We start from the raw sequence: 72089 nt of genomic DNA, 5'->3' as shown, positions 1-72089 counted from the left end.
GCTTCAACTCCCTATGATTTCATCTCTTACCCGACCAATCAGCACTCCCCTTTCTAACCCCTTACCCACCAAATTATCCTTAAAAACCCCGATCCCAGAATTTTTGGAAGACTGATTTAACTAATAATAAAACTCTGGTCTCCCATACCACTCTGGTCTCCCATGCAGCCAGCTCTGCGTGAATTAAACTCTCTGTCTATTACAATTTCCCTGTCTTGGTAACTTGGCTCTGTCTAGGCAGTGGGCAAGGAGAACCCATCAGGCAGTTACAGCAGGACACGCCCCTAGGCCCCCAACAAAGAATGATCTGGCCCCAAATGTCAATAGTGCCGAGGTTGAGAAACTCAGGATTATAGTATCATTGATATCATATAATTGAAAAGTCAATTACTATTTATTGTGGGCATTGTCATTGAGATAGGTCCCATTCTCCGGATCTCTGTGAAGTGTGAAGCCACTGCCCTCTGAAACAGCCCTGAGAAGAGGGTTCTGGAACTCTATAGGGAAATCAAAGACTTCAGCCTTGTAACTTATTTATCCCACAAAGATGATATCCCACGTGGCCCCAGGGTATATACACATCATAGAGCTATAAAATGAAAATTAATTCCTCCCTGTCCAGCACTGTGGTATCCACATGCTGGTCTGCATGGCAGACACAAGCAGATAAGAAATTAGAACTTTATTCACAACATAAGAAGAACATGATCTACACAGGAAAGAAAGAAAACATTGTTCTTACCATTTTTCTCTGTAATAAAACACAGAAAAATAAACTAATAATTATTAATAATTTTATCATTAAGTTAATAATTTTATCATCAGTGCATCTCTTCATATTAAGGCTTATCTACTGATTTTTACTAACCTATTTTTAAAAGGGTCGTCCTTTTGTCTTGCAAGGGAGACACTGGCTGTATAGATGTTTCATTTTCTTAAATAATATTCTTTTTTTTTTTTGAGACGGAGTCTATCCCCCAGGCTGGAGTGCAGTGGCACAATCTCGGCTCACTGCAACCTCTACCTCCTGGGTTCAAGCAATTCTCCTGCCTCAGCCTCCTGAGTATCTGGGACTACAGGCACAAACCGCCATGCCTGGCTAATTTTTGTATTTTTAGTACAGACAGGGTTTCACCATGTTGGCCAGACTGGTCTCAACTCCTGACCTCAGGTGATCTGCCCGCCTCGGCCTCCCAAAGTGCTGGGATTACAGGTGCGCCCCACCCTTAAATAATATTCTAATAGTGGTAAAACAACTACTTTTAAAACATGCACCGTCTTGAGCGAAAATCAGATCCTCCATTTGAAAAGCCTTGTCACTGTCTTTCTTGAAGACAGCAAACACATGCTGCATAAATCAATAACAGATTCTTAAATATTATCCTTATTATCCTGCAGAGAGAATACATGTTCAAAACAGCCTTAATTTTACTTACACCTTGCCTTAGAAAATACTGTAGGGAAAACCTTGAGTAATTATCCAAGCGGTTTGCTGTTGAAGTTTCACTCCTCAAAAAACTACGCTTGGCCTCTCCCTAGCTGCAGGAAAAAGCCACAATTAGGAGATGTCATGTTGAACACATTCTCTGACGATCTGGTGGTCACATTAGAAGGGTTTCATTTTAGTTCCTCTGCAATATGCTTACCAGATTGATTTGGACCTAGCCCTTCGGCAGGACACTTTTCAGCAGTGGCCATCCAAAATAAACGGAAACATCGTGTTTGAGGTCAGGGACATTTGCTTACCGGGGTTCACCCACACTGAAAATGTCAGGAAGTGAAATTCACATTTTTCTTCATCTAGGGGACTGGCCAAGCTTTCCTGATAATAGTATGCACTTCTAGGAGGCCACTGAAGCCAGGACTTCATATGTTTGTGGTTGGAAAACTGTTGCTACAATCGAGAGCAATGTGTTGGGAAGAAATTAACAAATACACATGAGGGTGGGTGTGTTTCTCGGCAGAGAAACCGACTCTGTGCTGAAATTCTTGTGTGGAAACATCTGTTTCTAACCATTCTGAGCTAGGAAGAATGTGGACACCGAGCATGTGGTTCCCTTGGAAAATGCTTACCTCACAGTCTTGACCTAAGAGATGGCATCTGGACCAGGGAGGAAACAGAAGTGATCCTGGAATCACATCCTCTTAAAAACAAAACAAAACAAAACAAAACCCCACATCCTTATGCTTTTTTGAAGGGTTTCTTCACAACATAAAAATTATCCAAATTTCCCCTTAGTGTTTATTTTTTTAACCCCTTACCCAATTTTCCCATGGTTAACATCTTACATGACTTGAGTACCTTTGTCAAAATTAAGAAACTGTCATTGGTGCATTACAATTAACTAAATCCCAGACTTTATTTGAATGTCACCAGTTTTTCCACTAATGTCATTTTTCTGTTCCAGGATCCCACCCAGGACACCACATTGCATTTAGTTGCCATTTTTCTTTGTCTCCTTCTTAGATTTTGATGATCCTCCTCTCTTCATTTTCACGGAGACGGTAGCTTTGCAACAATTTCTTAAGCAGCTTCCCTAAACGTACAGCAGCCAACTTTTCAATTGTATCCATATCTAATTAAAAAAACCTGTGGAAAAATTGGAAAATTCAGCCAAAAGGCTCTCCTGGCTGCCATTTTTATCTACGTAAAACCAATCACAATCCATTTAACAAATTTATTTTCCATGATGTTATTGGCTACTCTCCATAACTCAACATACAGCTGAGTCCATTTCATGGGTCAGAACAAGCAGTTATCAGGTAATACGAAGGACCAGACTAGAAGAAGCAAGTTCTTAGGAACTAGACTTCCAGACTAGGAAAGAACAGAAATTTGGACTAGATCAAGCTTAAGTGGATGAGGGGATATTCAGATAGCTGGATTACCATATCCAGAGAGTTGGGCTACAGACCATTTGGGAGACCCCACGCATGTGGCATTAGAAAGTGGAGCAGACATTAGGAGCAAGGGAGTGGGCTGGCAGTGGTAGGAAGGTAGATGGATGGGCAGGTGGGTGTCTGAAAGGGCTAGGAGAAATGCAAAAGCCAGCAGGTGATGATAGGGAGGTTGCTAGAAAGGGCAGGAAGGACATCAGCTTGGGCCTGCACTGCATACAAATCAGAGCCAGGGTCCTTGTGACCTCATATACACAGTTCTAGCCTAGATTTCTCATGTTCTGAGTGGATTTGATGTTTTGGAATAAACTGGCAAAGAGTAGTGATCTCTAAACACTTTACTGCTTAAATCCATGTGAATTTTAAAATTTCATGCCATGTTGCACCATTATACAGTGGTTGGCACCTTCTAAAATGGCCCCCACAATTCCCCACTCCTGGTGTTCATGCCCTTGTGTAGTCCCCGTTTTGAGTGTAGGTTGGACCTAGTAAATTGACATTGGCAAACAGAATGTGGCACAATTCATGGGATATTACTTTCAAGATTAAGTTCTAAAGACTGTTATTTCAGCTGTGCTTTCTTTCTGGCTCTTCTTATTTGTTCTCTCTGGTGAAGCAGGCCGTCGTATTGGGAACTGCCCTACAGAAAGTCTCATGCAGCAAGAAACAGAGGGTGGCTTCTGGCCAATAGCTAGCTAGGAATGGAGGCCCTCAGTCCAACAGCCTATGAGGAAGCAAATCCTGCCCACAACCATTTGCATGAACTTGGAAGTGTCTTCTCCTCCAGGTTAGCCTTGAGATGATCCCCTGCTCAACACTTTGAGTCCAGCCTTGATTCCGTACAGACCTGTAAGAGACCTGAACCAGAGGACCCAGCTAAGCCACTCCCAGATTCCTGTCCCACAGAAACTGTGAGGTAATAAATATTGTTGTTTGAAGTTGTTACATTTTAGGATTATTTGTTATGCAGCAATAGGTGACTGATATATACACTAAAGTCATTCCACTCTTAGGTCAGTGGTATAATATTATGTCATCAAGTGCAGCAATACACAGCTGTGAGGACAAAGTGTTAAACTTGAACTCTAGTCCCTAATGGGTAGAGAGGTACCCTGAGATAGGGGGACAGCAACCAACCATGACACACAGAAGTGAAGGCTACTGAAAAATGAAAGAGAATCAACCTGTAGCATGGAAATAGGAAATTCATGATTTCCAGCAAGAAAACAAAAAGATGCCAACTGGACACGATAGGGGTGGGCAGAAATAAGCAGACGAACAAAGAGTGATGGTAAGAATATCAGGTGGAGTCCCCACTGAAGTAGGGAAGGAACACTGGAAAGAAAAGATCTAGTGTTCTAGGAGCACCAGGGATTCATGGAATAAAATGGTGATTGTGGTTTCAGATTAAACCAAACCATTTCCTCTACAGCAAAGAAAGACACTCTCCTGTCTTCACTCCCCACTCCACCTCCGCCAGTTTCCTTTCCCTACAGTGAGATTTTAGAAATACATCCTTACAGACAGCACAAACAGGCAATTTGTAAAACTTTTAAGCTTGATTGTAGTCTAGACATAATATGTGTTATGTATTTTCAAAATCAGGTTTGTATTAGGGTCAAATGATATGTATAGTCCATAGATCAGGTATTCAAGGATAATACAAAAGAAATATTCTAGGCAGTCACTACACTCATTAGACACTTGCCACTCAAAGTGTTCTCCATAGCTTTCTTCCTTAAATCTACACTCAACATACTTAACCAGCCACGCTAGAGGAGGCAACTCTATGATTATTTTAAGTTTACTTCATAATCTTGCGATTTCACCTGAAGCAAAGAGACCAGCTTTTCTCTGAACAGCCAAATCTCCCACACTCTCATTTTCGATAGTCACGGCAGGAGTTTGAGTTTCTCTTTCTAGAAGGATCTCTGGCTGGGGCTTGCTGTTCCTGTACAGCTTTAGAACCTCATGCATGCACTTCTATTTAAAAGTTGTCTGTCTACAAATGCTTCAGAGAGCAGACAATCTGGTTTATCCTTCCCTTTTAGGTAGTTTGTGCTGGAAAGAAATTTCTGTGTTTTTGTGACATGAGGAGACAAGACCCTACAAAAAGAAGGCATGATAGAAGATAGGTTGGGAACAAGGTCAGTATTCAGCTCGTAAGCACCAGCATGTCTGACTGGATGATAAAATATTGAAGTACAGGACTTCAGTGCCAGTTAGGCAATGAACACTGCCCTGAGCCACCTGGGGGCCTCCTCTGCATGACCCAGCATGCATGGCCTAGCAGGGTTCTGCAGGACAGCTCAACTCAAGGGCCATGATATTCTATGTGTTCTCATTTTGTGTCCCACACTTGATGAATCCCTGAGTAGTTTATGCTTAGGAGTCAAAAGACCTGGGTTTTATCTGGCTCCACTGTTTGCACACCTCATTACAAGGTCTTAGTTTCTTCACCTGCAAAACATAGAGTAACTGTTAAATCAACGGTTTGTAAAGTGTTTTGTGCCATAACAATAAAAGCTACTGTTGCTTTTGAGTTTCTTGCCCAGTTATAATAATGGGTTCTCACATCTTCTTCTATCTGCTAAGGTGCTTTCTTGTCCCTTAGGCCTATGGAGTGGCCCAGAAAATTCAGCTCTAGTTTTGTAGCTAGCATAGAGGATTGGGAGGTTGAGGCTTCCTCTTCAGGGGTGGTTGTGGTTGTGATTGTTGTAGGAATGTTTAACTCTTTGTCACACATCTCATTTTGGAAATACATTTTCAAACATGCTGCACATTTGCCCATCTTCTCAAAGAAGGTGTCAAGCATTGTTCCATTTGCTGTGTCTCAAGGCACACATCATGATCATCAAACATTGCCATCTTTCCCTGGTGTTGGTCTCCGTTTAGGATTGTGAGACAAAATGTGAGTATGTTCGAAGTACACTTAGTTAAAAATTATTCACTGTTTATGTCGAATTCAAACTTAACTGGGTTTCATGCTAAATCAAGCTAGTCTAAGTCTCTGCTAGCCTCTTCCATTTTTAATGTGTTGCCTCTAATCTGTGGCAGGGTGAGGTTGAAAATGGAGCTTGAAATTATAGAGTTGCCAAGAGTTTGAAGTTCTCAATTATTTTCCATCTACACTCACTTCCCTATAGCTTCAAATACTGTCTGTCTTCTCACCAAACCTATTTTCCCAACTCCTCTTCCCTGAGTTCTAGGACTCTTGAACCCAGCAATCTCCTCACCATCCCTGATGAGCTGGCAGTTGAGATCTCAAACCTGACATGCTCAAAGCAGGATTCTTTTTTTTTTTTTTTTTTTTTTTGAGAGGAAGTCTCACTCTGTTGCCCAGGCTGGAGTGCAGTGGTGCAATCTCAGCTCATTGGCTCATTGGTTCACTGCAACCTCTGCCTCTTGGGTTCAAGTGATTCTCCTACCTCAGTCTCCCAAGTAGCTGGAATTACAGGTGTGTGCCACCACACCCAGCTAATTATTGTATTTTTAGTAGAGATGGGGTTTCGCCATGTTGGCCAGGCTGGTCTCAAACTCCTGGCCTCAAGTGATCTGCCCACCTTGGCTTCCCAAAGTGCTGGGATTACAGATGTGAGCCACTCTGCCCAGTCCAAAGCAGGATTCGTGATGCTTCCTACCTCCCCCAGAATTCCCCCATTCCACCAGTTTCTCCTGTTATATTCTACATGTCAGTACGTAGTACTGAGCGCCAACAATCTAAGAGCCATCTTAGATGCTGATCTGTTTTGCCCACATATTTTCTAGTCCATCAACTTGTTCTGGTGGCTTGTAGCTCTCTCTCCAAACATTTCTCCAATGCCTCCTTTCTTCTCCATTCCTACTGCTAAAATCCCACTCTATGCCATTATTCCTTCTTGCCTGGACTAGTACCATGAATTGAGCAAGTCTCTTGGAATACCTTCTTGTCTCCTTTCTCCCTGTAAGTAGCAGCCAAGGGACAGTCTCAAAGCAGCAATCAGATCAGATCACAAGCCCCCTCCCTCATTGTTTTACACATTTAGAGCCCTACAGCAGTTCCCTGTTGGAACTATTGGCTAGAAGTTGATAAGTTTGTAACAAAGGTTCTGAAATGGGGGCAATTTTGTCCCCCACGGGACATTTGGCAATGTTTAGAGACATTTTTGGTTGTCACCACTTGGAGGTGATACTGGCATCTAGTGGGTAGAGCCCAAGGATGCTGCTAAACATGCTCCAATGCCCAGGACAGGCTCCCACAACTAAGAATGGCCAGCCCCGAATGTCACTGAGAAGCTCCAACCTAAAGTGAGCAGTATCACAGTGTTTAAGATGAAAGAGTCAGGGACTCTGCACCCAACTCTAGCTGGAAAGTTCTTATGCTAACAAGTCACCCGTCTACATTAATGAACATCTTCATTCAACTGCTCCCTTCAGCTGTTGCTAGGAAGGACCTTGATAGAGATGCAACAGAGAGAAGCTGGGCTGTGCTGAGAGGCTTGTACATTCTCACCAAGAAGCATAACTAGGGTGCTTGGAGTTGACATAACCCTGAGCAAATCATATCCTCATTAAAGAATAATCCAATTTAAAAAGAAAGCCTTGTGTACTCATGGGTTGTTTTTCCAAAGGTCTCAGAGGACAGATCATGAAAGCTTTGAACCACCGGACTATACACGGCTGCCCAGTGAATTTGCAGAGAACAAAGGCCTCTGATTTTTTTTCCCTCCAAGCTGTTAGTCTTTTTTTTTTTTTTTTTTTTTTTTTTTTTTTTGAGACGGAGTCTCGCTCTGTTGCCCAGGCTGGAGTGCAGTGGCCGGATCTCAGCTCACTGCAAGCTCCGCCTCCCGGGTTTACGCCATTCTCCTGCCTCAGCCTCCCGAGTAGCTGGGACCACAGGCGCCCGCCACTTCGCCCGGCTAGTTTTTTGTATTTTTTAGTAGAGACGGGGTTTCACCTTGTTAGCCAGGATGGTCTCGATCTCCTGACCTCGTGATCCGCCCGTCTCGGCCTCCCAAAGTGCTAGGATTACAGGCTTGAGCCACCGCGCCCGGCCAAGCTGTTAACCATTTTTAACTTGGGTTTTCCCTGATGGGTAGGAAGCATTCTATGGTGTGGTTTACCGGAGAAGCCCTCTGAAATCCCCTATGTCGTTTTGATAGGGCATAAAGCCTATGAAACCTTATTTCTTCTGCCTGAAACAGGTTTTCCTATATACATATACATATACATAATGTATATGTATATATAAAGTTTATAAATACATGTTAATATTTATAAATATTATATATATAATTTCAACTTTTAGATTCAGGGAGTACATGTGTAGGTTTGTTACATGGCGTATTACATAATACTGAAGTTTGGGATGTGAATGATCTGATCCCTTCACCCAGGTAGTGAACATAGGATCCAACAGTTAGTTTTCCTGTTCAACCCTAGCCCCTCTCCCTCCCTCTGTCCTCTAGTAGTCCCCAGTGTCCATTGTTTTCATCTTTAGGTGTCTGACAGGTTTCAAGAGCCCTGCAGTGACAAATAGACTAAGTAAAACACAGGGACATGGTTTTGGCAGAAGACTACATGAGAGAAACAAAATGGATGTTCATAGGAGTCAGATATGTTGGGGGCTTAGGAATAGGGTAGTTTGGACTCTCTTTATGCCAGTAGCTCTCAACTCTGGCTCCTCATATTAGAATCACTTGGAGATCTCTTTAAAAAGCACCGAAACCTGGGTTGGGCCCCAATCTCAGAGTTTCCGATTTAGTTGGCCTGGGGAATGACCAGGGCATAGGGATTTTTTAAAGTTTCCCAAGTGACTCTAATGAACATCAAGGGTTGAAAACCACTGCTCTAGACCAGGATTTCTTCACCTCAGCACTACTGATATTTTGGACTGCATCATTTTTTTGCTGTGGGGACAGTCCCGTGCATGGTAGGATGTTTTGCAGCATCCTTGGCTTCTACCCACTAGATGCCAGTAGCACCCCTTCCCCAGTTGTGATAAGTCAAAATGTCTCCAAACATTGCCAAATGTTCCCTGGGAAACGAAATCACACCTTTCCCACATTGAGAGTCACTGTCTTGGCTACTGCACGTTAATTGTAGTTACACAGATAGTATGGTGGGTAAGTAGATGAGGGGTTGGAGATTCAACTCTATAAAATAAATACCAAGGAATAAAACAGTTGTTCAATGTCCCATCCTCAGCCCAGAGGCAGGATTAGTGGTTATGTTCCCTGACTGTACACTGAAATACCTTTCCTCTGGATTACAGGCACACAAACTAAACTGGTTCCTTATTATTATTATTATTATTATTATTTGAGACAGGGTTTTGCTCTGTCACCCAAACTGGAGTGCAGTAGCATGATCTTGGGTTGCTGCAACCTCTGCCTCATAGGCTCAGGTGATCCTCCCACTGACACAGGAGAATAGGGTCTGGAGGCAGGAAACCTAAAGCCAATTCATCCTGACTTCCTAGAACTGAATCAAAAGGAAAACCACACCTCTCCACACCGAAGTAACAAAAGGATCAGAGGCTACTACCTTTGCACTGTGCAGATGAAAAATGGGAAGTACCTCTAATTGGTCCCCTCCTGCAGCCAATCAGACTGGTCGCAGGACTAGTCTTCATGTGTAACTTTGTAACTTCACTTCAGCCTCTGATTGGTCACCTCCTGCAACCAATCAAACTGGTCGTGGGCCAGTCTTTCATTTACATAGGGTATAACCAAGTAACCAATGGGAAATCAGTAGAGGGTATTCAAACCCCAGAAAATTCTGCAACCAGTGATCTTCAGCTGCTTGCTCAAGCCCACTCCCATTCTGTGGAGTGTACGTTGGTTTCAATAAATCTGTGCTTTTGTTGCTTCATCCTTTCATTGCTTTGTTTGTGTGTTTTGTCCAATTCTTTGTTCAGAAGACCAAGAACCTGCACAACTCATAGTCAAGTCCCTCCACTGGTACCATCACCTCAGTCTTCCGAGTAGCTAGCTCCACAGGCATGCGCCACCATGCCTGGCTAATTTAAAAATTTTTTCTTGTAGAGACAAGGTTTCACCATGTTGTCCAGGCTGGTCTTGAACTCCTGAGCTCAACTGATCCCCCCGACCTCGGCCTCCCAAAGTTCTGGGATTACAGACGTGAACCACCATGCCTGTTGGCTCCATATTATTAATAGTCTATATTTGAGTATAGATACTTCTTGACTTACAATGGAGTTACATCTCAGTAATCACATCATAAGTTAAAAATATCATGAGTCAAAAAGGCATTGAATACACCTAACCTACTAAACATTATAGCTTAGCCTAGACTACCTTAAATGTGCTCAGAACACTTACATTAGCCTAAAGTTGGGCAAAGTCATCTAACACAAAGCCTATTTTATAATAAAGTGCTGAATATCTCGTGTAATTTATTGAATACTGTAAAGTGAAAAACAAAATGCTTGGATGAATACTCAAAGTATGGTTTCTACTGAATGTGTATTGCTTTCACAGCATTGTAAAGTCAAAAAATGGTAAGATGAACCATCATAAGTTGGCCCCCATCTGTACACAATCCGTGGTCAAAATCATTTATATAGTGTTAAAAATTTATCTCTGAAAGGAAAACAAATGATTCTCTCCTTAATCTAGTCTTTTTTTCCCTGTAGGAAGCCTTCTCTCCTCTTCCATTCAGTAATCCTCCAGAGATAACTTTCTAGCTCTGGGCTGCCCAGTATGGTAGTCACTAGCCATGTGTGGCTTGTTAAAAGTAAACTTAAATTAATTTAAATTAAATAGAAGCAAAAATTCAGATCCTTAATCGCAATAGTTACATCTCAGTTGCTCAACAGTCACTGCAACATTTGAGTTAGTGGCTAGTGGTGGTAACATTCTAATGCAGAAATAGAACTTTTTCATCACTGCAGAAAACTGGACAGCAGTTTATAACCATAGAGCTTATGGTGACATTGTCTGCTTAAAAACCTGTGTTAGTTCCCATTGCCTCTAGGATCAAGTTCAGTCACCTAGCTTGGCATTTAAGAAATTTTACTATCTAACTTCAGATGTCTCCTCCAAATCCCTCTTTGCTCCTTAGTCTCCTTTGAGCAGCCCATCCCTTTATAGGAAAGATCAGCGCACTTCCCTACCTCCCAGCCTTTGTCCATATTATTTTATCTGTCACGGATACCCTTTCTCTAACTCCACTTGGCAAATTCACACTTGATCTTCAGAGTCAGTTCAAATGTCCCTCCAACCTCCCTTCCCACCTTAGTTCTCCGGATATCAAACAATTGCTGCATTCACTGTCACCCCGCGGGATTTGAATACCTGTTAATTGCATACATGTCACATTTTGTTATAAATAGTTATGTCTCTGTCTCCCATGCTTAATTCAGTGCTCCTGAAGGTGAAGGAGTGGCTTTATTTATCCTTGTATGATCAAAGGCTAACAGAATGTAGGCAATCACATTTCAAAGAAATAATCAGCTAGCTAACGAATAAAATGGCATGATTCGACACATTTAACACCACAGAATTTTAACAGCCCACACCTGCATGCAGTTGATAGAATTCTGGGATTGTTCTTGATGTTCTCTGGGATAAGAACATCTGCCTTTAATTTTATTAGCAGGATGAGCATATTTGGTGACTTAGAGGGCTCTTTACTGAGATAGATGATAAATTTATTTAAAGGTTGTATCTGCTGGGTTGATAGTCACAAAGAGTAAGAAAGAAAATACAAAGGAAATTTATTCTTCTTGCATGTAGACTTCATCTCTCATATCAGTTAAACAGAAATATCTCAAAAGAATGAATATTAAACTAGAGAAAATTGTTTAAAAGATCAGATTAATATTACAGCAACACAGTGTTTCTTCCCTGACACACTCTTGGTTCTCTCTAAAAGGTCATTTGTCTGCACTACCAAACTCAGAGCTGTATCTTACACTTCCTTTCTCTTTTCCTCAGCACCTAACACAGTGTCCAGTGCATAGCTGGTCCTCAGTTAATACTTGTTGAATAATTAAGATTAAAAAAAAAGAAAACAGGTGGTTATAATGGAGGGGGTGGTGTGAACACCAAGTCAAACAAGATTGAGTGAAATTATTATTCAAGACTACATCGGCTTTCTATTACTGCCGTGGCAAATTACAACTAACTTAGTAGCTTAAAACAATACACAATACACATTTATTATCTCATGGTTTTATAGGTTAAAAGTCCAACGTAAATCTCACTGCGCTAAAATCAAGGTGCCAGGTGCACAGCATGCCTTATGGAAGATTTAGGGGAGATTTTCTTGCCTTGCCTTTTTCACCTTTTGCAGGCTACCAGAACTCCCTGCAGAAGGTGAAAAAGGTAATTTCAATGGCAGGTCAAGTCCTTCCGGTGCTGCCATCAGATCGCCCTCTGACCGCAGCCCAAAAGGTTTATCCGATTTTAAGGACCCATGTGATTAGATAGAGTCCACTCAGCCAACCCAGGATAATCTTCCCGTCTCAAGATCCATACCTTTAATCCCATCTGCTAACTCCCTTTTGCCATGTAACACACTCACAGGTTCCAAGGGCTAGAGTATAGACATCTTTAGGGGACCATTATTCTGCCTGCTACAGGGGAGTCACACAGAATGACTAGAATTACAAAGAAAAAAACAAGCAACTGCTACATGTCCCTGGTCTTCTCACAAGCAGCATGAAATATAAATGCTTAAGCTTTAGGTTTGAATAGTTTCCTAGGTCTATTTTTAAAATGGCTTCTTTTCTCTTAGGATACTAATAATATATGTGAACTCTTAATAGTTTGGAAACGCAAAAAACTTTGAAGTAAAAAAAAACCACCCTAAATCTCACCAAGCAGTCATAACCAGTTACTATTTATGTGTCTATTCTTCCCATATTATGTAAATGCATATCAAAATTATATATGCATTAAAAATATTAACTTATTCTAGATGATTCTTTAAGTATCCTATTTCCCCTCTAAATATTATCCTAAATATGTTCTCATGGCATTAAAGATTTTTCAAAAAAGAGTATTTCTCCTCACTCTACCACATTTGCACCATATTATTGCCTCTGAATTTATGTGTTTATTATCCTATTGTTGAACATAAAAGGGTTATTTTTAGGCCTTTGCATTTATAAATAGTAGGTTTAGAAAAAATTGTATTCAAAAATCTGTATATACAACTCTGATTATTTCCTTAAGGGTGTAAATGAGGAATTATTGCATCAGAGACCATTTTAAGACCACTGGTATTTGTCACCTCATTTCCCTCCATAATGACTACACCAGATTTACCCCCATGAGCAGTGTACAAAAGTGCCCTTTGCAATGAACTCTGAGCAGTGTTTACCAGTGCTATGGACTAAATTATGGCTGTTTCCCCAAAATTCATATGTTTAAGCCCTAGCCACCAACGTGATTAGATTTGAAGATAGGGCTTTTAGGAGGTAATTAAGGTTAAATGAGGTAATAAGGGTGGGGTCCTAATCCAATAGAATTGGTGGCCTTATAGGAAGAGGAAGAGAGAAAGAGATCTCCTTCACATACATACCACATGCACATGCACCAAGGAAAGGCCACATGAGGACATAGTGAGAAGTCGGCTGTCTCCAAACCAGCAGGAGAGCCCTCACCAGAAACAGAATTGGCTGTCACCTTGAACCTGGATTTTCCAGCCTCAGGAACTGCAAGAAAATGAATTTCTGTCATTTAATCTACCTAGTCTATGGTAGCTTTTTATGGCAGCCTGAGCTAATGAGCTAATGAAAAATGATGTCCTTGTTCTATTAATTGGTGATGATTTGATTTCTAGAAGGATGGTCATTTTGTTTACAGGCCACTTTTCATGTCTCTGGGAAAATTCAGAGTCAAATATTTTTGGACTCTAAAACAGAATGTTACAAAAATCATAAGGCATAGAGGACTGAAATTCAACAGCACTTCCACAGAGCTAGAATTGTGTTCTTTAGAATAATGCATTTTTAAATGTCTGCATCAATCAGAACAAATGCTTCAATCCATTTACATAAGCCCTTTTTGATTTTAGTCTCCATTTATCTATTTTTAAAGGCTTAAAGATCTAGCTACAAGAGTACCAAGAAAACTCTTTTGCCTTTGTAGATGAAGTTCACAACATGTGTGCTAAACTATTTGATTCCTTCAAGCACCATATGAGTTAGGTGGTGTTGAGGTTAATTGGGTAGTATGGATGGTGGAAGGAATTGATTGACTTGAAGGACATGAAGATGCAAGGCTAGTGCAAGAAACCATGTGTGAAGCCAGTGCAGTTGGAGCCACATGTAAAGGTCACTGAGGCCTTCTCGAACAATTTATAAAATAAGAATGGGTGGGAGGAAATTGAAGACAATTTTACATCCTTGTGACTAGAAAGGAGATGTGAGCTAAGAAGAGAGTTCAAACATGACCAAATGAAGCAGAGGCTAGCAGCCCAGGCCACAATACTCCTTTCTTGGTGGGTAATGACATTATAATGAGTAACTGCAGACAAACAAAAGTCAACAGTTCTTACACGCAGAGTAGCACCTAACACAGCAAGTAGTACCTAGGGGAAGGTCTGGGGAGGAATTTGGAAAGGGTTTCTAAGATAGGAAAGGGTTAAGTCTTGTTATTGTACGGAAAGATTGTATCTACTCAGAGGGATGAGAGTAATCACAAATATACAGTGGTTATTACGCCCATTATATAGAAAATGAAACTGAGGCTCAGAAACCTCAAATAGTGGCCGGGCGCGGTGGCTCAAGCCTGTAATCCCAGCACTTTGGGAGGCCGAGACGGGTGGATCACGAGGTCAGGAGATCGAGACCATCCTGGCTAACACGGTGAAACCCCGTCTCCACTAAAAAATACAAAAAACTAGCCGGGCGAAGTGGCGGGCACCTGTAGTCCCAGCTACTCGGGAGGCTGAGGCGGGAGAATGGCGTGAACCTGGGAGGCGGAGCTTGCAGTGAGCTGAGATCCGGCCACTGCACTCCAGCCTGGGCGACAGAGCAAGACTCCGTCTCAAAAAAAAAAAAAAAGAAACCTCAAATAGTTCCCCTAGAGTTACACAATTGTTAGTGCTGAAATGTGAACTCAAACCTTCAGACTTGAAGCTGGAAATGAATTTCCTTGGCTTCAATGTCTCCATCTCAAAAACGACTGTATTTTTGGGAAGGTTGCTTCAGAGTTCATGTTCTATTGGCCATTCCACTGACTCTGCATCTCCTTGACAAACGAATCTTGGGCCAAAAGTTCATTGTGGGGACACTGTTGGTGAGTACATTAATTTGATCAGATGTATTCTCATTGGAAATAATATTTAAAATGGTTTACTGAGTTTGGAGGATGCAGATTTAAATAAATAAAATTGAAATATCCCCTTTCTCTGTTGCCTAGAACTTTACCCATTTCCCTTGTCTCCTCACTAGCACCCTGGTGGCTTCCTCCTACCTCACAATTTCTTTTCATGCTCCTTTGGTGGGTCTTTTGTCTCTGCCTTCACCTCTAAATGTTGAGCGCCTCAGAGGTCTATCCTGTGTCCCGTATCTTTTGTCCACACTCTAACTGGGCAAACTCATCATGTCCAATAGCTTTAAAATATTCACTCCCAGGATTCTAGATTCCTGTATCCAAAAGCCAACTAGATATCACTATGCGGAAGCTTAATAAGTATCTCAAACTCAACATGACCCAAGAGAATTCTCTCTTTTGCCAATCAGGTTTTTTCCAGTCTCATATATCTCAGTAAATGGTTTTACCACCCTCTCAGTGCGCAAGTAATTATTCTTGATTACTGTTTTATAGCTTCCCTCACCTTCCACACCCAATACTTCTGGAACAGCAAGTCCCGTGAATTCTATTTTCAAACCATCTCTCAAACCTTTCAACTTTTCCCCATCTCCACTGGTGTCACCACCCTTTGTCACCTGGGGCTAGTACAAAAGCCTCCCAACTAGTTTTCTCTGCTTCCACACGAATTGTTTTGTAAAAATATAAATCACATTAGTTCTGGGCTCAAATCTCTCTGATAACTTTTCATTGTACTTAGATTAAAAATCCATCCTTCTTAATCTGGTTTATAATGTCCTTCATGAGCTAACCTCTGCTGACCTCTGACACCTCATCTGTCCATTCACCCATTGGCCCACTATCCTCAGCTACACTGGACATTTTTCTATCCTGACACTCACCTAGCTTATCCTTAACTAAGGACCTTGACTGTAACTTAACTCTGTGCCTGGAATGTCCCTCTTCCTCCACATTCTTGTGGATAGCTCCTTCTTGTCATTTACATGTCATCTCAAATGTCATGTTTCCAGAGAGACTTTCCCTGACCATCCCATCTAATTAAGGCCTATTTTTCTTACATAATGATTTGAGTGTTTGTTCACTAGAGTAGTTCCATGAGAGCAGGAAGCAGATCTATCTTATTGAGGACACTCCTGGAATCAAACTATCTGCGGAAGAGGAAACCGAGAATCCAGCCATAGTCTTAGAAGATGGGGGAGTTGCTAATGGAAAGAATCAGGTCTCTGAAAGACTTCACAGAACACAGTACCACACTTTCTGACATCCCCTGCCAACCTCATTCGATTGTGACATAGGCAAGAAACAAATCTTGGTTGTGTTTGCCACTGGAATTCCAGGGCTGTTTGTTACAATGGTTAACCTCTTCTGACAAATTTCACAAAATTCCATTTACCCTCGCTTTGCCTCACTACATATTATTCAGTTTAAGATTCGGTTCACTGTCCTCTAGGAAGCCTTCCTTGACTTCCTTGTGGCTGGCTTTTGTGTTCCCACGGCACCATGTGCACTGTTTCATCACGTACTAACCACATTGTATTATATACTGTCTCCTCATGTGACTAAGTTTTTCCTGAGGTCAGAAACTATATATTTTTCTTTTTTGTGTTTTTATGGCCTATTACAATGTCTGGCACCACAATAAATCTTTGTTAGATAAATAAGCCGTAGACAGCAAGCAGTTCAGGTTTTAATGGAGGGCAACAGTATTTCTTTGCAATGGTTAACAATACTAGTAGAAACATTTAGAATATGAAATACAAAGTGGGGAAAGGCTTTATGAGTATGAATTTATTTGAATGAAGAAAAATTTCAGTGTTACTTAGGCTGAATAAAGACACAATGATCATTAAGTAATTCTAGAAAATAGAGATAATTCTAGATAAATGATCCTTATAAGATTCCTTTGATTCCTGTTAATTGCAATCCAATACATAAATATTGAAGACTTAGTATGAGCAAATTACTCTTTTTCATATGACAAAGAAGAAAATACTTCTGCCAGTTAACATTTTATAATTCTATGACCTTATGATTCTGAACACCTACGTAAGATATTTTTAAACCTTGACAGTTACATTGGGAGATTTACATCAAGAACCAGCATTATGGAGATAGAATTTGCATGGAGTTCTATCATCAAAGTTTTACTACAAACTGGGGCCATTGGGTCATTTTTAGATACAGACCATTGGTTAGTGGCTTCTCCACAGAGTGAACTGGATAGTCATGTGCCACTCGGCAATTTTCAAGGTATGAGTTTGTTCTGTTTGATGTTCTGTCAATTTCTCTAGGGGACAAGCAGCCAGATGGTTAATTGCCCTTCCTTAAGCACAGACACACTCACAGAAAAGGTGTGAGGAAGGACCCCTCCGAAAGAGGAGTCTCTCACACAGCAGGCTGAGCCGCTGTACAGAGTTGAGATTGTTGACCCACTGATTGTGCCTGAAAGGCTTTTCAGCCACACAAAACCCTGGGCTTCCCCATTAGCATATCAGAGGTGGCACAGTGGTGGGAAATACTGCAGGCAACAAAGGATGTGGCTCAGTGGCATTGTCTCATTGGTGCTTACAGAAGCAGAAAAAATGATAATCGGGCCAGAGTTGCAGTGATGGACAGATGTTGACATATTTTCTTGGGCGACCAATGTCTTCCACTCCCCCTCCATCAGTTGATCCATTCTCAAGACTCCCTACCCCTCCAAGGCACAGTTCCTCAACCAATACACAAGGAAAAGCCACGACACAATCAAAACCTCTCTTGAGCTGAAACGAACACACAGTTTCAGCTTTAACTTGAACCATGCCTGGAAGGGATTTGTCATTTTTCTCAGACTTGAAAGTCTTATATGGAACATAACTCGATGATAAATAGGAGAGTCAGCTGCCAGTTACTAATACCATCATAGAGACTGAGTCACTGTTGATGTCACCGCGCCTCTTTGCAGGATCAGCCATCTTATTATTTTATACTGAAAGGGAGAAAAGAGGTTTAGTGAAAAAGTCACTTTACATTCTTATTGTCCTAAATTATTTCCCATCTCTGAAGTTTGAGACCAGTGTTCTATGCTCTATAGCAATGACTCTCAACTGGAGGTGATTTTGACCCCCAGGAATTGTGGCAATGTTTGGAGGCATTTTTTTTGTGGTCACAATTGGGTGAGGGGGTGCCACTGGCATTTAGTGGATCAAGGCCAGGGATGCTGCTAAAGATGCTACTATGCAGGACAGCACCTATGATAAAGACTTATTTGGCTCAAAATGTCAATAGTGCCGAGGCTAAGGAACTCTATGGCCTTCTTTGTGAAGCTAATTTACAAATTCTTACTGAGTCAAATTGCTATTGATAAATGGGCACCTTGAGGCACTTATAGCCCCATGCTCACTATATTGATTTAGAATATTGAACAGTTCTTGACAAAGAACAGGGCCGAAATTAAAATTTCTTGTCCTTGGCTGCAATATTGAAAGATTTTATCTAAGCAGTGGGTGTAAAGTTTGAGAAAATTGTATATTGAGCACTGAGGGGTAAAAATTTTCCTACATGCAGTAAATTGACTTTCTTACAGCCAACAATATGTCTTTTACTTCACGCTCAGCTGAGTCTTAAATATGCTCCAAATGGCATAAAATTTGATTGAAGAATTCTTCCTCCTCACTTGGAAATATTTATAACCTCTTGGAAAATGACACACTGGGACACACTATATGTTGTTCAATTATATATATTATATATAACATTAATTACATATATAATATCAAATTTACATTTAAAGTCACATGTATTAGGTTTGTGTTTAATATCATGTTCGCTTGGCTTAAATTTTTTTTCAGCTCAATATTTACAAATCAAAATATTTGTAATTGTATGTATACATATATATATGTCTAGATAGATAGATATGTCTAGAGAAACATATATTGTTTTCCTTAGGTGCAAGTTATTCTATCCAGGTAACTACATGTTGACCAAACCACTCCAGATCTAAAGCACTAAAGATTATTGGTCACTGGTTGTTATATCCATTAGTATACAATTTTGATAACTGTCTTTTCCACAGGTTAAAGTAGATTTTGTATGCCAGTAAAATAATTGCGGATGATTATAATGGACTTTATAGAGAAGAATATAAAATGGAGACCAAATTAATTGTCTCAGTTTACCTTCAACTATCTTAAGTTATGGTCTACATGATACACAGTTTTGTTCTTAAAAGTTTTTGATTAAAATTACCCTATTGTATTAGAATTCATCAAGCCTAAAGCACTTTCAAATTCACTTCACTCTCTGATGAAGACACTTTACCATTTGTAAAAATATTTTTGCTTCCTGTAAAGCACAGTGTTATGTATTCTAACACAGTGGTTCCTATCAGAATCAATTGGGTCCTAAAGGCATACTCATTTCTTAGGCCCTGCTCAGACTGGTTGAATCAGAATATAAGAGGACAAGGCCCAGGTATTGATATTAAAACAAGCAAAACAACAATAACCCCACACATACACGCGTGCGCACACACACACTCACACACACGCACACGCCAGGCCATTCAAACATACTGCCATGGTGGGAAGGCTGGCTGAAAACTCAGATCTAAAGCACAGACTATCGTAGGCAACAGAATTGGCAGGTAAACTGGGAAAATATTGCCCCATAGAGATAGTAGGGACATTTCCCTGTTTTGGCCTTGAGGGGAGGTGGAGGGCAGGAATAGCCCGGGAGAATAACTTTGGTATGCAACAATTTAGCAATGATTCACTTTTTAAATTGCCATCCTGTATGATAAAGTCTTCCTGGGGAACTATAATGCAAGAATGCTGGGATCCAGGTGGGGTTCTTAGTGCTGGCTCTTTCCCCACCAGCTGTGGGTGAGCTCTGTGGGTGAGCTCTTCCTTTACTCTTCCCAGCCTCAGTTTACTCACCTGTAAAATGAGGGGGCTTGGTTATGATTTCTACTGTTTCTGTTCAACTTAGAAAAATAGCTATGAGTCATAATTATGAACTTAGAAAAAATTAAACCGTTTAACATTGTATATTTTTCATAAATTCATAAAGCGCTGTATGGTAAAATGAAAAAGAATTTATAAAGGATTTTTTGGCAATTTGTAATTCAGACATAAATTTGATCATATCAGGAAAATGGGCCTAGTGTTTTGGCTGTTTTCTACAGCTAAATATATCTCATACTGGAGATTAGCAAATTTTTCTGTAAAGAGGCAGATAGCAATTATTTTAGGCTTTGAAGGGTAGGGCCACAGAAAAGAAAATTGCAAAACCTTTAAAAATATATATCATTAAAAAATGTGAAAAATAGGGCCAGGGACAGTGACTCATGTCTATAATCCCGACACTTTGGAAGGCTGAGACAGGATAATTGCTTGAAGCCAGGAGTTTGAGACCAGCCTGGGCAACACAGCAAGACCCTGTCTGTATGAAAGTAAAAAATAAAAACAATTTGCCCAGTGTGTTGGCACATACCTGTCGTCCCAGCAATTATAGAGGTAGAGGCGGGAGGAAAGCCTGAGCCCAGGAGTTTGAGGCTGCAGCGAGCTCTGATTATGCCACAGAACTCCAACCTGGGTGACAGGGCAAGACCCTGGCCCCTGTCTGTGAAAAACAGGTAAGGGCAGGGTTTGATGATCCCTGTGTTAAACAATTAGAATATATATTTGGATAAAAACAAAATTACTTGCTTTTATATAACAACAGTTGCTAAAAGCTATTGCTATAGGGAGAGATTGAACCCAGGCAATAAGGAGACCTGCTGAAGAAGTTTTTACTCAAAGCCTGCATGGAAGCCACCATCATGTGCCCCCATGACAAACTCATCCTAGTTTGCCAGCGACTGGCCCAGTTTAAGCACTGAAAGTCTCAAGTCCCAGGAAATGAGGATGACTGGTTATTTTACATCTGTGACTCTTGGAAAGGTTTCTTTACGGAAAATCTAGGATCAAATTGAAAGGGAAAAAGCTTCAGATGGAAATGCTTTCAGGAGCTTTACCATATAAACAACAGGCAAAGATCCCAGCTGGAAAACTTTAAAGGGAAAAATTGTAAGAGAATATTTGCAGTATTTTTTTTTTTGGCTTGAGCTCAATGGATTCTAAATCTACCTACCCATTAACAGCATCAGTTCAACAGGCTGTAGATGAGGAAAGTGCTTATTCACAAGGTGTGTCAGGTCTTTTTTGTAGAATCAGTTTATACATCCTCTGGATATGATAAATCCTGGGCATTATGATGAAACACAGCCCAATGTTATTACTCAGAAGTTACAGGATTTAGAATTATTTCCTAGGTTTGCCCGAAGAGGACATGTGACGTGAAACTAGCTGTGACCCTAATTATGAAGGTAAAGATTACTGGTAGAGACTACCTCTGAAACAATCCAGAATAAAGTAGGAGCAATTTTCTCAACATATTATTATGTGCATCTGTGATATTATTGTAATTTGAATCTTTAAGACTAGAAGCTCAAAGCTCAAAAGGTGATTTTCTCTGAGGAACTTGTCTTGAAATTAAGTACATGAGAAGCTGTGTTATAACCACATGGTTTTCCAGTTGTACTTCATCCAAACAGGAATCCTTCTTAAACTATAAATATTAAAAAGCAGATCTAAGCCGGGCGCGGTGGCTCACGCCTGTAATCCCAGCACTTTGGGAGGCCGAGGCGGGCGGATCACAAGGTCAGGAGATCGAGACCACGGTGAAACCCTGTCTCTACTAAAAATACAAAAAACTAACCGGGCGCGGTGGCGGGCGCCTGTAGTCCCAGCTACTCGGGAGGCTGAGGCAGGAGAATGGCGGGAACCCGGCAGGCGGAGCTTGCAGTGAGCCGAGATCGCGCCATTGCACTCCAGCCAGGGGACAGAGTGAGACTCCACCTCAAAAAAAAAAAAAAAAAAAGCAGATCTAATACTTCAAAAGAGGATGCCATCAGCTAAAACAAAATCAAGAATATAATTTAGAACCTTTTACAATATTCTTTCATTTTATTCAGTTTATCGAAATTTTAATCCCGTGTTTGAAGCTTCCAATGTGTTCTTTATGATTCACCCTATTTGGGGTCATAAAAGCACCTTTTGGCCGGGTGTGGTGGTTTTCTCCTGTAATCCCAGCACTTTCGGAGGCCAAGGCGGGCAGATCACTTGAGGTCAGGAGTTCAAGACCAGCCTGGCGAATATGGCAAAACCCTGCCTCTACTAAAAATACAAAAATTAGCCAAGCATGGTGGTGGGTATCTGTAATTCCAGCTACTTGGGAGGCTGAGGCACGAGAATCACTTGAACAGCTAAGGCAAAGGTTGCAGTAAGCTGAGATCACACCACTGTACTCTAGCCTCGGCAACAGAGCAAGATTCCATCTAAAATAAAATAAAATAAAATAATAAAATAAATGCACCTTCTTTTCTGGGCTTCAGGTCAACTTGCAATCAAAAGCCATTGCTTTCTTTAAAGCTGTGACTATAGGTAACTCTGTTTAGAAAGTATTTCAGCAGAATTATTGACACTGGAAAATACTCAGCATCTAAATGGGCCTTCTTTCCTTCTGCATGGTATAAAATTGAGGGAAAAAAGGGGAGACCTATTTAGGTAGCAGTTTGATGTTTTAGTTCTACAAAAAACACAGTGACAAGTGTCCTTTTCTAGATGAAAACAAACATTTTCTTTTGCTCTAAAGAGAATGTATGTAGCATTAGGAACTCAAACCACGAAAGTTCAGAATGGTTTAAGTGTTTGTAATGAAAGGAAAAAAGGACCAGGGGCCGTTAGGGTGCACTGAGCATGGTCTTGGAGGAATTTTAAGGAAATAGAAAGTATTGCTTCACCTCCTTTTTCCTGAAATGTGTCAGTGTGTATTGCCATATAAATATATTAATAAATATGCATGCAATATCTGTGTTAAAGGTTCTATTAGTTCCTACTTACCTACCCCTATTCACTCAAATCCAAAAGACAAGTGGACATCAACTTCCTTTTTTTTTCTTTTTTTTTGAGGCGGAGTCTCGCTCTGTCGCCCAGGCTGCAGTGCAGTGGCCGGATCTCAGCTCACTGCAAGCTCCGCCTCCCGGGTTTACGCCATTCTCCTGCCTCAGCCTCCCGAGTAGCTAGAATTACAGGCGCCCGTCACCTCGCCCAGCTAGTTTTATGTATTTTTTAGTAGAGGCGGGGTTTCACTGTGTTAGCCAGGATGGTCTTGATCTCCTGATCTCATGATCTGCCCGTCTCGGCCTCCCAAAGTGCTGGGATTACAGGCTTGAGCCACCGAGCCTGGCCAACTTCTTGTTTCACTTAGTGAAATCAGGAAATTCTTATTCATTTTTCATAACATTTTATTTATTATTATTACTGTTTTGAGACAGAATCTCACTCCATCGCCCAGGCTAGAGTGCAGTGGCACAATCTCAGCTCACTGCAACCTTGACCGCCTGGGTTCAAGCAATTCTTGTGCCTCGGCCTCCTTCATTCTCCTGAATAGCTGTAATTACAGGCATGTGCCACCATGCCCAGCTACTTTCTGTAACTTTTTAGTAGAGACAGGGTTTTACTATGTTGGCCAAGCTGGTCTCAAACTCCCGACCTCAAGTGATCCGCCCACCTCAGCCTCCCAAAGTGCTGGGATCACAGGCATGAGCCACCACGCCTGGCCCAGTTTTCATAACATTTTAATACATAAATTCCAGTACCACTGGTCATACGCAAGGTAAATTTTTCTAAATTATTTTCTGAGGTAAACATAAATATGGGAACCTTTTTTTCTTAGTGGATCTTGTAAATAGGTGAGGACTTACCTTGCTCTCCTACAAAACTTTCCAAGGAACAATAGCTAACGTTGAGCCCCACACAATCCCAACCTTGAGGCCTGAGTCACATGGCCTTGCTGTCCCTGCCCTGTATGCCTTCTACTGCCCCTGTGGATCCAATTCCCGTTTTAAATATTTTTCACGTGAGGATCTATTCTATGGCTCCCTGTTGCCCTTTCCTCCTAGGGTCGCTCAGAACCACCACTCCCTCTCATGGTGCCCTGTAGACTGCTTACTGAACCAGAGTCTCTCAGCTAATGCTGGGGCTGTAACTCTGCAAACCTCATTGCCCCATTGCCATCTGACTCCCTTTTGTGGCTCTGCCAATAGGGGGTGCAAAAGGAGGTAGAAGCTTGGAGGATGGATAACTTCCCATTTGCTTGTTGGTCCCATGAATGCCATCTCAGGCAGGCTTCTTTGCCCTGGCCACAATTGGTTCCCATTTCAGCATCATTTTTCAGCCCCTTAAAGGTACCAGCACCAGCAGATTGAGTGAGAGCTGCTTCCTCAGAGGCCGGGGCCCCAGCCCTTCGAGGGTTCTTCTCATAGATTTTAGGTTCTGTTAACCCCAAGTTCTTCCATTTCCCCCCCACCCCCCGCCGCAGGCCTAGGAGTGGCTGTTGTCTTCAGTAGTAGCAGCTACCTCTGTTACCTCCATGTTCCCACCTTCTCTTTTCAGTCCTCTAATGCCTATTTAACTGAGTCTCTATATTCAATATTAAGATTAAAATAACAGGTGTGTTTCTCCCTTTCTCAATCGCATTTTGATTGAGACTCAGCTCTACTATAGGCCTCTAAGGCTCTGATTTCTCAAACATTCCACGTGGTGATGGAAGGGAGCCTGGTAGCATTCCTTCCCATTTGTCCAGGCTTTACTGTCTCTTTGTTGAGATCTACGTGCTTATATAAAATGACCCCCAAAGAGGAATCCTCCTTTTGGGACCTCGCCTCCCCACTCCTCACACACATTTCTACTGCAACTCTGTGACACCTTCATGGATTGACCACACACCAAGGGTTCTGCCCAAGGGTTCTCTTTGATATTTGCTCAGAAAAACCTATCTCCCTATCCCAAATAGCCTGGGCTCCAGGGCATTCTTATCACTCATTCCATCCTTCACAAGATAACTGACATTTTACTCAAGGTGGCTGCTTAGTAGAGAGTTGGCCCCTGCCCAGAAGGACATGCCTTAGCTGATCCAAGGACTCTAGATAAGCCCTGAGATTCCTCATTTTGGCCCCCGAGGCACTTTTTCTTAGATACACTTACATTCTTAAAGCTAAAGTGGACCTTCGAAATTATTTATCATCTATTCTAACCTTTCATTCTAGGGAGCATCTATAAATTATATATTTTTAAAAATTACAATAGTAGATGAATAAAACAAAAAGAAATGGTTAAATAGATAATTCAGAGAATATGAATTTTTTCCATGTCTGATGCTGTAAGGCAGTCAAGAAATCCAAAAGAAATATTTTATATATGTATGCATTTTTTAAAATAAAAATATATACTTTAAAATTTTTATCTTTAACCTGGCTCTACACATTGAGAGTTACCATCTCAATAAATGTCAGGCTCGGGAACTTGTAAATTCTATAGAGAACTAAAGCAATTTTCCTGTAATTATTCAGCAGCTGTCATTCCTGGAAACTGTAATTGCAGTGAAATAGAATGTTCCCAAATCATGATGAGGGGAGGCAATGTTCTGTGATCTGGGGCACGCAATGCCAATGAGGAATACAGCATATAATCTGTGTATCTAGAATATAAAATGGAAATACTGCTAGGGCATATGAGGCCACCATTTGTTCAATTATTCAAAATCTCTTATAATGTTTTGGTCTCTCAAGCATCCATGGCCACATTCTGATATGATTCTGTTTAATCCTCTGCATGTTCAAACCTGATCTCTGATTATGGTATTCTCATCTCTATAAAAACAACCACAAAGTGTGGTTAACAGATAGAAAAGTACCGCTAGATAGGAGGAATAACTTCTAGTCTTCTGTAGCACTATTGGGGGTGGCTATGATGAACAACGATTTATCGTATATTTTCAGCTAGCTAGAAAAGCGGATTTTGAATGTTCTCACACAAATAAATGATGAGTATTTGAGATGATAGATATGCTAATTACCCTAGTTTGATCATTATACATTGTATACAGGTATCAAAATATCACATTGTACTATATGTACAATTATGTGTCAATTTAAAATAATAATAAAAGTAAAACCCCCCCTTATGTACACTGAAAATGCACTTTTAAAAATGAATTCTGAGTTTCTTTTCCCGATGAATGTAAAACAGAGTTGAAAAACAGGGTTGATTCTCTATAGTTATTTTTAAATATCCTTGTCCCATTTAGTGCTGTGGTTATCTACTAGCTATCTATTGACATATAACAAACTACCTGAAATCTTAGCAGCTTAAATCAGTCAACATCTTTTATTTCACAGTTTCTGTGGGTTAGGAATTCATGAGTACCTTAGATGGGTAGTTCCAGCTCAGGAGCATTCATGAGGCTGCAATCAAGCTGTGGACCAGAGCTGCCGTCATCTGCCTATTTCTAAGTATTTCATTCTTTTAGTTGCTACTGTTAACTGGGTTTTTCCATTATTTTCTTAGTTTGTTCATTATTAGTGTAAAGAAATGTATTAATTTTTGTGTTGATTTCGTATCCTGCAACTGCTGAATTAGTTTAGTAGTTTCTAACGGGTTTGTGTGTGTAATCTTTAAAGTTTTCTCTATATATATCCATGTTATCTGCAAATAGAGATCGTCTTTCTTGTCAGTCGGAATCCATCATGAAAATAGCACTGCAGAGGACTGATATATCCCCGTACTGGTGGGAATCAGCTGGGTGTGTGACCTTGGACTTAACTCTTCATATTTCTGGGCCTGTTTCCTCACCTGTCAAGTGAAAGAAGGATGAGGAAAGAATGACACTGGTCTTAACTGGCCTTCTACAGTCATTATCTTATCTACAGTCATTATCTCATATAATGTTCAAAGCAGAAGCAAAATTCTAAGCAGTGAGAACAGAGAGACTAAGCAATCAGGAGGACCACCTACCCTGCAGCACCCAATTGTAAGGCAAAGAATCAAATCCCATTCAGCCTTACCATAAAACCAACTGAGTCAGGTACTTCCCAAGTCCACTTGCAGCTGTCAAACCCCTGTGCCTTCCACCAAAAGTGCCCACATACTTTATTTTGAGTTCTGTAGTCCCAGAGAATTGCTTTTCCTTTTTTTTTTTAAACAAAGATCCTTTAAATGCAAACCATTTGTATCATTTCCTTGATTTTCTTTTCCCCTGTGGAAACTAACCACTTTTGTACAGTGACTTCATTTTTAATTCAGGAAAATAAGTGATTGGTATGTAGGGCATTTCCGGCTCTCCCTGTGTTAGGAAACAAAGGATCAGGGCCTAGCTAGACATGTACCTAGTTCCATTATTCCTTAACATGGCTATTCATAGAGATGTTCCTGTGCATTTCACCTCGCTCTTTCCTTGTGACCTAGGGTAGTAATGAACCTCCAAAGAGCTGACTTGAGGCTAAGAGTCCAAATTTATTACATCTCAGATAAATGTTTTACGAGGCTTTTGAGAACCTTCTATTGACTTCACTAAACGATTTTTTTTTCCTCTACATAGACATGGATTGTTTAAAAATGTATTTCATATGGTTATTTAAGAGGATGTGTCTTTCTGCTAGCCAGATGATTACTTTAGGATTATAAGTATATTGTTGAGACTTTAGTACATAAATCTCTCAAAAAATTCAAGGAATGTATAGGGCCTTTGGTTGCTTTGTGTACCTTTCCCTTTATGAAGCCACCCTGGTACCCTGACCCCTGTCACACCACCCTGGGGCTCTGACGAATCTACAACTTTGAAGACCATTCTCATGTGCCTTATTGATTGATGGCCTTCTTCTCAAAGCTTCAGGAGGTTGGGGACACATTTTCCACTACGGGAACATTTTCATATTTAAAATTAAAGCTGCAGCACAGTTCTGTGGTTAGAAGAGTAGCATTTTTAACTAAGGTGCCACCAAGTCACACATGATACAGATTCATCACTTTATGGTATTTGCCATGCTTGACAAACAGAGCAAGATACTTCTGAAAACTCAGGCATTGGTTTCTAGCATCTGTCCATGTAAACCCATTTTTTGAAAAATGTTCACATCCAGCCTTCTTTTGAGAGATTGAGAGGTAACAGGATGACTTTTTACCCAACCAAATATGAGGTTCTCTTATGAATCAGGAGGAAGTGTACAATGTTTATTTTAAAGAAACTTCTTATTTAAGCATTTTGCCTACTGGAGTGCTGGAGCTAGCTCCTACCAGCCTATGAAAGTTGACTGATTTTGTCCCATGTTTGAAAAAGAAGAAAAACTCACATTATGCAATGCCTACCATGTCCTTTTTAAGATGGTGGGTTCCTCAAAAAAGACATTTATTTTTTTCCCCACAGAATGTATAACCTATTTGAGGAAAGAAGGAAGACTGGAAACACCAAACAAAGCAGTGTAACCTTGATCACAAGGACAAGTGGAGTCCAAGAAAGAAAGAAAGGAGTGGGCACATATGGCAGAGACCATGGAAATGCTGGCGTTTGGGCTAGGTCTCTAAGGACAGGCAGGACAGGAAAATGGGCAATCAGGTAGAGAGAAAGTCATGGAAAAAGTTATGGTAGGCACATAGAAAGAATAAAATCTACCATGAATAAGAAAAGCAAGCATAGAGCATGTGAGTGTAGTGATGTGGGGAGAGCTTGCAACTATGGGACCCAGTACAGTTTGTGCTGTGTCTCATACACATCATATGTCTTCTTATTCTGATCCTCAAACCGAGCCTGAGAGATGAAGGCTACTGAGGCTTAATTGGTGCAACACAGCTGTATAAGCCTGTGGTCAGAACAACAAAAAAATTGTCTTCTATCCCTGGTTCTGCATTGTCCCACAGTACCATGTTGATTCCACTTATCTGCACTTTAAAGCATGTAATACAGAAAAGCAGCAACAAAAGAGAATTTTAAATGAGTGAATATATTTAACACTTTCTGGTTTACTCTAAATGTGTGGACGATGTTCTAGTTGGCCTTGAATGACAGTAAAGTACAACTTCCGAGTAGGATTGCTTTCAAGAGTTTAGACAGGCTGGGCGCGGTATCTCACGCATGTAATCTCAGCACCTTGGGAGGCTGAGGCAGGCGGATCACTTGAGGCCAGGAGTTAGACACCAGAATGGAAACACGGAGAAAGCTCATCTCCACATAAAATACAAAAAATTAGCCAGGCATGGTGGCACACACTGTAATCCCAGCTACTTGGACAGCTGAGGTGAGAGGATCACCTGAGCCCAGGGAGGTCGAGGCTGCAGTGAGCTGTGATCACACTACTGCACTCCAGCCTGGGCAACAGAGTGAGACCCCATCTCAAAAAAAAAAAAAAAAAAAAAAAGAGTTCAGATACAATTTCTCTGCAAGGCGTCCAACATATCCGAGCCCACAGGCTTACTGTAGTCAACCCTAACTCTTGACAGGAAGCAGAATTATAACCAGAGCTCAATTTCTAAGGAAAAGAAAACACACAACAACTAAAACATAGTGTTATCTAAACCATGAGGGTTGGATTCTTCGGCCCCCTGAGAGTCAACTTTCCTAAAAGAAATATTTTTGTTCTTTTCTCCATACCATATGCTAAACCTCAAAAGGAATAAACAAGAACTGAACTTTTGAGTTTAAAAATTTCCAGTAACTTGAATCTCGTATGGTGTTGAGCGAAAAAATCCAGAGACAAATGGAATACTTCATGATTTTATTTCTCTAAAGTATAAAAAACTAAGCAAAACCAATCTGTGCTGTTAGAAGTCAGCTTTGTGGTTATCCTTGGTGGCATGGGAGGAGGGGGTATGATGACAGGGATCAAAAGAGAGCTTTTGGGGCGTAGATAATATTCAGTTTCTCTGAGTAGTGTTTACACAGGTATGTAAAAATTCATCAAGCTGTCAGCCTAGAAGCTCCACATTTTTCCTTATGTATGTTATACTTCAATAACAAGGTACTTTTATTTCCTGCACCCTTAAACAGGGTAGAGCCAGGATTACGATACTTTAAAAGACAAAGAATGTTCGACATTGGAAAAATGCTCTATGACAATAGCGTGTAGTATTGGAGGCCTGGCTTGAGCAGATGTTAGGGTAGAGCAGTCATAGGAGGTTTGAAGGAAAGAAGGCCAGGTAAACAGAAGCACTGGTACATTCCATCCTTCCAAATGAGTGCCAGAATCTAACTGAAGGATACTTGAGACAATTAGAGATATAATAAAAGGTCCTAGATGGCATATATAATATCCAATATTATAATGCAACAAATAATATCAGAATCTGGCTCACCCTGGGGCTATTTTCTCATAATTCAACAAATTGGTTGCCCCTGGAAATCTTAATCCAGAAGGAAATGATTTTAGACAAAGAGAGAAAAGGCCACACTCATATGAGGTAAGTAAAATAGACATTTTATTTTTAGTCATTCAATGAATAGGATACAATTTTAAAAGCAGAGTGTAACATCACACACCGGGGCCTATCATGGGGAGGGGGGAGGGGGGAGGGATTGCATTGGGAGTTATACCTGATGTAAATGACGAGTTGATGGGTGCAGCACACCAACAAGGCACAAGTATACATATGTAACAAACCTGCACGTTATGCACATGTACCCTACAACTTACAGTATAAAAAAAATAAAAAAATTAAAAAAAAAAAAAAATAAAAAAAAAAAAAATAAAAAAAAAAAAAATAAAAGCAGAGTGTAGGGCCCCTTGAATTTCACTCACTGGTCACTCTTCATAATTGTAGCAGATATACAGGATCATTAAATTTTTGAGCAGAAAGTGGTATATAATTTAAGAGACATACTATTTTATCCCTTTTCTAGGTTTGCTAAGCCTCTACTTATGTCAAGTCAGCTCATCATCAAGTTCTATACCATGTTAGGTTAAGCTCTTACCTCCTATCCAACATTTTCTTCTCCAAGTTATACCTTGGAGCAAATGTCAGATCTTTTTCTACGCCACAGGGCCTACTGGTGATCTGGTGAAGCCTATGGACTCTCCCCAGAGCAAGTGTTTAAATCCATAAACGAAAAGGCATGAGGTTACACAGAAAACCACTTTTACTAAAATTCAGTTCTCAAAATACTTTAAAACTTTAATATAGCAACATATATGCTTCTTAGAGAAAGCATTACAAACAAGAGCCGCCTGAGGTCTAACAGCAATTGTAATTTCAAAGTGTCAATGAGAACAAATGAATTTTTGAAATATCTGCAACAACTCTACGGTAATTTTTAAAAAGTCTGTGATTTCTATCAGTGAAAAAGTTACAAGTATTGATAAAATTCTCTGTATGTTTCATGCACGCTTCAAAGAAATGCTAAATGTCAGTTAGGGGTTGATGAAAGTAAGGATCCATCCAAGCCCATAGATACAATGGATTCCACCTACAGACTCAAGATCTGTGAATCCCAAGCTAACAGTCTCTGTTTTAGAGCATGTTCTTGGCCTATATTCAGACTTACTAGCCATTTAACAATAACATACTTGATTTTGGTAAAATGGTTTAAATTAGTGTGTAACATATAGTCCAAGGTTTCCCAAATAAAGAGTTTAAATTTTAGTATAAAGAGAAATTGTGCCTCTGAAAAATAAGAAGAGTTATCTGTAATGACCCTGCTTTACATTTCTGCCCACATTGATTTTTATCTGTATTGACAGTAACTATATTAACTTTTGTGGCTTGCATATATGGCTTCTCTGCCTTTTCTTGATTTTAGTTTTCCACTGCCATTGTATGAACCCAATTTTATGGGTTTCTTTTATTGAAAGCCATCGTGTGTCTGCATGTGCACGCACGTGTGTGAGTGTGTGTGCATGCTTAAAAGGTGTGATGTAACTTTGGAAGGCCAAGGCAGGCAGATTGCTTGAGGCCAGGAGTTTGAGACCAGCCTGGCCAACATGGTGAAAACTCATCTCTACTAAAAATACAGAAATTAGCCGGGTGTGGTGGCACACGCTTATAATCCCATCTACTTGGGTGGCAGAGGCACAAGAATTGCTTGAGCTCAGGAGGCAGAGGCTGTGGTGAGCCGAGATCACGCCACTGCATTCCAGCAGCCTGGTTGACAAAATGAGACTGTGTCACACACACACACACACATACACACACACACACACACACAAAAGGTGTGATGCAAATACATAAATAAGAGTCATTGTCCTTTGGTTGCAGAGCCACCATGAGGATCTGGGTCTCCAAGGCCTTCAGATCCGTGCTGTTACCTAAACCCCAATATCTGCGTACTCCTTGTCAATGTCATGTTTCCAAATATTTGCAACCCCTGGTAAACACCAGACATAAGATCTAGAACTGGCTTGTGTTGTGATTGAATATGGATTTGTATTTATGTGAGAGGGGTTGATCTCCAGCAGAAAGGAATTGCCTTTTAAAAATACCTAAATATAGAATAACATTCAGTATGCTGGAGTGTTGCACGCCTGTGGCCTGTCATTGAAGGGCAGCCGGAAGGTCTGCCAGGACTCATCTTTGGCAACAACATAATTTCCTCTCGCATTTTAATCTCCCCATTCTCCATTTAAATGAATTTTTTTTCCCTGTACTAATTTTATTTTTAAAATTCTAGGCTTGGGGGAAAATTAGAAGAGTAATATATTCATTATTTTTAAAGATAATCAACATCCTGATTTATTAATTTTATGGTATTGTCTGCATGATGTATAACAAATCTATTCTCTGGATTGGAAAGGGGCCTCCCAGGGAAGCCAGAGAGAAAAGATGGATGATATCATGATAATTTTCATTGGAAGATTGCATGATAATTTTCTTGGCCTTTATTTAGCAAATGCTGTGGGTGTGCTGTTTTTCACTGTTCAGCTTGAGAGTGAACATGACAATGGAATGACTCCAATTTAGAAGTAAGGCCTTCCTTAAACATGTTCTCCATTCTTCTGCCTCTATGACAGTGACGTGATAGTACCTGATTCCTCTTTAGAGGTAAGACCACCCTTAATTATTCTCTCCATCCTTCTGTCTCTACAGATGAAGCAGAAATTACATGAATCATTGATAATGTGTTTCTCTTACAATCATCAAAGTCAGGTCCTTAAAACTTTGGGGTCTGAATGCCCACCCTTGCCAGCCAGCAAGGGCACAGGATCATCCTCAAACACATTTAAATGGTCTTCCCTGGAGCCAAGGATTAATAAACCTGTTAGAGTCCTCCAGACAAGTTCATGACTACAGGTAGACGTTTTAACAGTTTTGACAAAGGAGAGACAAGACATTGTCTCCCTATCACTTCCTATATCTGTTGTATTTAAGGCTTACTGGTTTAATGTTCTTTTCCTCTATTGTAGCCTACGCTCCTTGTGCCTCATGGGTTCAAGCCTCAACATCTTTGCTCAAATAGGCCTGACACACTTGAGCAGATAAAAATCTAAATTGGAGACCTAGGACCAACATCCATGAAAAATAAGGCATAGGCTCACCTATCAATGCCATAAATGCAATCAGAACATCAGTATACAAGTCCTGAAGGAATGAGAAATATCAGGCAACTCTCCTTATTCTATCTAATATCCTTATTCTAACTCATCCTCTGCATAATTGTCCCAAAACAATCTTAAAACTTTTATTTCTCTCTTATTTTCCACCCTCCTGTTCCTTTTGCATATCACAGAGTAATAACACTGAACACTGATGGAGAGCTGACCATCACTGGGCATTATCCTAAGTGCTTTACATTCATTACCTCATCTAATACTTGCAACAGCTCTCTGGGGTATGTGCTGCTCCTATCCACATGATTCAAATGAAGAAATCAAAGATTAGAGAGATTAGATAAAATGCTGTGGAATTCATAGTACTTTTCACCAAATATCTCTATGCCTCCACTTTCAGAGAACATGCTAGGCTTGCACCTTGTCTTTGGCTGACACCATATTCACTGAATATGGCCCATGAGATGTTTGTGGAAGTGACAAGTGTCATTTCCAGGCTGAGCACTGATTGAAGCCCCACAACTCTTCAGGGCTCTCTTTTCCCTTCTGATGGTGGCTGCATTAGCAGACTGAATCTCAGAGTGAGGAAACACGAAGAGAGCTCCCAGCTGCCTTGCAATGTTCATGTCGTGTAAGAGATAAACATTTGGGGCTGTTTGTCACTCTAGCATAGCCTATCCTCTCCTGACTAATAGAGGTGCCTCCTATATTATATGGCTGGTCAATGGCAGAGATGATCTGACCTTAGAGTTCAAGCTCTCAATCAGAATGATATATTATCTTATTTAACATTAGTCATGTCAATCAGATTATCTCAAGCATTTAAACAGAAGATAACAGGAGAGAATTTAATAGCAGTGAAATAAATGAAAGAGAGTCAAATGGAGGGAAGATGCAGGAACTCTTGAAATTGAAGAATGGTAGGGAGAACTGATCATCCCAGTTCCCCTGACCCTGCCAGTTCTCCAGGTATGTTCCAGTCTAGGGGCACGGATATGGGAGCATTTGAGGGATCTCATGAGATTTGTGCCTGCATAATTGTCACATTTTCATCCAACAGAATTTAATGAATATAGAACCAAACACATTGTATTGTCTTTTGTTTTTGTACAAGACATAGTTTTTAAAGGACATTTTCTTCTTCACTTGAACATGAAACACGGCATAAAAGCAAGCAGGGTATATGATTATTTCAATAAACAGTTTCCTCATTTTCTCAGATCTCATCTTGCTCAAAATTCCTCAATAGTTCTCCATTGCCTATGAAATAAAACCTAACCTTATTAGCATGGACTAAACACACCTGGGATCTGGCTTCTGACTCATCTGCCCCCATCCTTTCCCATTACATATTACACCCCAGCAGCACTCATTAATAGTAATGTCCTCGAAATGCTATGCTCTCTCCTGTCCTTGCATCTTCACACATATCATTTCCCAAAATGACTTCCCTGATTTCCATACCTGGAAAACTCCTATTCATCCTTCAAATGGTAGCTCAAAGCCATCATACCCTATCGCCCCCAGACCAACTACCTCTCCTCTCCCCTATGCTCTGAACGCTTCTTATATGTCTATCAGCAGAGAGTCTCAACCTTGGCTACATACCTTGTGAGATAGGAATAGCACTGGGTAGTTGCAGGAGGATGGAAAAACCCAGACAACAGCTAAAACAAGAACTAGGCAAAGAAATCACAGGATAACAGAAAACCCCAAATAAGGGAGAGAAAATGACAAAAATCTTGGTCAGGGTGACATGTCCATGACTCTTCTGGGCAAACCAACATAAGGGAGAAAGGGGGAGGTAATGGGAAGTTGGGGCAGGGCTGAAATCCCCTTCTTTTCCAGAATATCTAATGATTATTTTACCCCTTAATTAAAAAAACACCCCCAAAATTAGAAATCCATACTCCATTGTGGGCAACTCATTCTCGTGAGCACACCTACACTTCTTTTTTTTTTTTTTTTTGAGATGGAGTCTTGCTCTGTCACCCAGGCTGGAGTGCAGTGGCGTGATCTTGGCTCACTGCAAGCTCCGCCTCCCGGGTTCATGCCATTCTCCTGCCTCAGCCTCCCGAACAGCTGGGACTACAGGCGCTCACCACCACGCCCAGCTAATTTTTTGTATTTTTCATAGAGATGGGGTTTCACTGTGTTAGCCAGGATGGTCTCGATCTCCTGACCTTGTGATCCACCTGCCTTGGTCTCCCAAAGTGCTGGGATTACAGGTGTGAGCCACCACGCTCGGTCACTTCTTTCTTAAGTGTATACCTTTGCTTTGCAATAAAAGCTTCTTGTCTTTCACATAATTCCAACTCATGCCCAAATTCTTTCTTGTGACAGTGTCAAGAACCCAAAAAACTGGCTGGGGCTGGGGTCTCACTGGTGTCTCACAGTATCTTTTAAAACTCCCCAAGTGATTTTAATATTTGAATACTACCTTTATTTCTTCCCCAAATTGAAGACTCCAGACAAGCTATAACCATGCTTTTAATCTCTTATAAGCCTAGTGCCTAGCCCTATATAGGAATAAATACATAGAGCTTGAGCAATAACTTCTCTCACAATATTTTTTCGTCACTAATGAATTCTTTAGAAAATAACTCCTGAGAGTAGCAAAAACTGCTTAATTCAAGTTGACCCATTTTAATATTTTTAATATTTCTACCAGCAAGTTTAGTTTATGTTTCTAAATATATCTGTCTTTGACAAACCATCTTCTATCACACTGAGAGAGGAAGGGAAGCTATCCCTCCAGAACTGCTATTTTTAAATGGTTTTGATATATCTTATTTATTTAGCAATATCATAATTAGCAAGTTAGTTGCTTTCAAAAGTAATCATTGCCTGAAATGGGGATAACATGGGTAATTACCTAGTAGTGTACCTGGTCCATGCTGTCAACAAAAAGAGTCAAACTCTTTTTGACTGTTCCATCAGTCTTAAGGGCTCTGTTTTAATGTTAATGCTGGTCAGCTGTGCCTGGATTCCAATGGGAGGAGGGTATAATGAGGCATGTCCGACCCCTACTTCCCATCATGGCCCGAACTTGTTTTTTAGGTTAACTTTGGAATGCCCTTGGCCAAGGGGAGGGCCCATCAGTCTATTGCATGGCTTGAGTTTTGGTTTACAATGCTGTATGCTCAGTAATGTCAGCTGTTATCATTGTGTACTTCCTCTTTCAGGAAGGGCTGCCTTATTAAGTCACCTCACAGGAGGGCATCTGTAGATAACACTAAAAGAGGAAATAAGATGACTTGCCAGGTGCTTTCTTTCATTTATGCACAGTCCATGAGATTTCCTGACCTCTTTCATCACAAACAAAGAGGTGTGTGTAGCTTTAGAAATTTAATGTACATGCTACCCATGTCATAAAGAAGAAACTGTTTCAGTTGTTTATCTCTTCTCACTCCATTTGGCTACTGCTATATAGGGCCTGCTTTACTAGACCCTTGTTTTTTCCTCAAATCTCTGATTCTACATTTACATGAAAAGCCTTTAGACTGATTGCTCTGAGATTAGCCAACTGTTTCCTAGGTTTGATCACACAATTCCACTCCTACACAATTCCTTCTCTCCTAGGTCTTGTGATTCCCCATCCCCAGCTGAGTCATTCAGTTGCAATCACATTTAATTGTCTCCACCTGAGTGGCTTTTTCTTTGAGTAGCCTGCCTTTGTCAAGCAATTGGAGGCAACATTTATTTATGCACATAGCATTTCTAAGGATCCATGGTACAAAGTGACTCTTCCAGATGAAGTGACAGCTCTCCACATGATAATGACAGTGACATCTAAATTAGCTGCAAGTCTCCAGAAACAGGCATATTTCAATCTAATTTTTATCCAGCTCAAGACGAACTTAAAAAGTTGTTTTCAACCCTTGGTTTCATACTTTAGTTAATACCATGCATTAATTCAATAAGGTTTTTGTTTTATAGTTATGTCTTCAGTAGTGGATTTATAATTATGACCATAACTTTTCAATGACTAGACCTTCAAAAATTGATAAAGGAGGCACAGAAGAACAAATCTTCTTGGCATAGACTAGCTAGTTGTTGAAAAAACCCTTCTCCTCTGCCTCCTGGGCACCCAGCCAGTCTACATTTCCCAGCTGCCCATGCAGTTAAGTGTGGTCATGTGACTGCATCCTGGTCAATGGAATGCTGACAGAAGTAAAATGAGTGACTTTCAGGTCTAGCCCATTAAAAACCTCCAGGCACCATCCTCCATGTTCTTTCTCATTGGCTGCTGATAGCAGCAAGAGGCAGACAAATGTCTAGGCAGATATGGGGAAGGTCCCTGGTGAAACCCCACCTTCAAGCCAAAGATAGTTTAAAGCCTGAAGGCCAAGTTACAAGTCAAATCCACGGACCAGATTGAGAACCTGTCTTCCCATTTGGTGTGCTTTCCTTTGATTTATCCCCATCTTTCACTGATTTTACATATACCTACTCTTCCCTTATTGCTTTTACACTATGCCCACCTTTGATTGGTGCCTTCGTTTTAACCTTTTTTGCATACTCACACACCAACTAAATGTTGCCTTTTCTCATACTACCTATGGCCTACCCCTCCCCTATCCTGTGCCTATAAAAAACCCAGACTCAGTCACACTGGGGAAAGAGATGACCTGACTTTGCAGAAGAGATGATCTCACTTTGGGGGAGAGGTGACCTGACTTTGGGGGAGAGACCACCTGACTTTGGGGGAGAGGCCAACTGACTTCAGGGGAGAGATGACCTGATTTTGGGGGAGAGACAATCTGACTTCAGGGAAGATACAACTCAACCTTCCCATCCCCTCTCCACTGAGAGCTGTTTCGTCCCTCAATAAAATTCTCTGCCCTCATCACCCTTCAACTGTCAGTGTGACCTCATTCTTCTTGGATGTGGGACAAGAGCTCTGGACCCACTGAATGTGGGTACCCAGAAAGGCTGTGGCGCTAGCCCTCTGCCCTCACCAGTGGGGGACAGCACCCCACACAACAGAAGCAGTGGTGGGGCCAAACCAGTCCCAGAGCCATGCTGGTCCTGGAGCTGAGGGCCAGAGAGGGCCAAGAGGCTGACTAGCTGCTAACATGCTGCAGTCCATCTGACTGTGAACAGCAGAACAAAAAGAGCTAATTAGCACACTGTAACACCCACTCTGGGGCTTTGGGGTCACAGGCACCCCTGCCTTGGTACCACCACATTCCCCCTGGGGCAAAATGCCTGGTCTGGCAGCAGGCCCTGCATGGAACTTGCTTCTGTGTCAGCACTTGGAGTGGCCAGTTGGACCCTGCACTCACTCACTCATATGTTCCCTCCCACTAGGGGCTGAGGATGCAGTTGTTGCAGCTGCAGGAGTTACAGGCTGGAACACAAGACAGATGTGGCCGCGTGGGCCGTGTAGAGGGCGTGCCCCCTGCTGCAAGTCTGGCAAAGGGGCTGAGAAAAATCCTGTGTCACCGTGGCCTTGTAAGTCCTATGTTAAAAAATGCAAAGCCACAAGATGCAAGAAGCCTGGGTACCAAAATTATCACTTGGAGGAATGTTACCCATCTATCAAGAATGCCTCTCTTGGACCTTACATGAAAAGGAAATACATTTCTATTTTCTTAAACCACTGAGATTTGGGGTTTATGTATTATTGCATACTTTTACCTTAACTGGTAAAGATAAATGCTGTACTTCTTAAAATAAAGTACTATTTTTCCCCTAATAACAGGGATATTTTCATTGTTTACTATTTGGAAAATACTCCATACTAGGTGTTAATGTCATCTGAAATATTTTTTAGGAATAACTCTCTGGAAAATAACTTTGTTAGTCATAACATTCTTTTTCCTGAACATGGAAGGTAAAGGAGGAAAAAACCTCAACTGAGATGCGTTATTCTAGGGTAAGTTCTAGCAACGACTCAGGTTATTCTAATAACTAACTTAACTCAGCAAATCAAGGAATTTTGGGAATTGCAACTTTCTCAGGCCTCCAAGCCATGATACAGTCAATGTTTCAACAATAGTATTCTACTTTACTACTAGGACACAACTTGGGCTTTGCTAGAAATTTTCTCAATATATTTCAGTACATATGGAACATTTAAAATTATTTCTTATATAATATTTCTAGCACTTTGAGCAATTTATTTGTGATCAGGGCAATCTGGATATGAATACATTACAAACTACTAGGAATAAAAGTCTGTCTGTTTTATGTATGATTATATAGAATTAACTAGCTGGTGTTCATCAGACATCAGCTAAGGTCATCCCCACCCACCCCTTTGTAATTGACCTGAAACTCACTTGAATTCCCAAAACTTGATTAACTCAGTTTCCTCAAATATCCCAAGCATTTTCATATGATAGTACAATTTAGTGAACGAACATTTGGAATGACAAGGGAATCTCTATACTAAAAAGCAATCATTTAAAATAAGATTATTATTTATTCATATATTAAAGAAAGGACTGTGACTTTCATCTCTTCTCCTCTCATATTTCAGCTCTCTTTCAATTCCAGTTCACGTTACATACAAAGAATTTGAACTATTTCCTTGTTTCACTATCTCCTTTCAGATCATGTCCTCAGAGTTTCATTGTCTACACCTAAAGCACTCAATCAATGTAATCCTAAATAAAGCAGCTCCAAAGGCTTAGGTGACATCTGTTAAAATAACTGCCCTGGCCGGGCGCCGTGGTCAAGCCCAATCCCAGCATTTTGGGAGGTCAGACATGGGATCACTTCAGGTCAGAGATTCCATCCTGGCTAACACAGTGAAACCCCATCTCTACTAAAAAAAAATACAAAACTAGAATGGCGACGCGGGATGGCCTGCAGTCCCAGCTACCCGGAGCTGATATGGTGATGAACCCGGGAGGCGGAGGCTGCAGTGAGCTGAGATCCCGCCACTGCACTCCAGCCTGGGCTGGCCAGAGCCAGACCTGCTCCCAAAAAAAAAAAAAAAAAAAAACTGCCCTTACACACACACACGTGCAGTTTCCTTGGTTTATGGTTCCTGGTGATTCTGAAACACTTAGGGAGAGAAACAATGAATTTTGAACATAAGAATTAACATACACATTACACACATACCTGTGAATTGTGAATCTTATTAAAATGCAGAGTCTGAGTCTGTAGTCCATTCCGGGGTGAGATCTGAGATTCTACATTTCCAACAAGCTTCCAGTTGATACCAATGCTACCAGCAGTTGGGCCACAGTTTGAGTACCTAGATTGTAGAACATTCAAATATTCACTGTAGGGTAGAAAAAAATCTCACCCATTGTAAGGGTCATGGCTGTGGCATCTATAATACAAGAGAGATTAATGAGAGAAAATCATACAAATCTGTTTAATATAAATTTTACATGACATGGGAGTCTTCAGAAATGAAGACTTAAAGAAACAGGGCAACTTTCTTTTTTTTTTGAGACGGAGTCTGGCTGTCGCCCAGGCTGGAGTGCAGTGGCTGCATCTCGCTCACTGCAGCTCCTCGGCCTCCCGGTTCACGCCATTCTCCTGCCTCAGCCTCCTGAGTAGCTGGGACTACAGGCTCACCACCGCCTCTCCCGGCTAATTTTTGTATTTAGTAGAGACGGGTTTCACTGTGGTCTCATCTCCTGACCTTGTGATCCACCGGGCCTCCCAAAGTGCTGGGATTACAGGCTGGAGCCACTGCATACCCGCCGCAAACTTTATAGGATAGTTATGCTGGCATTATTGGGGACAAAAAGGGTAATGATCTTGTGAAATTAAATCATTCAGACTTAAAGCTGTTGGAAATTTAAATTATTTTGAACTTTGAGAGGAATGTGACTATGTGGCATGAGTCATGTAGTATGCAGCTGCAACTTCTACTTTTTCCTGCAAATGATTAAGAAAGGCCTTGTGGCACCAGAGATAAGACCCCCTTCAGATCATCACCCCTCCTCGCAGAATGTTAAAGCAACCTACCTTGGAATGTAGCAAACTATAACCAATCAAATTGCTATACCATATATATTGACCTTGTATGGAAAATGTTGCAACTCTGTTAACTGCCTATGTAAGTGAAACCTTAACTTCCCCACTTTAGAACGCTGACCCATTCTTTCATCGTCAGTGTTTCTGGGTGTCTATCCTCAAGCTTTGCACTCAAATAAACTCGAATAAGCACAGTTGATTATATTTTCTGAGTCTCATTATTTAAGGTTGACAATCTAATGGTAATAAACTAGGGGGAATTTAGCAAGGCATGTTTGTTCAGATTCTTTTTTGTGTTCCCGTGTCTTCAGAGATAGGGACATTCCTTTCCTCAGGTATAGAAAGGACACCTCTGGAATGAAGGTTTTATGGCCTACTTTAGAGGAAGGTCAGATAATTCTTTTATGGCCTGCTTCAGGGGAGAACAGTGAAAGAACGCTAAGAGTAACCTTCCTGCTTCTGCTATTATTTTAAATGCCAAGGTGCCATTTTTGGGGGTAGCATATCCTGAACCCCATAACTATCCATTTGCTGGTATTGTTCTGGTCACCTACGAATCACCTGGAGAAGAAGAGTGATTAGAAATACAGTCAACTGGACCCTCTTCCTTAGAAGTTCTGATTAGGTACAACTCTTTAGAAAACTCTTTTGATGAACCTAATGTTGGGAACCTCTGATTAAGGCTTCTGCTCCTCAAAGTGGGATCCTCAAACAAGAAGGACTAGCAGCCTTCAGGAGCTTCATAGACATGTAGAATCTTGGGTCTTACCCCAGCCTTACTGAATAAGAATTTACATTTTAACGAGAATCTCAGTTGATTTGTATGTACATTGAAATTTGAGAAGCGCTACTCTAGAATATCATAACAGTACAGTGGAAAGAGAGAACTGGGGATATTTTAAGTGCAAAACATTAACATCATCATAGCCAATACTCACTGGAGAGTCAGAAAGTACATTATATTAGTAGGCTGTTTTACAATTCAAATTGTTTTCAGACATGTTTTTCTTATTCAGTTTAATCAGTATCTCTCAACATCCTCTGGGAGATAGGTATTATTCTCCTATTTTTATAAATAAATCTTGGCTTATTACTGAGGTTAGAAACTAAGTTGTTTTTGCTTTTTGTTTGTTTTTGAAACAGGGTCTTGCTCTGTCACCCAGGCTGGAATTCAGGGATGCCAACATGGCTCACTGCAGCCTTGAACTCGTGGGCTCAAGTGATTCTTCCACCTCAACCTCTCCAGTAGCTAGGACCACAGGCACACGACACCATGCCCGGCTAATTTTTAAAATTTTCTGTAGAGACAGGGTTTCATCATGTTGCCCAGGCTGGTCTCGAACTCCTGGTCTCAAGGGATCCACCCACCTCGGCCTCCCAATGTACTGGGATTACAGGTGTGAGCCACTGCACCCGGCTGAAACTAAGTTTTATTCAACTTGGTAAGACTCATACATTTTAAAAGCTAACATTTAGTATCAAAGGAAGAATCCTTAAAACAGAACTTGAATCTTAAGACAGTCTCTCGGTCAATCAGTTAGTATATGTTTATGTGAAGAGGAAATTTACTCGCGCGTCCTGAACTTATTTAATGATGTTAAGCCTACTAAGTTGTAAATTAAGCAAGTTTGGAAATGGAAGCTGTCATGCAGTTGAGGCTAGATATATTGTTACAGTTTTTGTGATACAAATATATTTTTCATGCAATTATATACAAAGCTTTATATTCAGTGTCATGTTTCCTCAGACAACTGTTGAGGCTTACTGTCAGCTACACTATTATTCACTTACTCAAAAAACATTTCTTAAATACCAACTATAAACTGTCTAGGTTTTGGAGGTACAATATTGAGTGAGAAACAGTTTTGATCATTGAGGAGTTTATAGGCCTAGACAGAGGGCGACTAACTACTGTGAGGAAGGGGGTAGGAGAATCTTCAAAGACAAGGTTATATCTCCTAGAGGTCTGAAAAGACCAAGTGAGAGCGGAACAGGAATAAATGAAGGAAGGGCATCCCAAATTGAGGGAATAACAGGGTCTGACACATAAGGTTCTGAATGAACTGGAAATGTTTGGGGAGTAATGATTCATTTTGACCAGAGTTTCGGGGAAAAGGGGGGCGCATGGATTAGGAGGATGAGGAGGTAGCTTGGGAACAAACTATGGAGCCTTAGATGATATTCTATAGATCCTGAACATTTATTTTCTGTGTGTGCGCGTGTGTGTGTATATATGTGTGTGTGTGTATATATATGTGTGTGTGTGTGTATATATATATATATAGTGAGATCAACAAACAGAAAATAACAGATAATAGATTTTAAGCAGGGTTGTGAGTGACCTCTAATTACGTTTAGGTTTAGGGGAAATAATTCTAGGCACAGCATGGAGGATGGCCTAGAATAGACAGAATATTCTGAAAGTACAGAGGCTGGTTTGGAGGTGGTTGTTTAAGTGTTTAAGTAGAGGAGGTGCCTGATTTGGGAGATGTTTCTGGGACAGAATCAGGACTTGTTGCTTACTTGGGTGTAGGGAAAAGGAGAAGTTAAAGATACTGATATTTTTATCTGGGGACTCTGGGCAGATGATGATACCACTAGCTGAGAGAGGACATTTAGAAAGAAGAGCAAGGTGGGATGAAGCTAAAAAGGTTGGCCCTTAACATGTTGTCATAAAAGTGCCTGTGAAATAGACAGGGAGAACAGGAACCAAAGAAGCTATGGCTTTCAGTCTCAACATGTCTTCTTACTAATGGTCCTATTAATTGCAAACGGGGAAAAGGTACCTTTACAGTGGACAAACATGGAGGACACCACCTTAACCAAATGATTAATCAATACCAAAGTGATGTTGTGTGCCTCCTGATACAATACACTGATAAGGACACAACTTCACTTATAAAGTTCTTCTATTAAAAATCCATAACCTGATTCTAATCAAGAGAAAACTTCAGAAAACCCCAAACAAAAGTACTTGGTACAAAACAACTGTCCTGTATTATTCAAAACTGTCTAATAGGACATGGCAGTGAAATGCAGTGGGTCCTGGACTGCGGGGGCTGGTGGTGAACTGAAGAGCTCCTCTTGCAGCCCATTGTCACCTCGTCAGCTCCATAGGCTGCAAAGTCCGGCCACGTCCTCGTGCCACAGCAACGCTCCCCGCCCCCTTCCCGGCCACTTTCTGCGCCTGCGTGCATTTCAAGTTCTTGCGTGACATCCGGGCACTACATGACTGGAGCGTTTGGCTCGCGGAGATGAGCTTGGCGGTCTTCCTGTGCACCCGCATAAAACCGTCCGCCTACTCAGATGTGGCTGAGGGAGTGGACTGCTGCTGGTCATCTCTATCAGAGGTATCTGAAAGCTCCCTATCTGAAGAAATGTGGTTGGTAGCCTCAATCCTCACCCGATTCTATAAAATAAGAAGGCTCAAAAACGTGGCTGGGCGTGGTTCCTCACTCCGGTAATCCCGGCACTTGGGGAGGCTGAGGTGGGCAGATGGCTTGAGCCCAGGAGGTCCAGACCAGCCTGGGTAACATGGCGAAACCCCATCTCTACAAAAAATACAAAAATTAGACAGGCGTGGTGGTGTGTGCCTGTAGTCCCAGGTACTGGGGAGGCTGGGCTGGGAGGGTCACTTAAGTCCGGGAGGCGGAGGCTGCAGTGAGCCAAGATGGCGCTGATGTCCTACTTCAGCCTGGGTGACAGAGCGAGACTCTGTCTTAAAACGAAACGGAAACCTTTCTGTCACTTGCACGCATTTAGTTTACATCGTACATTAGAAAGGAGGGCAAGATAGCTGCCAGTCACAGTATTAACTGCTCCAGCTTTTAGCAAGAGATGAACTATACTAGGAAGTTTCAGACTCAAAGTATGCCACATTTTTCGTCAGACCTATGTAGTCTGGGAGCCTAAGAGAAAGCATATGAGACAGACACTAGAGATCCAATATATGGATTACCGACATGTTGAAAAGAAAACTCTGGGATAAAGGGAAAATAATAAATATTTGAGGAAGAGAATAAAGTTTTCTTGAGCTCAAGAAAAATGTTTCATCTTCCTATGAAAAGGCCCTGTCATAGTCAAAGGAAAATTGGCAATAATTGCCCAGTACCTGAATGGGAACAATAACGTTTTAAATTTGAAAGGAAAAGAATGCCACAGATTTCCAGAAAAAAGGAAAGATTTTCCACAAAGTACATAAACAGACTTTGCCTGAGTGTCACATGATACAGGATACACGAAGCAACATATATATATTTTGAAAGAGAAGGCTGTGTGTGACTCAGTAATTCTATATCAAGTCACATGTGAAAGCCACAGAAATAATTCTTGCCTATATATGGGCCCTGAAAAAGTTTATTCACAGATGTACTATACATGACCAAAAGATTAATCAAAATAAAGACTTTCTTTTTTTTTTTTCTTTTCTTTTTTTTTTTTTGAAATGGAATCTCGTTCTGTTGCCCAGTCTGGAGTACAGTGGTGCCATCTCGGCTCACTGCAACCTCTGCCTCCCGGGTTCAAGTGATCCTCTCTCCTCAGCCTCCTAAGTAGCTGGGATTACAGGCATGCACCACCACACCTGGCTCATTTTTTGAATTTTTAATAGAGATGGAGTTTCACCATGTTGGCCAGGCTGGTCTCAAACTCCTGACCTCAAGTGATCTGCCCTCCTCAGACTCTTGAGGTGTTAGGACTACAGGTGTGAGCCACTGCACCCGGCAAAATAGACTTTCGAAGTAGAAATACATAGTACTAGTCCTGGTGGTGAGTGTAAAATTCAATTAAATTAGGAAATAAGTCTGAATAGTACACATAAATATGGGTTGTTTTTTTTTTTTTTTTTTTTTTTTTTTGAGGCGGAGTCTTGCTCTGTCGCCCAGGCTGGAGATGCTGTGGCGGGATCTCAGCTCACTGCAAGCTCAGCCTCCCGAGGTTCCGCCATTCTCCTGCCTCCAGCCTCCCGGTAGCCAGGTTTACAGAAGCCATACGTCGCCCAGTAGTTTTTTATTTTTTAGTAGAGACAGAGGTTTCACCGTGTTAGCCAGGATGATGCGATCTCTCCTGACCTCGTGATCCGCCGTCTCGGCCTCCCAAAGTGCTGGGATTACAGGCTTGAGCCACCGCGCCCGGCCGTAAATATGGTTTAAAAACCCTGCAAATGTTGAAAACAATTTGAATATTAACCTATTTCATTTTTAAAAAATACTTTTTAATAAAAATAATTTAGTTCTCTTAAAAATTGAGATTCGTTAAAATAAATATACTAGATAATAGCAATATTTATATCACTATCACATTTTCTAAATTTGAGAATTGCCCTGTGGTTACATTAGAGAATGGCATTGTTCTTAGAAAATACTGAAGTGCCACTGGGGAAAGGGACACACCCATATACTGTATACATATATACACATATATACATACAGATATACACATTTACACATATGTGTGTGTATATATATATGAGAGAGAATGTGCAAATGTGGCAGAACATTAATAACTGGTGAAGCTGGATAAAGGGCATATGGGAGTTCTTTGTACTGTTCTTGCACATCTTCTACACATTTGAAATGATTTCAAAATACAAGTTTAAAAATTTTTAAACTTTACAATTTTAAAAATATAGGGTCAAGACGTTATTGATGTTCTGGTATGAGCCATTTCCATGCAGTGGTTGGGGCAGAAGCCAGTTGAGTGAGTTTATCAAGTAAGAGATGAGAAAGTAGAGAAAATAGGACATGACTCTTGGACCCCTGGATGGAGTGACTTCTGAAATACAAATATTTCACCTACTTTCACATTAGGTTTTACCCCTATATATTCATTCTATGCTATAATGTAACAGCACATAAATTCTTCAGGGCTACCATCATTTTAAACCACAAAGAGTGGTAGCGTCATGTGAGGAAAGAGAAGTACCAGCATCCCAAAGATGCTGTTTGTTGCTGGTGATCACAATGCTGCATTCTCTCTAGTCCCTTCCCTTGGAAAGTATTTAGTTCCTGCAAGTCTAGGCAGGATTCTTGGGTAGAGACAAAAATGACTGTTTTATTGGCTCTGGCTCTCAGTGGCTACCTCATTATACTCTTTACTCATGAAACTGAACGGAAATGATTGTGTAAGCACATTACCTGTTACTACCGATAATCACACCCACCATGGCTGCTTCTTGGCTGCCCAGCTAAATGTTAAATTTCCTGCTGTGTCAGGGAGGGGAGAAAACGGGACTCAAAGGAAAACACAGGGAAGAGATAGGCTGTCAAGATAAAAATGTTTGGTGGGGCAGGGGAATTGGAAGATCTGGTCAAACGTTACAAAGTTGCAATGATGTAGGATGAATAAATTAGAGATCTAATGTACAAAATGAAGACTATAGTTAATAATATTGTATTGTATACTGGAAATATGCTCAGAGAGTAGATTTTTGATACTTTTATCACAGAAGAAAGATGGAAGGATAACCATGTGAGATGAGATGATGGATATGTTAATTTGCTTGGCTGTAGTAATCACTTCATTGTGTATATGTATATCAAAACATCATGTTGTATACCTTAAATATGTACAATTTTAAAAGATAGGAACATTTATGGGAACTTTAATTCGTGATTAAAGTACTTTTAAAATATATGAGGAACATTTAAATTACATATGTAATTCCAGTATCTCAGCAACATTATGATTTTCATTTGTTTGGAGTTCCTTTATTCATATGAACATATTGTTTCTAAGTTGATGAGGCAATATATATTTTATGCATTTATATATGCTAAACATTATACTACATTATTTTAGAAACACTTTTTCTTGATTTTATATTTGTATCATGAAAGTTTTAATAACTGTGTTACAACTCATTGTATTTATACATAATATATATATACTTTAATCATTTCCTTATTATTGGATGTCAATACTGTTTATTTATTTTTATTTATTTATTTTTGAGATAGGGTCTTGCTCTGTTGCCCAGTCTGGAGTGCAGTGGCATTATCTTGGCTCACTGCAACCTCCGCCTCCTGGGTTCAAGTGATTCTCCTGCCTCAGCCTTCTAAATAACTGTTACTACAGGTATGCACCACCATGCCCTGCTCATTTTTTTTGTATTTTTAGTAGAGATGAGGTTTCACCATGTTGGCCAGGCTGCGACGCTGTTTTTTTTTTTTTTTTAATGATTTTAAATAACTGCTGTAAATGTCTTCATACATGTGGATTTTTCTCCTTTTAAATTTTCATATTTCTTCAATTCCAAGGTACATATTTTTTTCTTTTAATTTATATCAGGATTATTTTAGTATAAAGATAGTAGTTTTTTTTCTTTAAAATATGTTATTAAATTAATATTGTATCTTAAAATGGAAACTGCCTTAGAATTAGAGAAATACAATAGTTCTATAATATAAATTAGAAATAGAGGGTTTAATGAGTCAAATTTATGATACTTGGTAAGTATATCAGAATGTCTTCTAAAAGGATTTTATTGCTATTTTCTACAGTTTTGCTATCTTGAGATTTGACTTCTTTTGATTTTTAATAGTTTTAATAAATGCAAATCTTTTCTCATTATTTTAATTTAGCTATTCTACTCTTCATACGTGAAGGAGTTTGGGTATAAAAAGAACAAAAGGCAACATTTGAAGATATCTCAGAAACCATTCAAAAGGAAAAACCTTGATGATTAGTCAGTAATTTAGGAGGGAAAAAGTGAAAGGTACTGGCTCTTCCCTTTCCATGTTGTTATGTCTGTTACCCTGCCATGCAAAATTGGACGGATCCTGTACAGTGATTTATCTATAGAATTATAGGGTTTTTGAGCTAGATAAGCCCTTAAGGATCATCTGGTTGACTCCCACATTTTATATATGATTAAGTAAAAACCCAATGACATTCAAATTGTTCAAGATTTTATAGCTAGTAAGTGCCAGGACTGAAATTTGAAACCAAGGTTCCAGACCTTTCTACCAGGCACACTGCCTTTCTGGTGCAAATTCCATTTGAGAGCTAATGACATATCTACCAATCCTTGACATTTAGGCTGGACAGTATAAGATTTAAGTTTAGGATATTATTAATTCTTACTAAATAAAGTACTCAAGAAAGTGAATGATCTCAGATTTAAGATAATAGAACTAAACATGAAAAAAATTGCCTGTATCTAAATATGTTGCACAAATGTAGAAGTGTATATCCTACATTTCCTGTAACAGGCTTATACAATGAATTCTGAGTAAGGTGCCTTAAGTCTAGTAATTCAGATTGTAGGTGATTAAGCCCTCTGGAAAACTGAATCGCCATGATCTTAAATTTTTCTCACTGTAAATTTAGTCTCATTGCTTATTAAATATTGCTCACCTTTTCCAAACCAAATTAACATCCAAATTTTCCATCTAAAAGATGGCATATTTTATCCCATCATCTTTATTGCTGTTATTTCCAGGCATTCATAATTTTATAAAATGTTCCCACAACTGTTAACCCAAGTCACAGGCTTTATCAGTCTGGCCCTATTTAAATTGTTTCCCCAACAATTTCTGAGGTCCCAGGGTAATGCCTCAGAAATACTTAGGACTGGTCACCATCTTTTACACCTGCTTCTTTGTCTTTCTTCTGGACAGGAATGTTGACGGACACCACTCTCCTCCCCTGATGACAACTCTTGATGCATCCCTACTGTGACAAGGTTAGTCCCTCTCCAGATTTTCCATGTCTAAACTGTGGTGAGACCATACTCCTTAAAAAACATATCTTGAAGATTCCAGGAAAATGAAATTGAAAACAGAAAATAACTTCCAACAGCCAAGAGAAGTAGATCTTTAGAGTTAACAAGTCCAAACCCAAAATATGAAACCCTGCCTAATTCCCAGGCATCTCCTTATCTGGGAGTTCAGGTTCCATGCCCCCCAGCTTAAAGAAAGAAGTCCTCCAAATTCTCTCAAGCCTAAGCTGGGCTTTATTTTCCTGCCTGGAATTTTCCTCTTCCCAGATGTGGGGTGGTAGGAATCCTATAGTCTAGCCACTCAACAATTGATCTGGGCTTCATAGCTTGAACAAAATAATCACAATCGAAGGCAGTATATTTTCCAAAGTCTGGCTTGCGCAGTCTTAAAATTACCTCATTGTAAGAAAAAACTGCTTTAGAGGGAAACTATGCATTGTCTAGCCCAGAGGACACCCACCCCTCTGGGTTATCTGATTCTAAAGGGGCTATTTTACAATGCTGTAAATTATTGATGACTGATAATGCAAAACACTTGTTTATAGACATCAAATTGTTTCCTGTCCAGTAGAGGGATAGAGGTTCAATTGACTTCTCTCTCCTGCTGTGAAAAAAGGCTCATTTTGTTTCAATTTGCGTATTCATTTCCGTATTTCACATCTATAACTGTGTCTGTTCTTTGTATTCTCCTTTGAACTGGCTGATACCTTAGCATTTTCCTTATTAATGAGTTAAATAAAATCTTTAATACGTGTTCGTATGTGTTGTATAGGAGAGTCACGATTTTACCATTAAAAAAATTATCTTTAACACCATGTATGAGACCCTGAAGTATGGTTAGTTTTTGCTACATCAAGTTTAGTTTAGTTCTTCATTACATTTTACCATCAGCATAAGGAAAAGAGGTGATCAAGTATGTGCCCCCCTGCACCATAATATTTGGAGTTTTGTGTGTGTGTGTGTGTGTGTGTATGTGTTTTTTTTTTTTTTTTTTTGAGACAGAGTCTCACTTTGTCACCCAGGCTGGAGTGCAGTGGTACCATCTCGGCTCACTGCAACGTCCGCATCCTGGGTTCAAGCAGTTCTCCTTCCTCAGCCTCCTGTGTAGCTGAAACTACAGGCGTGTGCCACCATGCCGAGCTAATTTTTGTATTTTTAGTAGAGACAGGGCTTCACCATGTTGGCCAGGCTGGTCTTGAACTCCTGACCTCAAGTGATCCGCCCGCCGCGGCCTCCCAAAGTGCTGGGATTATAGACTTGAGCCACTGTGCCTGGCCCCACTATAATATTTGTATACACACAAAATACACATGCATGTACACACAGTTCCCCAAAATAAGCAGAGAACAGTCTAAAATCCACATGAAAGAAGAAAATACTCTAATGCAATAGAGGCACAGTTCTGGTGATCCATCAAGCAGAACATGTGCTATCTCAGCTTGAAGGGTCTGCATTGAGTTGCTTCCTCATATCCAGGAATTCTACAAGAATGTAGAATTTTCATCTGTATCAGGGTTTCTCAGGCTCAGCACAATTAACATTTTGGATCAGAAAATTCTTTGTTTTCGGAGCTGTCCTGTGCATTGTAGGATGTTTAACAGCATGTCTGGCCTCACTCCAGACGTTGCCACATGTCACTGGGGTCAAAAGTCCTTACCAGTTGAGAACCACTGATCTGTTTTATTAATGGTCCTCCAAGATAGCTCCTTCCAGAGTAAAGGGAGGATCTCCCTAAGGGTAAGTGAATTTATTTAACCAATACATATTAGCATGGATGGGTCTCAGTGATAATGTCGAGTGAACACAGCTAAATTACAGAATGCTTTCTGCAGCATGATACTATTTGTATAAATCTTAAAATCACAAAAACTTGTATATTGCTTATAGAAACATATATATGAAATAAAATCATAAAACCATCAACATAGAGAATACATATCAATTTAATGAGTATGGCTGCCTCTGAGAAAAGAGGGAAGGAATTAGATTAAGATTACAAAAGAATATTCAACTGTGTTTGTAATGTTTTGCTTTTTTAAGAGATATAAAACAAGTACCACCCAATGTTGTCATTTTTTCATTCCAGCAAATGCATATATGAATATTATGTTACTCTACAAACTTTACTGTAAATTCGAAAGAAATCCATAATAAGATATGAAAAATGCAGCTTAAATTTCAAATAATGTTCTTCAAAGCTGTTGTCATTAATTTTCCAATCATCTACTGCTTTATATTATTCATACTGCTGCTTGCCTCCATGATTATAGGTAGCTGTGAACTGGCAGTGTTTCATAGAGCAATTTCCTGGCTCCAACTCTAATAGACAGCCATAGTATTAATGCTCTCACCCTGTATTTGTGGAGTGCTTTATCTTTTCCCAGTATTCTTACATCTGTCTTCTCTTTTTATACGCACAATTTCTCTCACCATCAGTCTTAGTGTCAGCTGTATTTGCCATGTATTAATAAATGTATTAAAAAGACTTCTACAAATGCTTTTTCTTTGGCAGCTACCTGAGTTTAGGTTACCCTAGATACCAACCCTGGGAGACTGGATTCTAGTGCAAGCAGTTTATTTAGGAGGTGATCCTACAGAGCTCTGGTAGGGGAAATGTGACAAGGAAGGAAAGAAGGCTAATAAACAGCACATCACAGAGCAGGTTACAGTTGAGGGCAATTGAAGCTCAGTCCTGCCCGTTTGTTTATACATTATGTGGTTTTTATATTATGGCAGTATTGAGTAGTGGTGACAGAGGCCTGAAAAGTCAGAAATAATTTGCTATATGGCCCTTTACAAGAAAAGTTCCTTGATCTCTTCTTTATACCATAAAACTGGAAGAAAAGTTGGTATTTTCAAGCGTTTTGAGAGCTTCCAGTATGAGCACATGTGTAAGAAGGAAAATGTCAATTATTACTCATAAAAATTCCATTTTTATGAAGTGGGTTAGGGAAAAAATTGAATTAAGAAGAAAAGCCTTTTTCCATAAAAACAAACATTGGCAATTTGCGCTAAAAAATATATACAGATTCAAGAAGAAATTTGAGACAGTTACATCTCTACTGTGGAATGAATTGTAAACTTCTAGTTTAGACATAGAAAATAGTAATCATTTATTGTGTCAAATCCCAACTGATTAAAAATTATGGTGATAAAGGTCTAAGACTGTGTTTAGGCTTAGTGAAAGAGAGGGCCGTAATTGATAAGCAGTGTCTGAAGTGAGCACAGGAAGGGATAGTGGTGGTCAATATTGAATGCAAAAAATAAGCACAGCTATCTGCCACGAGATGGGAGGAGAAAAAACCAAGAGAGGAAAGGGGACAGTTAGGCTTCCTGCGATCTCAGAAACCTAACAAGGGCTGATAAAAGGCTATTTATACACCAAGCAGGAAAAAACCCTATTATTAACATCTTGCATTAGTGTGGTACATCTGTTAAAAATTAATGAACTAATATTGTACATTATTATTAAATAAAATCTGTAGTTTACCTTAAGGTTCACTCTTTGTGTTGTACAGTTCTGTGGGTTTTGATAAATGCATAACATCATGCATCCACCATGATAGTATCATATGGAATAGTTTTGCCACACTAAAATTTTCCTGTACTTTACCTATTTATAGCTTTCTTTCCACCCACCCCCATCCCAATCCCCTGGCAACCACTGAACTTTTGACTGTCTCCATAATTTTGCCTTTTCCAGAATGTCATGTAGTTGGAATCATACAGTAGGTAGCCTTTTCAGACTGACTTTTTTTCACTTAGGAATATGCTTTTAAGTTTCCTTTGTGTCTTTTTACATCTTAGTAGTTCTTTTTTTTTTCCATCACTGAATAATATGCCATTATATGGATGTACTAAATTTTGTTTATTCACCTGTTGAAAGAAATGTTGTTGTTTCCAGTTTTGGGCAGTTAAACTATTTCTTTTTTTGTGTGTATTTTGGTAGCTTGTATCTTTCAGGAAATTTGTGTGTTTCATCTAAGTTATCAAATTTGTGGGCATAGAGTTATTTATAATATTCCTTTATTATCCTTTTAATGTTTATGAGATCAGCAGTGATGTCCCCTCTTTCATTTCTGATATTAGTAATTTGTGTCTTTTTTTTGTCTTGATTAGCCAAGGTAGATGTTTATCAATTTTATTGATCTTTTCTAAGAAGCAGCTTTTGGTTTTGTTGATATTCTTTATTTTCCTGTTTTCAGTTTCATTGATTTGTACTATGGTTTCTGCTACTTCTTGCCTTCGGTTTATATTGCTCTTCTCTAGTTTCCTAAGGTGGAAACTTAGATTGCTGGTTAGATCTTTTTTCTTTTCTAATAATATGCATTCACGGCTACAAATTTCTCTCTAACCACTACTTTTGCTGCATCCAACAAGTTTTGATAAGTTGTATTTTCATTTTCATTTAGTTCAAAATATTTAAAATTTTTCTTGATACTTGATGCATATATTTAGAAGTATGCTTAATATTCAAATATTTTGAAAATTTTCAGCTGTCTTTCTGTTATTGATTTCCAACTTAATTCCACTGTGATCTGAGAGCAAACTTTGTGTGATTCTTTTTTAAGTTTGTTAGGATGTTTTATGGCCCAGAATGCATGTTCTGAATGTTGGAAGCTGAATGTTCCATGTGAGCTTGAGAAGAATTTGTATTCTGCTTTGTTGGATGAAGTTTTCTAAATCTACAGATGTCAATTAGATCCAGTTAATTGATGGTGTTCTTCAGTTCAACGATGCCTTACTGATTTTCTGCCCACTATATCTGTCAATTAGTGATAGAGAAGTTTTGAAGTTTCCAACTATAATAATAGATTTGTCTATTTCTCCTTGAAGTTCTATCAGTTTTGCCTCACATATTTTGATGATTTGTTGTTAGGCACATACATGTTAAGGATTGCTGTGTCTTCTTGGAGAACTGGCCCCTGTATCATTGTATCATACCCTTCCTTATCCCTGATAATTTTCTGGTCTGCTTTGTCTGAAATTGGTATTACTACTATAGCTTTCATTTGATTTGTGTTATCATGGTATATCTTTATCCCTTTTAATATAACTGTGTGTTTATATACATAGTGGGCTTTTTAAAATATAATAGAAATTATATAGTTGGGTCTTGTTTTTTCTATACACTGTTAACAAGTCTCTGCCTTTTAATTGGTGATTTAAGCTATTCACATTGAAAGTGAGTATTGATATAGTTGGATTAGTATCTACAATGCTTGTAACCATTTTCTATTTGTTGCACTTTTTCTTTGTTTCGTTTTTATCGCCCCCCCACCCCCATTTTCCTGCCTTCTCTGGTTTTAACTGAGCATTTTATATGAACCCATTTTCTCTCTTCTCTTAGCATATCAATGATACTTCTTTGAAAAAATGTTTTAGTGTTTGTCTTAGAGTTTGCAATATATATTTACAACTAATCTAAATACACTTTCAAATAATACCATAATGCTTCACAGGTAATGCAGATACCTTATAACAAAGCATTTCCAACTACTTTCTTCCATTCCTTGTACCATTGCTGTCATTCATTTCACTCATCCATAGCTATAACTACCCAATACATTGTTGCTATTACTCTTACTTTGAACAGTTATTTGTTAGATCAATTTAAAATTTGAAAAATGAAAGATCTTATTTTAACCTTGTTGATTCCCTGCTAATATTCTTCCTTCCTTTCTTTCTTGCAGATCAGATCTGAATTTCTGACCTATATCAATTTCCCTCTCTCTGAGGAACTTATTTGAATATTTCTTGCAAGGCAAGTCTACTGGCAACAAATTACCTCAGTTTTTGTCTGAGAAAGTCTTTTTTTCCTCCTTCACTTTAGAAGGATAACTTCACTGGATGAAGAATTTTAAGCTTGTGTTTTTCTTTTATTTTCTTTCAACACTTTCAGTATTTCACTTTATTCTCTTCTTGCTTGCATGGTCCCTGATGAGAAGTCTGATATAATTCTTATCCTTGTTGCTTTATAGGTAATGCTTCCCCCAACTCTCTCATTTCTTTCAAGATTTTCTCTTTGCTTTTGATTTTCTGCAGTTTGAATATGAAATGCCTAGATGTCGATTTTTTGGATCTGTCTTGCTTGGTGGTCTCTAATCTTCCTGGATCTGTGTTTTGATGTGTTTCAATAATTTCAGAAAATTCTGAGCTATTATTACTTCAAATATTTCTTCTGTTCTTCTTTTTCTTTTCCTTTTAGTATTCCCATTATGTATATATTACACCTTTTGTAATGATTACATAGTTCTTGGATATTTTATTATTTTTCCCATTCTTTTTTTCTCTTTGCCTTCCAGTTTGGAAAGTTTCTGTTGACCTGTTGCCAAGCTCATTAATTCTTTCCCCAGACATTTCCAACCTGCTGATGAGCCTTTAAATACATTCTTCATTTCTGTCACAATGTTTTTTTATTTCTAGCATTTCCTTTTGATTCTTTCTTAGGGTTTTTCATCTCATGCTTACATTACCCACCTGTGCCTTCATGCTGTCTATTTTTTCCACTGGGGCTTCATATTAGTCTGTTCTCACACTGCTATCAAAGACATACCTGAGACTGGGTAATTTATAAAGGAAAGAGATTAATGGACTCACAGTTCCACGTGGCTGGGGAGGCCTCACAATCAAGGCAGGAGACAAAGGAAGACCAAAGGGACTTCTTACATGGCAGCAGGCAAGAGAGGAGCTTGTGCAGGGGAACTCCTCTTTATAAAACCATAAGATCTCGTGAGACTTATTCACTATCACAAGAACAGCATGAGAAAGGCCCGCCCCCATGATTCAGTTACCTCCCACTGGGTCCCTCCTATGACACATGGGAATTGTGGGAGCTACAATTCATGATGAGATTTGGGTGGGGACACAGCCAAACCACATCAGGCTTGTTCTGTTTTGACTACCTGGAGCACTACAATTCAATTCTGGCATTAATGACCTAGAGTTAGTACCAAATTCCACAAGTTAATGGCTCAGTCCTCCACAAGACTGCTTCTTATTCCGGATGCCAGCCACAAGTGCAGTCCCCAGTCCCCAGGCTCCCTGCACTTCTGACTGATTATAAATTTGGGAGTTCCCATAACTACCTCAGTTTTGATAATTCGCTATGGCTCAGAACTCACTGAAAGCACACTATGTGTAAAACTCTACATGTAGAGTTTTATTATAAAGTGTACACTTAGGACAAGATCTGGAAGAACTCTGGATGCAAAATTTTCATACTCTCTTCCCAAAGAATCTGAATGTGTCATACTCCCCGTACACCAGTATGTTCACCAACCAGAAAACTCCACTGAGTTTCAGTTTCCACAGTTTTTATGTGGAATATGATTACATAGGCATGATTGAATATGCAGTTGGCCACATAATTGAGCTCAGTCTCCAACTCTCTTTTCCACGCAGGTAAAACTGGCCCAAAGTTCCAACCTTCTAACCATGTGTTTGGTATTTCTGGTGTCTGTCTCCCATCCTGAAGCTAATTAGGAGTCTGTCATGAGTCACCTCATTAGCAAAACAAATAATTTCTGTCTCTCAGGAAATTCCCAGGATTTTTGAAGTTGTCAGGAACTAAGATCAAAGGCCAGATAAGCTTTTTTTTTTTTTCTTTTTTTTTTTAAAGACAGGGTCTTGCTCTGTTGCCCAGGCTGGAGCACAGTAAGGCAATCTTGGCTCACTGCAACCTCCACCTCTTGGGCTCAAGCAATCCTCCCACCTAAGCCTCCCAAGTAGCTGGGACTATGGGTACATACCACCATGCCTGGCTAATCGTTTATTTTTTTGTAGAGATGTGGTCTCACTATGTTGCCCAGGCTGATCTCAAACTCCTGGGCCCAAGTGATCCTCCTGCCTCAGCCTCCCAAAGTGCTGGGATTACAGGTGTGAGCTATCATGCCTGGCCAAATTCTTTATTATACCACAGAGCCCTTAATATATCAATAATAGTTGTTTAAGTTTCTTATCTGATAATTCCAAAATCTGAATATATCTGAGTCAGATACTGATGTTTGCTTTGTCTCTTCAGACTTTTTTTCCTTCCCTTAGCATATCTCATAATTTTTTTTGTTGGAAGTGATCATACTATATCTGGTAATATAAACTGAGTTAATTGGGCTTTTAGTGTAAGGCTTTATGTTGATTTGGCTAGGAGCTAGGCTATGTTTAATGTGAATTGTAACACGTATGTGCCAGAGGCTCCAGTTTTCTATAGTTTCCTTTTATTCCCTGCTTCCATAGTGCCTTTAGGTTCCCCTAAGAACTCTTTCTTAAATAGATTATGTCTTTCAGCTCTCTCAGTTGTAATCCACTGTTTTTATACTGGAGCCTTGCTGATATGGTGGTAAGACTTTAAGGAGGAGGGAAGGATTCTATAATCTTATAATTAAATCTCAGTTATTTTTAGTGGGCTTGAGTCCCTGAGCTGTGACCTTCAGTGTTTCTCAGCCTTTTTTTTCCTGATCATTATGTGAGACAGGAAGGCTAGAGGGAACTAGCATTGTCTAGTTGCCCTTCTTCTTGGTCACATAAGACTCTGGTAATTTCCCTTGATGTAACTCTTGCGACAGAGAGCAGAAAACTCTGGGCTTATTTCAAAACGGCACTTCTTCTTTCCTCTTGCTGAAAGCAAAGGAGATATCTCTCCCATATGATTTTTACTCTTGGTGGGGCTTCTAGTGGCACAGAAAATCCTGGACTTATTTCAAAATGGCACTTCTTCTTTCCTCTTGCTCAAAGCAGAGATTTCTCTCCCATATGATTTTTACTTTTGGTGGGGCACCTAGTGGTAAATCCCACAAAAGTGTGGAGCCTCCTAAAACTGGGCCATCAGGAGTTTTTAAATCTCAAGTTAGTCTGCACTCAGCCTTCAGCAGTTTATCAATTACCATTTAAGTGTTCCTACCAGTTACTGGCTCCAGAAGCCTCTGCTCTCGGTAAACTGTAATACTTTGTATTTACACATCTCTACAGTTTTGGGGGTGGCAGTTTGTCCTGTGACTTCAGTTGTCTGGTAGATCTAAGAAATGCTGTTGATTGCTAGCTTGTTCAGCATTTTTCTTGTTGTGAGAACAGGAATGTTGACTTCTAAGCTCTTTGCATATCAGAGCTAATCAGGAAGCATGACCGGTATACAACTAGAGGAAGGGTGCTTAAATCTAAGTGAAATTAGCCTATCTGTGGTTCATGGTAATCATGAATATTGATTACGGCCAGACGCCACTGATTCTTCCATTAAACCAACTTTTCTGCTAGAATTGCAGTCTATGAATATAATATTTTGTTGAGTAATTAGTAAAATTAAATGCAGTTTTCGAAAGGGGAATCTTTTAGGGAGATATGGCCTTATGGTTTGAACCAGATTTTATTTCCACTGTATCAAATCCCAGTGGCCTTCTCAGTGGCAGAATGGGTTTCTCACAAATTCTCTGCATTGTAGTTGTTAATTCTTAAGTAAAGTTACTCTGGAATGTGCTTTCTTTGGCTTATAAGCAGACCTCCTCTCCACCTTATGAGTTTCCAACTCTTTGCCCTTGAATTAGACACATGTTGGTAGATTGTAGCCTAAGGCCTACTACTTGCTACTACTTGATAAAATCTTCTCCTTAGGATGAATGGGCAGTGGACTAAAGACAATTATTACAACTTTTTAATCAAAGTGGCTGAATCCATAACTATATCTTTCTAAATTAAGCCTGTTTTGTTATGAACTGTCTCTAGATTACCATTGGCATTGTTGTTGGTCGGATGATTTGGAGAAAATAAAAGAACATCATGATTTTTATTTTTCTTCTTCCTATAATCCAGTGATTCTCAACTAGGGGCAATTTTACTGCTGCAGGGACATTTGGCAATGTCTGGAGACATTTCTAATTGTCACACCTAGAGAAGTGATTGTTATTGGTGTCTTGTGGGTAGAGGCCAGGGATGCTGCTAAACATCCTACAACACACAGGACAGTTCCCGCAACAAAGAATTATCCACAAAAAGTTACCTGGCCCAAACTGTCAATAGAGCTGAGGTAAAGAAGCCCTGCTAGAATCTGAGAAATTAGCCACCGTGGCTTCTTTGTCTATACTAGGATCCTAATGATCTCATTATTTTTATCTCTTTATTAATTTTTGTATTACAAAGATAATGTTTTTTCTGTGGACTATTTTCTCATTTGACCAAAGAAGTTAGTCTTGAAATCCTGCCCCACAAAGCTTACAGGTCAATAATTCACAGTATAATCTCCTTATTGGAGTGGAGGCCTATGGGTGCTGGAGTCCTAAGAGTTAAACACCGTTGCACAATTATAGTGTGTTTAGTGTGCAGCTTATACAAACAAAAATATTATCTGTACCTTTAATTTGTAGTTTACTTGTGTTATAGTAATAATACAGAGCAAATCTTGTATTATAGTAATAATACAAGGAAACTACAAATTAAAGGTACAGATAAAATTTTGAAAATAGCCTTAGTAGAAGAATGAGAACCAGCCTCTTTTGACCTACCGAGCTTCACATATGGTTTACAGATGTTCTCCCATTTCATCCTCATAACAGCCTCACCAGACAACCTTGTTCTTGTCAAATAAAAAGTCAAGAAGAGAACAGAATGATACTTTGAAGATAGTTTTATCCTGTTCCTGTTAATAAGTCAAATGTGTGCCTTGTATAAATTTACAACCTACACAATGTCTACAGAGAAATATAAAAATCACTCATTATTATACTATCAGAGATAACTGTTTAGTGTATTTCTTTGCTACTTATTTTTTTTGCATGTAAATGCATTTTAAATGTAATTACATTTATTCTGTGTACATCACTTTTATCTTTTCCCCTCCCCTCAATATCATTTCATGGGCATTTTAGGAGGTCAGTTGATATTTTCTTTCTTTTTCAGATTTGATAAGCTAATTTTTTTTATTTCAATAGATTTTTGGGGAACAGATGGTGGTTGGTTACATGAGTAAGTTCTTTAGTGGTGATTTCTGAGATTTTGGTGTACCCATTACCCAAGCAGCATACACTTGAGTTGATATTTGATATTTTCTAAAGTATGATATTTAATGATTTTAAATACTTCGTCATATGACTACTTCATATGTTTAATCATTCCCCTTGATAAGTAGCAACATTTTTCTGTACGAAAGAAACAAACCAAAAAACAAACAAAAGAGAAGAAAAGTTCCTGAAACACACTGGTATATGGAAACAACAAAATTCAACAACAAAAACAAAAAGTCCCACCAGCTATGTGATAAACAAACCACAAATCTTTGACTTCTCATCATACTTAAAAATACTGGGCTTTGTAAATATCCATTAAATTACATACAAATCCGTGTATGCAGATATTGCTATTTTTCACTGTGCCCAGAAAATCTGATTGTTGTAGTGTCTGCTTCTAAAAACGGGTAAGATATAATAGTGTTTCATATTTAAGATAAATAGTATAGCTTAGAAGTGGAAACCTGTTTCGGGGGTGGTTGATTTTCTTTTTAAGTACAAAAATAGTAATTTTAGTATCAATCCCAGGAGTTCCAAGCTTATATAAAATCTATACTGGTATATATAGGATATATGTTATATAATACAGTTGACCCTTGAACAACATGAATGTTAGGAATACTGGCTCCCACACAGCTGAAAATCTGTGTAACTTTTGACTCACCCCAAATTTATCTAATATCCTACTGTTGACTGGAAGCCTAACTGGTAACATAAACAGTTGGTTAACACATATTTTGCATGTTGTATGTATTATACACTGTATTCTTACAATAAAGTAAGCTAGAAAAAAGAAAATCATAAGGAAGAAAAAATATATTTACCATTATGTGGAAGTGGCTCATGATAAAGGTCTTCATCCTCACTGTCTTTGTGTTAAGTAGGCAAAGGAAAAGGAGGAAGAGGATAGGTTGATCTTGCTGTCTTAGGGTGGCAGAGGCAGGAGGAAATCTGCATAAAAGCGGACCTGCATAGCAACCCATGTTCTTCAAGTGTCCACTGCATATAGTTATGTAGTATTGCAGTTATATCCAGACATAATAGGCAAGACATGAGACATAAAATATAGTATTAATTTTGGAAGTCATCTAAATCATGCTCTGAGGGAAGGTACAAGGCTACTAGAGGCAAAGGGCCTTGCTCAGTCAGGGTGTGGCATAACTGGAAGCCCAAATGCCAGACTTTGTCCTCTGCTTAGCCTCAACCAGAGGTCAGATGTCTTTTGTTGCCAGATGTTGATAAACACAGAGAGGCAAGCTCTTCAGTTACCTTATCACCACCTTACTAATACATGTGACTGCAAAACATTGTCTTTATTTAAGTCAGAATATAAAGGAAAAGCCCCTAATGAATATGATTTCATGAGCTTTGGACATAAAAACTCACTTGGTAGCACATTATAATTTTAAATCACATTTAATTCCCTGCCAGCCAGGAAATAATTCCATGGGAAGTCAATCAATGAAAGTTAACAAGATCATTACTAGCAAAAAAGGTAATATTTTTCATTTTCAAAAAGTAAAGGGTTGGGTTGGATGAGAAGTAGATATAGGAGACAGAGCAGCATTCTCAGGTGTTGTTCATGCCCCTGCCATTGTTTTAATTGTGGCCGCAATATTGTTTCTCATGGCTGATGGTTGACTTTGGTGAGTAGAGGTAGGTAGTAGCTAAGAATGATCATGAAAAAATAGAACATTTTCTTTAAAAAGGAAAAATTGCCGAATGGTATATCAGTTTTGTATTTACAATCACCATAGTACATTTAGGTTATTGGTATTCTTTTACCGGGAAAGGCTGGGGAAAACTGGAGTGGCAAAGAGAAATAAAGAAGTATTAATTGGAAACCACCTCAAACATGAAAAAAATAGCTTTTATTTATTTCATTCTGCATCTGCTAGTCTCTGGGCAATCTAAAAAAACAGTCATCAGAATTATAGCCACATGGTGATTTTTTTTCTTCTCCAGAATTACAAGAAAATTGGCTCCCACACTGTGGAACTAAAAAGAGGGGCTATAGGGTGCTACTTCTCTCTCTTGACATTTTACTTGGTTTTCAAAGGAATTCGTGACTAAGAATCTCATGAAATCTAAATGCGGTCACTGATGGAAATTTAGGTTTTCACAAAGAGCGCAGAAAGAAATTTACATGGCAAAAAAAAAAAGAAAAAATTTGCTCTGGCAAATGGGTGGTAAGGTAAGGATGTGTGTGTGTGGTGTATATATGTACACATCACAACATATATCAGTGAGTATGTATATCTCAATGATTTTCATTTGCTAGGTCTAATAATACATTTAATTTTTAAAATATGAGTTTTTTTCAGCAGTTGTATAAAAATAATTACTTAATTATTGTTTTTCTTTTTCAGCAAGCTTATGAACTTTGGACATATTGAGATTATGTAAGTCCTTGGACAGCATTAATATAATATTATCTAATTTGTATTAAAAGTGTTTACCCATTTTGTTCATTAAGTATAAATATTTGGAAAGATGATAGATTTTAAGCCATATATGGAGCGAACTGACACGTTCATCCACAAAAGTCACATCCAGTTATGAAAAATGAGAAGATTGAGGTGTCACTTTCAGTAGTACTTCTTTTTGTTTGTTTATTACTTTATTCATCAGCACATCCAGGAGAGCTTAATAACTGGCTCTCCTAAAATAAAAACCCTAGTTGGTACTCCCACCATGGCCAATTTTAAGGACAAGGAACACTAAGTTACAAGGAAATGACAATAATCAGTTCTCATTAGATGGTAAGGACAGGCATGAACACTGTGCTACAGCTAACCAGGAGAAAAAGGAATGTTACGGAACTTAAACTGCTTAGAATGTTGATATAATAAAGGGGGATGAGGACAGAACAAGCACTGAGGCTCGTGAGCCAGGCAGAAGTCAGAGTGGGAGGAGCCTTGAGGTCTCTCCAGGAGATTCAGGGACCATAGTATTTGGTAGTGATTCAGGTACGAAATGATCATGGCCCTCATCATTGTAATGACCGTAGTATTTTGAAGGAATTCAAAAAATAGATGATGGACATGTCCCTAATCGTGATAGTGCCCATGGGATTTTGTAGCTATAGAGTGAAAAGATGACAGTGACCATATCCAGGGTAATGTCTGTGGGAATTTGTGAATATCCAGGTAAGAAATGAGTGTTTCTACTTAGGAAGTGAACATGGGATACTGAAGTTATAAAGGTAAGAAATGATGATAAACCTAACTGGGGGTGAGCATGGTGTTTTCTAGATATCCAGATAAGAGAGGATGATGGCCCTAACTCAAGTACCAAAATTGGATTTCCTCAGGTAAGCACATAGGAGCTGAAGATGTTTCTTACCATGTTAGTGAACATGGCATTTTGTGCTATTCCAGACATGATGGCGAACCTAACCACAAAATGACCATGGGACTGTCAGGGGTCTAGTAAAGACATGATGGTGCCCTTAACTGTGAAGGTTATGATGAAATTTGTAGGTCTGTAATTAAGAGATGATGGTGATGATAACCACAGTAATGAGCAGGGGATTTTGCAAGTAACCAGGTAAGAGATGATGGTATCTCTAAAAATATGGTGACCGTGGGATTTTGAGGATATCCAATCAAGGAATAATGTGTTACTAGAAGCGGTAGTACCAAGGTATTTTGCAGTTACCCTGGAAAGAAATGATGTGTCCTTAGGAATGGCATTTAATCTGGGTAATTTGTACGTCTCCATGTATGGTAGGCTTCTCTAAATCTGGTAGATCTCATGAGCTTCTGTAGGCGTCCACATGAGAGATGACGTGACACAAATTGTAACCAGTTGCCACCATTGTAACCAAGGTGTTTTATAAGTATCCAGCTTAAAACTCTAGCTTTATTTATTTCTTTGATGTAAGACTTTCGTGTTATCTATCGTTTTCTTTCTTTTTGAGACAGAGTCTGGCTGAGGTCAGTGCTGATGTGGGCCTAAACCACAGCCCGCACCGTGGGACTGTCACAGAGACCCAGTTCAGTGATGATGTGTCCCTACAGGCCTTCCCATCGTTACTTCCTTCACATGTATTCAGGTGAGAAATGATTGAGTCTTGTCTGGTAAGTGATGGTGGTGTAGGCCTCCCTGTTGTTCCCCTGATTTAGCTTCAGGTATCCCGGTCGGAAATGATAAGAGTCCCTGACATACTTGAAACCATGAGTTTTCCCTCTGCATATTTCAGAGACAATGCCTAACCCTGTGAGCGCACTGGGAATGCAAATACAAGGTAATCATCCGGCATTCACAGCCACAGCAGTGACCGTGATCATTTTGCTGGTGTCCTGTAGAGAGAAATACTGTCTTCTGGGACCACTGCCCTGAGTTTGGGGGTCCCTGCCAGCATCCAGGTAAGAGTCGTTGAATGATGGATGTGAGCATCATGATTTGCAGGTGTCCTGGTAGAACACCTTGTGTGTTTCTTGGCTAACTCCAACCTCAGCCTCCTGTGTTCAAGTGATTCTCCTGCCTCAGCCTCCCGTGTTGCTGAGATGACACATGTGTGCCACCAGCCCTGACTAATTTTTGTATTACTAATAGAGAAAGAGTTTCACCATGTTGGGCAGGCTGGTCTCGAACTCCAGACCTCAGGTGATCCACCTGCTTCGGCCCCCAAGGTGCTGGGATTACAAACATGAGCCACCACTCCAGGCCCCTTGTGTGTTTCAGAGGCATATGTCTCAGTGTAGGTTTTCTAGGCTCCCAGGAGAAAATCCCTACAAACAGGAGTCACGATCAGGAGACATGTCTGTTATCTGGGTAAGTGATGGTGTGCATGGTAAACTCACCACAGACCAGGTAATCTCCACATATCTAGGTAAGTGAGGTTCCTTTGCCTGAACTGTTTACCATGTGATGGGTTAACAGCTAATTTGGAAAGAAAGGGGAGTGGCCCCCCATTTGCCTCGCTATGCGATCCTGTTCATTTCTGTCCTGTAGAGAAAGTATGATGTATGTGCTCTGTCAGTGCTGATCGATTTGAACGTATCCAGGACTCACGTGGCACTGTGCATCACGGGAGTAACTGCGGTGGATTTGCAGGGAAGCCAGGCAAGGAAAATGGCGTGTCCTATGATGGCCTAGACCTTGGAGGGCCCACAGGCATCCAGGGACATTTTTGGCTCCCACAGTGGTGATAGTGAGCAAGTAGTTTGCAGGGTCCTGGTGGATAAGCTGTGTCCGTAGACTCATTGGTCACACATGTGATTTCAGGTTCAGGCAGGCAGAAGTCAGAGTGTGAGGACAGCCTTGAGGTCTCTACAGGAGATTCAGGGTCCATAGGATTTGGTAGGGATTCAGGTACGAGATGATCATGGCTGTCATCATTGTAGTGTCCATGGTATTTTGATGGAATCTAAGAAACAGATGATGGACATGTCCCTAATCACGATAAGAAATGAGGGTTTCTATTTAGGAAGTGAACATGGGGATCCTGAAGTTACAATGGTAAGAAATGATGATAAACCTAACCGTGGGGTTGACCATGGTATTTTCTAGATACTCAGATAAGTGAGGGTGGTGACCCTAACTCAAGTACCAAAATTGGGTTTCCTCACTTAGTCACGTAGGAGCTGATGATGTGCCTTCGCGTGTTAGTGAAATCAGAGCATGAGAACAGCCTTGAAGTCTCTCCAGGAGATTGAGGGTCCATAGGATTTGGTAGGGATTCAGGTACAAAATGATCATGGCTGTCATCATTGTAGTGATTTTGAAGGAATCCAAGAAACATATGGTGGATATGTCTCTAACCATGGTAGTGCCATAGGATTTTATAGCTATGGAGTGAAAATATGACAGTGACCGTATCCACGGCAGTTTGTGAGATTTTTTAAATATCCAGGCAAGAAATGAGTGTTTTTACTTAGGAAGTGAACATGGGATACTGAAGTTATAACGGTAAGAAACGATGATAAACCTAACTGTGGAGGTGAGCATGGTATTTTCTAGATATCCAGGTAGGTGTGGATGGAGGCCCTAACTTGAGTACCAAAATTGGGTTTCCTGAGGTAGGCACGTACAAGCTGACGATGGCCCTTCCCACGTTAGTGAACATGGCATTTGGTAGTATTCCAGATAAGATGGTGAACCTAAACCCAAAATGACCATGAGATTGTCAGCTGCTTACTAAATAGATGATGGTCCCCATAACCATGAAGATTATGATGAAATTGTATTGGTCAGTAATTAAGAGATGGCAGTGCTCCTAACCACGGTAGTGAACAAGGGACTTTGCAAGTCACCAGGTAAGAGACGATAGTGTCTCTAAAAATGTGACCATGGGATTATCCAGATTCCAATGAAGGAATACTGTGTTACTAGAAATGGTAGTACCAAGGTATTTTACAGTTCTGGAAAGAAATGTTGTGTCCCTAGCAATGGCATTTAATTTGGGTAATTTGTAGGTCACCATGTATGGTAGGTTTTTCTGAATCTGGTAGATCTCATGGACTTCTGTAGGTATCCACATGAGAGATGTGTCACAAATTGTAAGCAATTGCCGCTATTGTTACCAAGGTATTTTGTAAGTATCCAGCTAAGATCGCCAGCGTTATGTATTGGTTGGATGTAAGACTTTAATGATATGTCTTTCTTTTGTTTTTGAGTCTGGCTGAGGTAAGTGCTGATGCGGGCCTAAACCACAGTCCGCTTCGTGGGACTGTCACAGAGACCCAGTTCTATGATGATTTGTCCCTACATGCCTTACAGCCATGATTTCTTTCACAGTTATTCAGGTGAGAAATGATTGTGTCCTCACTGATCCCAGATAGGCCGGGCTTTCCCATTTCTGTTTCATAGAAAGTGTCTGCCTAACCCTGTGAGTGTGGAAGGATTATAGGGAGCCAGATGTTTATCACTGTTACCCCGCCCCTGTGCTGCCCCTAGGATTTGTAGAGGTGTCTAGTCAAGAAACGGTGGTTTGCTGCTATCAGGGTTGACCTAGGATTACTGCAAGTATCCAGGTCGAGTGGGTGTGTCCCATAAAGCTGGAATTGCTCAAGGTTCTTTGCAGGAGTCCTGGTGGAAAACCTTGTGTCCTTCTACATATGTGTCTCCATGCCTATTGCTGTTCAGCCTTCCTGTTGCTGTGATTTCGCTTCAGGCGTCCTAGGAAGAAATGGTAAGACTCCCTGGCATACTAGAAACCGTGAGTTTACCCTGTGCATATTTCAGAGACAGTGCCTAACCCCGTGTTCGTAGTGGAACTGTAAGTACCTGGTAATTATCCGGTGTTCCTTCCCACAGCAGTGACCTGGACATTTTGTAGGTGTCCTGTAGAGAGAACTGCTATCTTCTGGGACCACAGCCCTGAGCTTGGAGGGCCCCGTCAGCTTCGAGGCAAGAGTCCTTCAATGATAGATGTGAGCATTGTGATGTGCAGGTGTCCTGGTAGAACATCTTGTGTGTTTCTGAGGCATATATCTGAGTATATGTTTTCCAGGTTCCCGGAAGAAAATCCTGAAGAACGGGACTCATGAACAGGGGACGTGTCTGCTGTCTGGGTAAGTGATTGTGTGCACCGTAAACTCATCACAGACCACCTGATCTTCACATTGGTAGGTCAGTGAGGTTCCTTTCTCTGAACAGTTTACCACATGATGGGTTTAGGGGTATTCCGGTAAGAAAGGGTAGCGGCTCCTTGTTCTCATTGCCACGTGATCCCATTGTTTTCTGTCCTGGAGAGAACGTTATGAGGTATGTACCCTGTGAGTGCTGATTGATTGGCACGTACCCAGGGAACTCCAGTGGCACTGTGCATCACAGGAGTAACTAAGGTGGATTTGCAGAGAAGACAACCAGAGTAAATGAAGTGTCCTGCGATGGCCTACCCCTTGGAGGGACCATGAGCATCCAGGTAGATTTTTGGCCCCCACAATGGTGTTAGTGAGCGGGTGGTTTTCTGGGTTCTGCTGGAAAAGCTGTCTGTAGGCAGATTTCACATTCCCTTCCAGAGGTCAAGGGAACCCTCATTATGCTCGAGCAGGGGAACTCTGCCTGTATCCAGAGAGGAGACAGTATGGGCATAAGCAGGCCATGGACGATCCAATCTTCTGATACACAGGTAATCACCAATGGCATTCCTGCTATTTTTCCTGTCCTGCCATGGGTTTTCTTGGCTCATTTTCTGTTCTTTATTTTCTGCAGTAATTCAGTTAAGAAACAATGCTTTGCCAACCAAGGCTAATAAGCATTAGTCCTTGCTATGTTCGACTTGAGGATAATGTGCCTTGAACCTGAGTCCGTGTTGACTGCGGTAGATGCGGGTGTCCAGGTGAATTATCCTACTCTACCAGACCACAGGATGGAATGATAGTTCTGACACATCATCAGTCCAGAACTGATAGTGGCGCCAACAGTGGGGTGGAAGTTGGAGTTCTGCCAGGATCTAGGTAAGGTTCCTAGATGACGGCAGTGACCAGCCTGTGTGGTGCATGTCTTTTTCATCTTTCAGGTGTGCCAAGTGGCATCCTGGAAAACACCTGTCAGATGCGTTTCTTCTGCTGCTGCTAGTCATGAGATCAAGGTGGGTCTGAGAATGGCCATTCGGAGGCCCTGGATAGTAACCGGGTAATGGATGACACGAGTGCTATGCCAATACAGACCACCTGAACTTCAGATTTCCTGGACAAAGAGGGCACTGTCCTTGACACAGTGTTTTCCCATGGTTTCCTGCAGGTGTCCCATAAAGTCCTCTTCCTGTAGAGAGGTAGGAGATGTTGTGGCATTACCTCATGAAAGGCACTCTGAATTTCCCGCATGTAGATAATTAATGATGGTTTGAGTCTGGTAGAGTAACCTTGTGTTTGGCATATGTGTCATTGGGAAAAGATAATTAGTGATTCCCAATGCCAGTAAGCATGAGATTTTACTGTTTGCTTATTCAAAGGTAAGGGTTTGTGTTTGTGTGTGTGTGTGCAAATTTGACCCTCCATGTGATAAACGGATATGCCAGTGCTCAGGTAGTTGATCGTATTGTCTGTCACCCCGATGTGGACTGTGCTGTTTCTCCAGGTATGCCTCGTAGGCTCTGGCTTGGATATCTTCAGTTATCTGGGTAACCTGGATGAGTTGTGAAATGATACCAATGAACAAGCATATTTGTGGGTGTCCTCGTAGCATAGGTTGTGGACCAAGCAGAGTTTCCCCAATATGTCTTTCAGATGAATGTCAGGGCATCACAGCAGGCCTTTCAAAGCTAGGTAACGTGGGGCATCGCTGGCTGAGGTAAGTGCTGACACAGGCCTAAACCGCAGCCCACAGCGTCGTACTGTCACAGAGGCTTAGTTCAGTGATGGTGTGTCCCTACACATCTTCCCGCCGTGATTTCTTTTCCATGTATTCAGGTAAGAAATGATTTAGTTTTCACCACTCCCAGATAGGCCGGGTTTTCCCGTTTTATGAAAGTATATGCTGAACCGTGTGAGTGTTGAGGGATTTCAGGGAGCCAGGTATTTATCGCTGTGTTCCCCATCTGTGCTACCCCTCCGATTTCTAGAGATGTGCAGTTGAGAAACGGTGGTTTTCTGCTATCAGGGTCGACCTGAGATTACTGCAGCTATACACATCGAGTGGGTGTGTCCCATAAAGATGGAAGTAATCATGGGACTTTGTGGGAGTCTTTGCAGAAAACCCCGTGTCTTCTTACACGTATGTATTGGTGCCTCTCGCAGATTCCTGCTGTGACATCCCAGTGAATCCAACGTGGGTCCTTATCAGGTAGCAGGGTTGCTCTGCAAGTCAAGGCTGCATGAGGACCAAAAACAACGCATGGGCCACTTGAAGTTCAGGTGTCTAGGTAAGTGAGGATGGTGTGCATAGTTCCTGTTGTTCCCATGATTTCGCTTCAAGTGTCCCTGTCAGAATTGACAAGTGTCCCTGGCTCACTAGAAACCGTGAGATTTCCCTCTGCATATTTCAGAGACAACGTCTAACCCAGTGAGTACAGTGGGACTGCAAATACCAGGTAATGATCTGGCGTTCCCAGCCACAGCGATGACCGTGGACATTTTGCAGGTGTCCTATAGAGAGAAATGCTGTCTTCTGGGCCTGCGGCCCTGAGCTTGGGGGACCCTGCCAGCATCCAAGTAAGAGTCCTTTAATCATGGATGCGAGCATTGTGATTTGCATGTGTCCTGTGAGAACACTTTATGTGTTTTCAAGGCATATATCTCTGTAGGTTTTCCAGGGTCCCACAAGGAAATCCCGACAAACATGAGTCAGGATCAGGGAACATGTCTGCTATCCGGGTAAGTGATGGTGTTCGCGGTAAACTCACCACACACCAGGCGATCTCCACATATCTAGGTAACTGAGGTTCCTTTGCCTGAAGGGTTTATCATGTGATGGGTTAACAGGTATTTTGGTAAGAAAGAGTAGCGGCTCTCCGTTCTCCTCATCATGTGATCCTATTGATTTCTGCCCTGGAAAGAATGTATGATGTATGTGGTCTGTGAGGGCTGATTGATTGGCATGTACGCAGGGAACTCATGTGGCATTATGCATCACAGGAGTGACTGTGGTGGATTTGCAGGGAAGCCGGCCAGGGAAAAATAGCGTGTCCTACAATGACCTAGACCCTGGAGAGCCCGCAAGCATCCAGATACATTTTTGACTCCCACAGTGATTATACTGAGCAGGTGATTTGCAGGGTCCTGGTGGAAAAGCTGTGTCCATAGAGGCATTGGTCACACTTGTAGTTTCAGGTTCAGGCAGGCAGAAGTCAGAGCGTGAGGACAGCACTGAGGTCTCTCCAGGAGATTTATGGACCCTAGGATTTGGTAGTGATTCAGGTATGAGATGATCATGGCTCTCATCATTGTAGTGACCATGGTATT

General features: G+C 40.3%; 1 long non-coding RNA gene across 1 annotated transcript; it reads right to left on the bottom strand.

The window, feature by feature from the left end:
• Positions 1 to 26185: 26185 nt before the first annotated feature.
• Positions 26186 to 63993, bottom strand: LOC108583854. Its single transcript, XR_001898668.3, has 3 exons — positions 62061 to 63993; positions 40657 to 40792; positions 26186 to 26902 (listed from the first exon to the last, which is right to left on the bottom strand). It is a non-coding gene; the product is annotated as an uncharacterized LOC108583854 (long non-coding RNA).
• Positions 63994 to 72089: the final 8096 nt, after the last annotated feature.

Source organism: Papio anubis, chromosome X, assembly GCF_008728515.1.
Source record: "Papio anubis isolate 15944 chromosome X, Panubis1.0, whole genome shotgun sequence".
NCBI classification, from domain to species: domain Eukaryota; kingdom Metazoa; phylum Chordata; class Mammalia; order Primates; family Cercopithecidae; genus Papio; species Papio anubis.
The sequence above is the reverse complement of the archived record's forward strand: the minus strand, read 5'-3'. Positions and strand labels throughout refer to the sequence as shown.